This window comes from Tenrec ecaudatus, chromosome 4 (assembly GCF_050624435.1).
Source record: "Tenrec ecaudatus isolate mTenEca1 chromosome 4, mTenEca1.hap1, whole genome shotgun sequence".
Lineage (NCBI taxonomy): Eukaryota > Metazoa > Chordata > Mammalia > Afrosoricida > Tenrecidae > Tenrec > Tenrec ecaudatus.
The window spans coordinates 10,731,656-10,803,744 of NC_134533.1; the positions used below are offsets into that span (position 1 = coordinate 10,731,656).

A 72,089-nucleotide genomic window follows, 5' to 3' on the forward strand; every position below is an offset into this window, starting at 1 on the left:
GATTATTGGAGCTGTTCTCAATTTCCAGAAATGACTTCTGGAATACCAAATTCAGCTGTTTGCTACGATAAGAGCTGCAAGAATGTAGCTTCTGATTTTTCTCATAGAAAATATTTCTGTGTCTTCTTGATATAACTAGAGTTATAGTTAGTAGGGATTTTCCAACTCAGGAGTCATAAAGAAATTACCCTTTGTTCTTTATGAAGACATACATAATTTCATTTCTTATATTTAAGTGTTGACTCATTTGCATTTTTCCTGGCATATGATACGAGATATGGATTAAAAATGACCTTTATCCAGAGGCACCTCAAACCTTTCACAAATCCATCATCCCCCTTCACTGATGATATACATATGTTGTTGTGTGCTGCTAATTCCAATGCAGAGCAGCCATATGTGTGTGTGTGTATATATATATATGCATTTCTTGCTCTGTGCCAGTTCACATTACTTTAATAATTAGATTTTATGGTAGTTTTAATGATGAGGTAGCCTCATTTTTTTTAGAGTTTTTCTGTTGGTTTTTATCCTATGTAATTTTATTAGAGCATGATGTCCTAAGCCTAGCTCTAGAAAACAAATATTTATCATTAATATTTCCATTGATTGCATCACATTTATACAATAAATCAGGGAGAACTGTCATGTCTGCAATTTCTCAGTCTTCCTTTTCAAGAACATGATATGCCGCTGAATTAGTTCAACACTATTTTATGTCCTTAGACTGCGTTGGGCATTTCTCCTTCTTTCTTCTACTTTAAATAGTTGTATTGACACGTGATTCACGTAACATACACTCCCATAGTTCAGTTGCATTAAAAGGAGTTGTACAGTCATCACTACAATCAGCTCCAGAACATGTTATTCCCTCTTGTAATCGCTATTAGCTCCTCATTTCCTCCAACCTCCTGTATCCCTGCCCCTGGGTCCCCAATAAACCACTAATCTAGTTACTGTCTCTATCACTTCACCCATCCTGGCCTGCATAGACTGGAAGACATACCCCCAACCCCAATCAAAGACCACCACCACCACCACCACCACCACCACCAACAACAACAACAACAAACAAAAACCCTAGAGCAAAAATCTTCATCAGCGGAAAAGCAAGGAGTGTTGATAACTACAACAAATGTAAAATGGGTCAAAGGGAGCGCAAATGATCAGGTGTCACATTTTAACCTAATTACCTCCGCCATGATAACATTTATGATATTCTATGTCGGATGGCAAGGCTAGCCACATCCCTCAACTCTGGTCAGAAGGAATTCATCAGTGGCTTAATCCATGTGGGGGCTCTGCAGATGGAGGTAGGGCGCGCACTGCCATCCATTGCTTTCAGCACATTGGGGGCTCACAATCTAAGCTCTGATACCATTCCTTTCATTGGTTTTGGATTCCATTGTTTATCATCCTTGGATCACACGAGCTGGTGGGCTTCTTCCATGTGGACTTAGTTGATGCCGCAGGATCATGGCTGCTTGTTTACAGACAAGCCTTTAGTACCTGAGACACTATTCTTTCAATAGCCAGGCACCACCTGCTTTCTTCACCACACTTTGCTGTGGCGCCTTTATCTTCAGGGATCTCTTCGTGAGGGTAAGCATCGAGCAGGGCCATGTCATAGGAACCAACGGTTCCTAGATCGGGGTTAGAATCAAATGTGAACTCCAAATCCATTCACATGGTTAGGTGCCATCGAGTCAGTTCCAGCCAATAGCAACCCTAGCACAACAGAACAACACGCTGCCTGGTGCTGAGCCATCTCATAATTGTGCCCATGCCTGAGCCCACTGTTGCTGCCATGGTGTCCCTCCATCTCTCTGAGGGCCTTCCTCTTTATTGCTGCCCCTCCAATTTACCAACCATGATGTCCTTCTCCAGGGACTGGACGGTCCTGACAACATGTCCAATGTATGCAAGATGCGTTTCACCATGCTTGCCTCCAAGAAGCACACTGGCCGTACTGCTCCCCAAACAGATGAGTTTTGTCTTTTTAGCAGTCCATGGAACTTTCAATATTCTTCGCTGGCACCGTAATTAAAATGCATAGATTCTTCTTGGGTCTTCCTTATTCAATGTCCAACTTTCACATGCGTATGATGGGATTGAAAATACCATGGCTAATTTAGGTCAGGCGCATCTTAGTCTTCAAAGCAACATCCTTGCTTTTAAATACTCCCAAGAGGTCTTATGTAGCAGATTTACTTAATGTAACTCCTCTTTTGGGCTCTTGACTGCTGCTTCTATGAGCATGGAGTGTGGATCCAAGGAAGACAACATCCTTGACATCAACCTTTTCTCCATTTATCATGGTGCTGCCTATTCGGCCAGCTGTGAGGATTTTAGTCTCCTTTACACGGAGCTGCAGTCCTTGATCTTCCTCAGCAAGGGCTTCAAATCTTCACTTTCAGCAAGCAAGATGGTGTCATCTGCATATCTCAGGTTTGTTACTAAGCCTTCCTTCAATCTGATGCCACATTCTTCTTTGTATAACCTAGCTTCTCTGGTGATTTGCTCGCCATACACATTGAATAGATATGGTGAGAGGACACAGCCCTGCCTCATTTTAGAGCACGCAACATTACGTTTTGTTTGTACAACTTCACAAGAGATGAGCTAATCTAAATATGGCTCCTCTGGGTGCACTTTACGATCCAATACATTGGCAAGTTTTAGACAAATTATAATTGGTTTGGCTGGGGGGTGCAGTCACGAGCAGAGGCTGAGCTGCTTGGGCCATACCTGCCTTGGGGTCTCCAGCACCTAGAAGTGGGTCCCACTGATATGATGGGCTTCAAAGGTTGTGAGCCTGGGTGGTTGGTTTTGATGGATTCTGTGTGTGTGTGTGTGGCATTTGCCAGTATTTGCTTTGGACAACTCTGCTCATAGTGTTGTGTGCAGATGAAAATGGAGGTCAGGCACTGGATTGATCTTGTGGCTCCTAATGCGCTGAGCAGAAAGTTCTAATCTAGAGGAAGGAAGAGGCTGTCATTCTTTCTGGTTGCTGAACTCCTGGGATGATAGTTTATAGTTTGCTGCCCTCTTGTGGCCCAGTGTGAAAAGAAGCCCCTTGTTCCCCTTTCAGAAAGGACCTTTCTCCTCATCCCTTCTTCCAAAGGTGGTCGTGATCCGGCTTAGGGGGCTAGTGGAGCTGCTTTTATGTGTGTTTCCTTGCTTCCAGCACTGAGGTCTGTGAGCAGCAACACACCCCTGGCTTTGCACAACGTGGCCAAAGAGGTCGAGTGGCCCCAGCTGAGCCTGCAGTGTCTTTGAGAACTGGACGTCCTACCCTTGTGAATGGCAAACTCAAAACAAAACATATCTCACTGCCATCGAGCTGATTCGGACGCACCGTGACCCTAGAGGGCAGAGTAGATGCTGCCCTCCGTGACGTTCTGAGCCTGTCAGTCTTTCGGGGAGTAGAAAGTCTGATCTTTCTCCCGAGGAGCGGCCAGTGTGCTTAGCAGCCCAACTAAGCTACCAGGGTAAACCTAAAGCAAGTGCATCGAGTCGTTTCTGACTCACAGTGACCCTGTAGGACAGGGCAGACCTGCTCTGCTCTGTGGGTTTCAGAGAATGGAACCCTTCATAGGGGCAGAAAGCTTTGTCTTTCTCCTGCAGAGACAGAGTGGTTAGCAGCCCAACGTGCAGCCGCTACGCTCCACCCCCGGGGCTCCTGCACCAGCAGCGCACAACTAGGCAATCAGCTCAGAAGCAGATCTGCCAACTGGCCTTCCAAGTGTGCCCTCCCGCTGTCCCCTCTCCGGGGCTCTTCCATGGCTTGCGTCTTCTCTTCCTTTGACATGACTGTCCTGACATGACTGTCCCATGTCTCCTTTAGTGGGGGCAGTTATGACACATCAAGGTTTTCTTTTTTTCTCTCTCCTGTTTGACACTGAAAAATGATTTAAATTGTTCGTCCGGGGAAGGTTTACAGAGCAGATTGTCAGCTTTACATCCAACATTTCTGCTTCAGCTCCTCCACTGCAGCCCCTCAATCTACCATCACTTCTCCCACACCCGCCCAGTGTTTCCTGTTTCCATGCCGCCCTCTTTCCTACCCCTCCGGAACATTGTCCTTCAGTAAACCTTAAGCAGGTGGATTAGTCTAACAGGGGTGGGTGACTTCAGTTCCAGTCTTGAAGGGTGGCTAAGGGGCAGAGGCTCAGGGGTGAAGGTGAGGGGCCCACCACTTTTTATCCGATGACCAGTAAGCTTGGTCTCCTTTATGATGTCGAGTCCACTTCCACATTTTCCTCTTCCACTCTGTCCAGGACTTCCTAATGGGGTCCTCTTCAGAGCAGCTGGGAGTGGTAGCAGGGCACCATCTAGTTCTTCTGGTCTCAGGATTTTTCTTGGCTGTTGTTTGTGTGGCCCATTAGTTCACTGGACTAAACGATTCCAGATGCCCTCGGGTGTTTCTTCCTATTCCTTTCCTCAAGGTGGGGAGAGACCCATAGCTGAACCTTACATGGCTGCTCATGAGCTTTTAAGACCCCAGTCACTGCTCGCCAAAGTAGGATGTCTAACATTATTTTTGCAAACTATGGGATATCAATTAACCTTCTACACTGAGCTAAGGACATAAACAAATACGTGGTTCCTCTCCTGGGTCTGGCCACAGTTTCTATATTTGCCAAGTACACACGGTGCCCCAGGTTCCCCCCACCCCGGCTCAGAACAAGAGCCAAGCTTGAGACAGGCCTCCCTCTACTCTGCTGAGCAGGAGGTGTGCCCCTTTGTCAGAAAAGTCCTCTACAGTAACCGAATTCATGTTTTTTGTGGGTGTGGAAGGGGACGTTGCGGGGGTGGGGTGGGGAGGAGAGATATGAGATGCCAATAACAATGAGAACAAGAAGGAAGATGTTCTAAATTCGACTGCAGTGAACTATGTACCAGGCAACCTTTTTTTTGGGGGTGGTGGTGGTGTTTAAGGCCTCTTTCCTGGGGGGGGGGGGAGGCATCTGCCCTGAGCCCTGGGGGAGCTTGTGTACCTTCTGGCCGTGGCCAGCAGTGACTCCCGACCAGACCGCTGTTCTTTCAAAACACATTTTATTAGGGGCACACGCCGCCGTTTCAAAGTGAGGCGATGGCTTTCCAGAGGGAGGTGAGGCCTGACTACAACGCCGCCGAGCAGAGGGGACCAGGACGGACAGCGCGGGCTCCACAGAGGGAAACGGCTGCGCGGAGGGCGGGTTGGCCGTGGGCCCCGGAAGAGAGCGGCACGTACGCGCGTTACGCCGCCGCCGCTGACGTATGACTTACGTACGACGTACGGCGTATGACGTGTGAAGTGGCGTGTGACGGCCGCTCCCGCCCCCTCGGCAGCTGGAGGCTGGAGAGGTGCCCCTCTCGGTGGGGTCCCTCTGAGGCTGCCTCTGCTCCGCTGTGCTGGCTGGAGAGGGACAAGGACACGAGGGAGTCGGCTCATCCGGGGACCCCGGGACCCCAGCCTGCAGGTCTCCAAGGTCGTCCCCCTCCCCCCCCCCCCCCCCCCCCCCCCCCCCCCGGCTCCCAGAGGGTCTTTCTCTGACGTCTGGAAACGCGTCTGTAGTAGAAGGTTCGAGAAGCGCTAACGGATAAAACTCCAAAGGTTCCACACCAGGAAACTGGCCTTCGGCTCCCCCCAGGCTCTGGCTCTCACAATGAGGCCCATCTCGCGCCCTCCTGGGAGCGCCCTTATCCCACCCACAGACCCCCCACCCACTCACCCCCCCCCGTCCCCGCCAGGCGAAGGCCCCGGGGCCTGCGCCCACGACCTCCCCAGGGTCGAACCACCTAGCCGCCTTCACCGACAGTGCGCCCCGGTCTCGTGGGGAGAGCCCCGAGCTCCGTCACCGCCCCCATTCCACAGGCAGCAGCGGCCCTGCCCTCCCCACCTGTTCCCCAGGCCGGCCCTTCCTCCTTTCCAACCCACCACCACCTGCCCAGCCACCAGGTGTTTGGACCCCCTTCTCCAGAGCAACCCAAGGAGCGCAAGGCTGCGGCTTGCCCCCTATTTCCACCACATCTCCCTGGGGGCGCAATGGGCGTTACCTCTAAGCTAGCATCTAGGGCACACTTGCAGGGGCTCAGAGCAGGTCCACGGTATTGACTTCGCCCAGCTCAATCCCCGAGTGCAGCTTGCCGGCCTTGGCGGCCGCCCAGGGCATGTTGGTGGAAGTCCACTTCACCACCCAGCCTCCGGCCTTGTCCACCAGGATGATGCCGCCCAAGCCCCTCAGCCTCGACTTCATGTAGCCCAAGGATAGCGTGGCAGCCTCTTCTAAAGACTTCCCTGAAAACAAACAAAACGTGGTGAACTGGCCCAGGGGACCCCGGAAGGATCAGGTGCCAGAAGCATTCTTCTCAGTGCCAACTAATTGGACTCCTGGCAACCCTGTAGGCCAGGGTAGAACTTCCTCTGTAGGGAGTGCGAAATCCCATCTTTCTCCCTTGGAGCAGCTGGTGGTTTCGAACTGCTGACCTTGCACTTAGCAGCCCAACAAGAAACCAGAGCCAGGGAAACCGGGATTTCAGTCACGCTTCTCTTGGACGGCTTTAAGCCCCTGGATGATGTAAACGGTTAACCGTTTCTATGGGAGGCTGAGTCCATCCAGAGGTGTCTTGGAAGAAAGGACTGGTGTTCTATTTCCCCCCAGAATCATCCAGTGAAAACCTTGGGGAGCATTTCTACTCTGACCTGCATGGGATCCCCAGGAGGTGGCGTCAACTCAGTGACAAGTGATTTTCCATTTGGATGATGAGAGAGGAGTCCCAGTGGGCCCGGTGGTTAAGAGCTCAGTTGTGAACCCCCAAAATCATCTGTTACAACCCACCGGCTACTCTTGGTTTCTGTGAAGATGACTCAAATGAATCACACCCGCTGCCATCCTGTCAACTCTGGCTCATTAACGACCAACCCTTCCAGACAGCAGAACTGACCTATACTGTTTCCAAGGCTCTGATCTTAATGGCAGCAGGCCGCCACCTCTTTCTTCCGCCGAGCCGCTGGTGGGTTTGAATCGCTGACCCCACACTTAGCCCCTGTGCCACGTGGGCTCCTTTCTGTAAAGATGACCCCCGTGGTAACCCTCTGGGCAGTTATACTCTGCCCGAGAGGCTTGCTATGAGTCAGAAGGGACCGGATGACAACTGTTGGCGTTTCTTTCGGATTGCTTCCAAGAAGCATATTCCCTAGATGAGGCCCGGATGACAGAATGGGTTATGTTAACTGCAAGGTCAATAGTTTGAACCCACTAGCTGCTCCGAGAGACAAAGATGAGGCTGTCTGCTCCTGTCAAGATACAGCCTCAGTGGGAAACCCAGGTGAGCAGCTCTACTCTGTCCTTGAGCGGCACTAGGAGTCGGAATCCACTCAATGGCCGTGCCTTTCAGTCACAGAACAGCTGGCCAAGCAGAGCTGCCGGTTCCCCCACACCGGCGCTCGCAGCCTCCCGGGGTGGGACAGACAGACAAGGCCAACGAGGAAGGTGCTTCCCCATCTGTCCACCCCTGCACAACGGCGGACCCTGCCCTGTGCGTTCCACACCTTGTTCTAGGTGGAAGAGCGTCAGCCGGGCCAGATTCACCTTCAGGATGCTCTCCCCGTGCCCCGTGGTTGACACGGCGCCTATGTTGTTGTCAGCGTAGCCTCCGGATCCTGCTCGGGAAAGGAGGGGTCGATTAGTCCTCGCGGGTCACCACTGAGACGGGCCCGCACATGTCACAAGTCTAAGGCTCAAGTTCCAAGTTCGGGCTACAGTATGGACCCGCGTCAGATCAGTGGCCGGCCATGGCCCTGTGGGTATACTGCATGCCCTGAAATCCAGGCAGCCGAGGAGGGGGCCTCAGGTGGTGGTGGAGGGGGGCTTGATCTCCTCTGCTCCAAAGCCCATCTTCCCCTCTTGCTCGGGGTAAGGCACCCACAACGTCCCACTCTGGACCCTACCACTTTGGAAGGAAATCCACTGTGATTGTGTTTGAGGGTCGCTAGGAAGATGGCCACATTCCCATCGTCTGGGACATAGGGTACTCACCTGACACCCATACATTCTGGCCCCAGGCCTTTCCCTTTGTTGGGGGTGGGGGTGGCTTTTGGACGTGAGGGAACCACACCTCCCTCATCTAAGTGTGTGTGTGGGGTGTCTGTGTCTGGAGCATAGGCTGCTGGTTAGGTTTTTCTTTCTTCTTTTCGTCCAGGAGGAAGCATCCTCTTGCCATCCCTCCAGCGGCTAACACAGGGCTACCAAGAAAGGAGGAGCCTTTGCCCTCCCCTAGTCGATGCACAGGCCTGGTGGTTGATGTGAGCTGGGCCTGGGGAACAGACTCATGCACGGGAGCCCTGGGCCCAATGTCAGAACTCAAGGCTTCCCACAGGCTGAGAAGCCCCCGGTTCTGACTCTGGCTTTGGTGGGAGCTGAAACCGGGTGGTGAATGGGAAGCACTGCAGTGGGCAGTGCATCTCCTTGTTCCTGTTGGCAGCTGCCGTGGGAACAGGCTACTGTGGGTTTGAAAGCAGGCCCAGAGTGTGTCTTCTTTCCAGTCACCCAGGACACAAATGGCCAAGGACTGTGGAGCGCATGTGTACACATATGCAGCAGAGACAACCTAACAGGCTCGAGACAGCTGCCCCCAGGAAGGCCTGCTTACAAGGACGGAGATTAAGTTTTTCACGAGTGTCCCAGGTAGATACCATGCAGGGTCACGGTCTGTTGCTGGGGGGTGGGGGGTGGTTGTCTTTGTGTGACCTCTCTGACTCCATCTAAAGAGGACTGCGGCCCTGACCAGTGGCCCCTGGCTCCTGGTTTCCTTCTGACTTCGCCTCAAGAGCCTTGACCCTTTGCTGATATTTGCCCTGCTGGAGTAGTGGTTACCTATGCCTTGGGCTGCTAACCCCCAGGCCAGCAGTTTGAAACGACCAGTCTCTCTTTGAGAGAAAGAAGAGGCTCTCTCCTCCCGCAATGAGTTCCAGTCGTGGAAGCCCAGAGGGGCACGTCTAGCCTGTCCTAGAGGCGTGCTGTGAGTCGGAATTGACTTGATGGCAAGGAGCTTGGTTTCTTTTTATTTTTGCCTTGTGCCTTCGAGCCGAAATACTCCTCTGCTGGGAGTTCACTTCAGCTATGTGGAGTCCTGAATCTTCCTAGTGAATCGTGGGACCTGAGACACACAGGCAGTTTGCCAAGATGACTACGGTGGTATCAGAGGGGGAATACTGCCACCTGCTGTCCATGTAGGTCATCTGCAGCCACGCAGAGCCCGCTGGGCTGGGCTGGCAGGGCAGAGTCAGGGCAGGCACATGGGGCACTCAGAACCAAGACCAGGCATTCTGAGGCTCTCAGTGGTGCCTTCCCTCCCTCCAGACTTAACCATCACAGGTCCGACGTGGACGTGAGTGTCTAGGATCTGACTCGGGGTGGCCTGATAGCCTCGTTTGGATGCAGCTGGCTGTCAGTGGGGTGTGTGCCAACTCGCCCTGTCTCTGGAGAGTGAAATATCTCAACTCTGAAACGAAGCATCTAGAGTCTCCTCTTAAGTTGGTGACACAATAAAAGGCCATCAAGGGTCTTCCCCTAGCCCTGCCCCTAACACTTCCCTATCTCTGGGGCTCAGAGGGCATTTCTGCCTGCATGTCACTTGGGGTGTCTACCTCGGGCCCCTCAAAACATCTAATGGTACCCTTATATTCTCAGCCTTCTAGGTGGTTCATTCAAGCCCACGTCTGCACATGAGTTTTCATGGGCGCAAGTCTCTTGGTTCCAAACCTGGGGTTACAGGGAAGCAGCAGGTGCTACAGGGTAGCTCAAGGGGCAGCTTTAGGATCCCTTATCCTTTCCCCGAAGACATCCCCCAAAGAGAAGCCATTTGGCAAAAGCAGAGATGTTGGCGACAAATGGCCTCTTTCAAGGTAGCACCCAAACCACCTCTTCCAGCCCAGTCGCCACTCCCGGGAATTCTGAAGCGGCCACCGTGAAGAGAAGGGAAGTAGAATCAAGGAGAGGAAGGGTCAAGAATGAGGAGAATTCGGTGACAAGGGATGCAAGGGACAAAGGGCCAGGCACCCCCATCCGTCCTACCTACACATGGTGAGTCCCCAACTCGGCCGACCATTTTATTGATGATGCCCCCGGTGGAGGTGGCGTAAGCTACGTTCCCTTTGCAGTCCAAGGCAACGGCACCCACGGTTCCCATATTTCTGTCAGAGAAACACAGGTGACAGATTTAAAATGACACACTCCTCCACGTGTAACGGTGTAGCTGCATACCCTCCTTTCAGTCCCCATGCTGGGAGTGGCAATGGGGTTCATGCTGATTCCCACATCTCTCTCTCTCTCTCTCTCTCTCACACATACACACACACACACATACACACACACACACACACTGCTGGGAGTGGCAATAGGATTCATGCTGATTCCCACGTTACACACACACACACACACACACACACACACACACACACACACACACACACGAGAAAGCCTCTTTTCAGTTTTATTCTAAAGTCAAATCATTTCAGCTAGGTGACTAGCATTTCTTTGGGAATTCTCATTTCACCACTCAAGGCAGCGGGACTTGGTGAAGCCGGACATAGACATGCTCCATGACCAAGCAGTTTTACTCCTAGGTGTACAGCCAACAGCCATGTGGGCACACGGTTCCCAGTAGACGGATGCATGCTGTTTGTAATGACCCCAAGTTGTAGGAAGGCCCACTGTCTGGGGGTCAAACAGCCTTGAGGGAGACTGACCGAGGTCTCTTCACAAAATGCAGCGCCACCCGCAGTGAGAATGAACAAATTTGCTTTGTGCAGCCCATGGAAGTACAGCCTCAGTGTGATGTTGAAAGAAGGTGACTTCAGAACTTGCTACCGTTCAGTCCATTCCGGCTCATCGTGACCCTCCAGGGCGGGGGAGAACTGCCCCCGTGGGTTTCCAATACAGTTAACTCTTTATTGGGAGTAGAAGACCTCCTCTCTCTCCCTCGGAGCAGCTGGTGGTTTTGAACTGATGCCCTTGTGGTTACCAGCCCAATGCATAACTCACTAAGCCACCAGAGCCCCTAGCCCCTCAAAACAAATGCGATCTAATTCCACTTAACTGGAGTGCAAAACCAGACCAAACCTATCCGTGGTGTTAGAAGTCAGGTAAGTGGTTACCCTGGGAGAAGTAGTGAGCACATGGGAGGAGCATGAGGGAGAGCTGCGGCACTGTGCTTGCCGCTCTTCCGTCGGGGTGCTGGTTACACAGGTGTGTGCACACTTGTGAAAATAAGTGCACACCAACTAAAAAGGAGGGGGGAAAGAAAAATGGGGAGTGGGGGAACCCAAAGGGAGGGTATTGTTTATATCGCCACAGGGAAAGAGAGACCAGACTTCAACCCGGTGCTCCAAGATGTGAATGCAACATACCAGCATGAAGCAGGGAAACAGTAGAGAGGTCCGAGGGGCTGGTCCCAATCCCAACTATGTGGACAGCTCCCCTCCCCCCCGAAAAATTTACGTGAGAATGCAGCACTGAAGCTACAGCTCAGGGAGAGGGGCATGTCTGATCAGAGCACACAGGAGCAAATGAAGGGGGAGGAAGAGAGAGTGGAGCACATACTGATCCACCAAGCCTTGAGGATGATATGCCTGCTCAGAGCACCCAATGCACAGAGAGGACCATATGGCTTGCCCCACTACGAGAGACAATATCCCTTACTGACCCATAGTCTTATGGGGGACAACACTAGAGACAGAGTAGGAATTGCACCCGATCTGACCCCACCACACCAAGGCAAAACACTAAGGGCATGCAACAGAACAGCAAGGGGAGCAGAGCAACTATGGAAGGAACGTTAAAAATAGACTTTGGGGCCAGGGCGTGGCGCCTCATCAGATTTGATGGAAAAACACTCTTAAAGGTCAACAAACAGTCCTTGAACTATTTACAGGCTTTTTATTTTTGGTCATTGGTTTGTTGTTGCTTTCTTTTGTTCTGTCTTGTTTTTGTTCATATTATCTCTGCAGGTCTAACCAGATAAGATAGGTGGGATAAACAATTGGAGGAGAAAACAAGGGGACCAATGGTTCCCTGGGGGACATGGGAGAGGGGGAAGTGGGGGACAGGAAGTGGTGTTGACAAACCCAGGGACAAGGGAACAACAAGTGAACCAAAATCAGTGGTGAGAAGGGTGTAGGAGGCCTGGTAGGGCTTGATCAAGGGCGATGTAACTGAGAGGAATTACTGAAACCCAAATGAAGACTGCGCATGATAGTGGAACAAGAGGAAAGTAAAAGGAATTGGAGGAAAGAACTAGGAGTTAAAGGGCATCGATAGAGGTCTAAATACAGTCATGTACATATGAAAATATATTTATATATGATGATGGGGAAATAGATCTATGTGCATATACTTATAGGTTTAGTATTACGGTAACAGAGGGACTCAAGTACTCCCTCAATGCAAGAACACTTTGTTCTATTAAGCTGGCATTCCATGATGCTCACCTTCCCGACATGATCGCTGAAGACAAATGGGTACATAAGCAAATGTGGTGAAGAAGCTGATGTTACCCAGCTATCAAAAGAGATAGTGTCTGGGGTCTTAAAGGCTTGCAGGTAAACAAGCAGCCATCTAGCTCAGAAGCACACATGGAAGAAGCACACCAACCTGTGTGACCACAAGGTGTCAAGGGGATCAGGTATCAGGCATAAAAGAACAAAAAAGAACAAAAAAATAATATCACTGTGAACGAGGGGGAGTGCGAAGTGGGGACCCAAAGCCCATCTGCACGCACTGGACATCCCCTTACAGAAGGGGTGTAGGGAGGAGACGAGCCAGGGTGCAGTGATTCATTGATGAAACACAACTTTCCTCTAGTTCCTAAATGCTTTATCTTCCCACTATCATGATCCTAATTCTACCTTATAAATTTGACTAGACCAGAGCATGTACACTGGTACAGATAGGAACTGGAAACACAGGGAATCCAGGGCAGATGAACCCCTCAGGAGTAGTGAGAGTGGTGATACCATGAGGGTGGAGAGAGGGTGGGGTAGAAAGGAGGAACCATTACAAGGATCTACATATAACCCCCTCCCTTGGGGAAGGACAACAGAAAAGTGGGTGAAGGGAGACGTCAGACTGTAAGACATGACAAAATAATAATTTATAAATTATCAAGGGTTCGTGAGGAAGCGGGGATGGGGAGGGAGGGGAAAACTGAGGAGCTGATACCAAGGGCTCAAATAGAAAGCAAATGTTTTGAGAATGATGATGGCAACAAATGTACAAATGTGCTTGACACTGGCAACAAATGTACAAATGTGCTTGACACCCTGGATGTATGTATGGATTGTGATAAGAGTTGTACAAGCCCCCAATAAAATGATTAATAAAAAAAGAACTGCACCAACATGATTTGTGCACTTTGCTATGTACACTGTATATATGGCTGTGGTGACTTGATATGACCCCTTTAGCCATGGCCTTTGCAACTCCTTCCACACAGTGGCTGGGTGGGACGATGCAAATGTGAGATGCTGGGGAATTAGCTAACCTGCTAATAATTAAAGTAAGGTACTCACAACCCCCTTGTGAGGTAGGAGCGATTCTTTTGCGGTCTTTATTCAATGTCCAACTTCCCCATGTGTAAGAGGTGACTGAAAATACCATGGCTTGGGTCAGGTGCACCTCGGGTCCTCAAAGTAACCTGCAATGAGCCCTTGTACAGCACATTTACCCAGCGTGGTGCGTCTTTTGAGCTCTTGAACGCTGCTTCTATGAGCGTCGATTGTAGACACGCGCAAGACACAATGCTTGACAACTTCAGCCTCTTCTCCACTTATGACATTATCTATTGATCCAATTGTGAGGATTTTTCCTCCTTTACAGTGAGTTGTAATTCACAATGAAGGCTGCAATCCTTGATCTTCATCAGCATGAGCCGTCCTTCAGTCCTGATGCCCATTCTTCTTCACAGAATTCCGCTTCTCTTCGGGTTTGCCCAGCATACAGATTGAATAAGTATTGTGACAGGATACAACCCCGTCGCACACCATTAGTGATTTTAAACCATGCAGTATCCCCTTGTGCTGTTCACATAACTGCCTTTTTATCCATGTACAAGTTCCACAAGAGCACAATGACGTGTTCTGAAATTCCCATTCTTCTCAAAGCTATCCAGTTTGTTAAGATGCACAGAGTTCAATGCATTTGCATCGTCAGTGAAACACAAGTACCGTCTGTCTGGTACCCTCAGCTGCCATCAGCAAGGACATCCCTTGTTCCAGGACCTTTTCAATGTGGCCTGGACCTCTGGCAGTTCCCTGACTGTGCTACTGAGCGCCTACTAAGCATGTGCGGATAGCAAAATTTCAACATGGATTTCACTTTCAACTGGGACTTAGACTGTTTGCCAGCACATGGTGGGAGGTCAGATGCTTAGAGATATTCCCCCTGAAGGCACTCAGCGATCAGACTACTGTCTGGTCCACTGTAGGTGGGGCTCACACCCTACTGATAAGGATAGTAATTGTTTCCACAGGGAGCCAGAGATGTGGTCAAACCTGACATCCAAAGTTAGGCTGCCATCCTGAATCTAGGATCCACCCATCTTATCACATGTGTATCCCTAATTCCTCCCCTTCCTATTTGTGTATACCCCTAAATCGTCCCCCTCTCATTACTGCATTATCTATATTACAACCCCTTCCTGTGATGTATGTCTTTACCTGTAATCAGGAGGCTTGCAGGCCCTCAAAGGCATATAAGCCTTAGTTAGAAATAAAAGATCTCTCTCCCTGGTCCTCTCTCCCCCTCTGGTCCGTGCTCTCCTGTCCCCCTCCCCTTGTCCTCCTGCCCCTCCCTCTCTCTCCTGCTCTGTACCGCCAAGAGAAACTGAGGAGAGCATGCTACCATGAAATGCATCTGACTCAGTTATTTCAATCTCTCTTCTCTCTTATTCCTATAATCTTTACTTATTATCGCCATACAATTGCGTCTATTGGACCCGTGATGATCTGTTAGGGGCTGGCTCCCCTGACAGTGGGTCTTCTCTGATTTACCTAGGTTCTTCTCATCTAAATTACATCACTTCTCCAGAACTCAGTGCAGTGGTCCTCAACCTTCCTCATGCCACGGCCCTTCAGTACAGATCCTCAGGTTGTGGTGACCCCCCAACCATAAAATTATTTTCGTTGCTACTTCACAACTGTAATTTTGCTACTGTTCTGAATTGGGCGACCCCCGTGAAAGGATCATTTGACCGCCCCCCCAAAGGGATTGCGACCCACAGGTTGAGAACCGCTGACTTAGTGGGTATTTCCACCACATATTTGAGAGTTGTTCTATGCTGAAATATGACGAACGAAGGTCATCCAGCTTCGGGCATATCCACAAAACGCGGCACTGCCTCTCCTCTTGTTCCAGAGCCGCATCACCGTTGGCACAGCTAAAGCGTGCCCTTTGGAAATAAATCAAGCACCATACGTAGCTGCTCCATAGAGCAACATTCTTGGGTCATCAGTCAGACGTCTTGCCTTTGCCATCTTTCATTTGCCATTCAATTAGTCCCCTTCTCATAGGCGTGCCTTGGGCAATCTTTTATACCAATGTCTATAATCGAACGCTTATTTAGATTCTTCACTTAAGACAAAACCCATACTTTTAAGAGCTGGCATAAAACCCATGAAGCACACGCTGGCTTAGACATGAAGCACACGCTGGCTTAGACCTGTGTCTCTTCTTTGGGCAGAGTAATGAATGACGCCGATGCTCAATATTTGTTGCTCAACAAGTCTTCTGACCATGGTCCCTTCTGGTTACACCTAGGAATCATTTTATTTTTCAAAATCGATGTATGATTTGATTTCATTCTGTCATCTACTAATCAAATTTGTTTGAATTCACCAGCCAAACAACAACAACAACAACAAACAAAGCTTATTGTCATCGAGTTCATCCTCACTCCTGGTGAACCCACATGTGACAGTGCTCTCAATGGGGGTGTTCGTGGCTCTACTCTGTATGGAAGCAGATGGCCAGGCGTCTCTTCTGCAGTGCTGCTTAGGGGGTTTGAGTAGACAACCTTTAGCTGAATAGGTGAGTGCGAATCTTTGGTGTCACCCTGGGACCTACAACCTCGGAGCAGGATTGTGTCCACAAAAGGGGGGTTTGAATTGACATGTGCGATGGTGGTTACGCATAGGACCGCGATCCCCATGGTCGGCAGTTAAAACCAGCAGTGGCTCCTTGGGAGAAAGATTTGGATTTCTACTTGTGTCGACAGTTACACTCTCAAAAATGCACAGAGGGTCGCTGTGAGTCAGTATTGACTCAATGGCAGGACTGAGTTCTGGCGGTGCAGTGGGCTAAGTGCCGGGCTGCTGCTTGTTGAATAGGTGAACATATTAGCTATCCCTCGGGGGAGAGATGACACTTTCTTCCCCCATGAAGATCCACAGCCTCAAACACCCCTCCCCCGACTGCCGGGACAGTTCCACCTGGTCCTATAGTGTCCCCGTGAGCAGCAATCGACTCCATGACAGCGGGCTGTTTATTTTTCTTGGAGGTGTAAATGCAAGTGTAAATGTGCATCCGATTCTGAAGGCGCAGTGTCATCATTCCTTTTCATTATTTTTCATGATAATTATGCATGGTCTTTGATCACCAAATTACAAAATCAGTTTTGCCCAAACCCAGAGAAATGCCCGTGGTTCTCTGCTCCATCATGCTGAGCAGACAGTTGCACGTGGCTCAGTATGTGCCTCCTCGGAGAGCCTTTCCGGAACGTGGCACGGATGGGGCCTAGTGCTGTCGTCTCTCTCCTCATATTACCAAGTGCCTGCCCCTTCAGTCTTTCCCCACTCCTGGTGTGTTTTGGGGGAACGGGGTGGTTTTCACGCTCAGCAGTGACGTTTTCCTCTAGCTAAGAATATGAAGTTCCAGGCTTTTCTTCAGACCTGCTCAGGTTGTGGATTTGTCGGCAATGATTTCCTCACTCATCGTCCTTGTTCTGATAAACCAATAACAAGTCTTCATTTAGCACAGAATGTCCACTGTGGGCCATTCTGTGTAGGAGCCTGGACAGAAGATCACGTCCTTTCACTTTTTCCAGTTTTTAAGAAAAATGGCAAAATGAGCAGCTTCTTGGACTTAAAAAAAAAACCACAACAACTTCTATTCCCTTTCCTGCATTCCATTTTAGTATCCTTCTTCTTTCCCCAATCCTGACGGATTTTCACTTTCCATAATCTAAGACAGTGGTTCTCAACCTGTAGGTCGCGACCCGTTTGGGGGTCGAACGACCCTTTCACATGGGTCGCCTAAGACCATCGGAAAATACATATTTCCGATGGTCTTAGGGACGGAGACACCAGACACTGCTCCTCTATTGTCTCCAGGAGGGTCCGCCCACACGCAGAGAAGTCCACATACAAATACCCAGCGTGAGGACTGTTACCCATGCTACACCGTGCTTCAAGACACAATTTCATTTATTTGTCATTAGAAATAAATATTTCACAATATATAATTACATATTGTTTTTGTGATTAATCACTATGATTTAATTATGTTCAATTTGGAACAATGAAAATACACCCTGCATTTCCGATATTTACATTACGATTCATAACGGTAACAAAATTACAGTTATGAAATAGCAATGAAAATAATTTTATGGTTGGAGGTCACTACAACATGAGGAACTGTAATAAAGGGCATTAAGAAGGCTGAGAACCACTTAAATAAGATATTGACAAAGAATGTAGCCATTTTACCACAAGAAAGGATATGATCATTCAGTAAAGGAAAAATTCAATAGAGAGGTCTAAAAACCCTGAAAAAGTAAAAAAAAAAAATCAAAATAAAAAATAATGAAAATTCATTTACTGGTGGCGTAATGGTTACAAGTTGGGCTGTGATCCACAAGGCCAGCAGTTCCAAACCATCACCAGCTCCGCGGGTAAAAGAAAGCCATTTATAACGTGAGGATTTCAAAATGTTCTTGGAAAAAAAAAATAATGAAAATTATTTACAGATATAATTTTAGAGTTTTCTTCTGAAATACATAAGTATTAACATGGAAGGTCTTAGTGTGCATGTTCATTAAGGTATATAATATCTAAAATGAAAATGATGGATAAGGAGGAATTTTCACTAGTATAATTTTGAAAAATGTCGTCAGATCTTTAGAGTTTGAGAAAAGCTTATCATCATAGCATTTAGAGTCCATTTAGTTGTCATGGCAAAGAGTTGGCCCTTCACACGCTGTGTCCGGGACCGAGTTTCCCGACACTGGGGTCCTAGGCATGAAAACGTAGGGAATTTGAATCGAGGTGCGTTATGTCCAACACAAGGTGCCCTAGGGGTATAATGGTTACGCGCTGGGGGCTGCTAACTGCAACGTCAGTAGTTTGAAGGCACAGCAGAAAGATGCGACTCTGTACCTCTGTAACGAGTTGCCGTCTCAGAAACCCACAGGGGCAGTTCTATCCTGTCCTGTCAAAGATGAATTGACTTGATGGCAGTGGGTTTGAGTTTTGAGTATCAAATGCACATCCCATTTTGAAGATTTAGTTTGGAGAAAAAAAACACGAAACATCTCATAAGTGCTTTCTTATTTTACAACATGTTGACATGTGGTATGTCTAAAATATTGGGCTAGGTCAAATACATGATTCAGCTCAGCAGTTAAAAATTTTAAAAAAATGTTTTCTTAAATGTGGTGACTAGCCGAATCCAAAGTGCATATGTGGCCCTCATTATGTTCCTACTGAAAATTGCTGGTTTTGTTTCATGTATTTACAAATTTACAAGCAAAACTCCAAAACCCACTGGCACTGAGTCAATTCTGACTCATCGTGACTCTGTAGGGCAGAGATGAACTGCTCCTTTGGGGTTCTGCTACTGTTGGCCTTGAACAGCCAACCTCATGGTTAGCAGCCCAAAGCTTAAAACCCCTGCACCACCAGGGCTCCTTTAAGAATAAAGTTGGATCATTTAATTCATGGCTACATAAATGTGGCACTGATTCACAAATCCTTCCAGAACCACGATTTCAGTGTGCAAACCCAAATCGACTGCGCTGCCACCGAGTCAACTGTGACTCTTACGACCCTTCAGGACAGAGTGGAACCACCCCAGTGGGAGCAGACAGCCTAGCCTTTCTCCCTCATGTATAAAGGAGCCAGAAAATGGACAGTGGGCACCACTCAGAGGCAACATCAACCTATCTCACAAACTCAAGGATCCAGCTCTTTCTGTAACTGAAGTCCTCCTGCTGCTCCAGTCTTCCACACGGTCCAGGACAGCGTCCATCCTGACATCAGGATGGTACAAACCCATAAGGCACTTCAGGTCAGGTAGATGGCTTCCAGAGGGCCACTGAGCAAGAGACGCACAGAAGGGCTTCTTGGTGCCCATGCTGAGCCCCGGGGGCTGAAGGGTGTGGTGCTCATGTGCTCTGCCACATGGCCCTTGTTGTGTTTGTGATATGGGGTCCTCCTAAAGGTGCATGGCCCAGGAACCTTTGCGGATGTCAAAGAGCAGCGCTGGGTGGTAGGGATGTGCTGCTACAGAACTTAGAGAGAGTTCTGTATGCCACCTGTTGACAGAGCAGCACCCTGGCCTCAACTGCGGGCTAGCAAAACAGTACCCCCTTAGGGAGTCACAAAGTGGCCAGCCTCGTGGGGCAGATTCTCACACTGGACTACACATCAGACCTACCTGTGAGGCTTCTGCATAATGTACCTGGCTGGCCTGTCCACTTGTGAGAAAGCGGGTGGTGGAGGTGCCTGACCACCTCAGAGAGAGAACCCCCCTCAGCTGCCCTTCAATGCGGGGTGCCATGAAGCGGGGAAGTCAGACCCACCTCCTCTTCCCAGCTTTTGACCCATTCGGACACCAGCTGGCCCTCCCAAGGCGCTCTCTTACTTCTCTGCTGGGCTCAGCACGCTTTGTCGCGACGGCCACGCAGATTCCACACACAACACTCGTGCTCATGGGCTTTGTTACGGCAGCAGCAGGCTACATTCAGGATCAGGAATGACTCTGGATACCGTTCTTCAGTCAGGACAGCAGCCTATCAACGGTGCCCACAGGCAGGCCTCTCCCTGGCCCTTTGCCCGGTGGATCTCTCGGTTCAGCTGTTTCTGCCTGGCTCAGGTGAATGTTATAAAGTTCCCTGACTGCAAGAAGTGCTCAAAGGCATTCAGCTTTTCCACACGTCTCGGCTTGAAGGCGCTCAGCAATCTTGCTCCACAGTGAATGGCAAAACTGACCAATCCCCTCATCAGAGTTCTAGATACCTTATTTATATGGTCCCACCCCACGAGGCGGTTGCTTTATTGGCAAGCTATCTAATCCCCTTGGTGGGCCACAAGCCCCTCGGTCACCCAGTCATTTGCTGGGAGTGAACACAGACTATGGCTGCCAAGACCATGTTTCATTCTCTACACGGCACCATCTCAGAGCCATTACATTCAATTAAAACTAGAAAGAAATTTTTTTGCATTAAATTTTTAAGGGATGGCAGGAGGAGGCAAGCAGGAGGATTTTAAAAAGTGTCCCCAGGTGGCGGAATAGTTCTACAATAAAAAGGAAGCAGAGCGTCATGGACTGAATTGTGTCCCCTAAGAATATGTGCCAACTTGGCTGGGACATGATTCTCGGTGGTTTGGCAGTTGTGCAACGATATAATTTGGCAGTTTTCGCCCCGTCGGCCCCTCCCCTTCCCCCATGATGTAATCGGATGTGACCATCCATTCAGTGGTAAGACAATTAAGATGGGATTTAACACTAACTGAGATCATAGGCCGATTTGATATTGTCCTGGGTATGTCCTGGATCACCTTCTATCATTCAAGAGATAAAAGGTGAGAAAAATGCGCGGAGGAGGAGGGCCCTTAGAATCACCAAGAAGAGCTGGGAGTAAAACGTGCCCTTTGGTCTTGGCTGAGACCCTATGCTGAGAACGTGCTAGGCCCCGGGGAAGATGGATGCTAAGATACACAAGGATCTCCGGGGACACCAGGCCCACAGCTGTTGAAGAAAGAAAGGACCTTCCCTTAGGGCTGACGGAGGGAGTAAGCCTTCCCCAAGGCTTCTAGCTTTCAAAATTGTGAGAGTAAACATCTACTCGTTAAACGCCTGCCAGCTCTGGTATTCCTTATAACAGCTCTAGAGAAACTGAGACAAAAAGCTGACAGTCTGGACTGCACTAAAACAACAGGCTATTTTCAACACAGAAAACCCAATTTCAGGATGTATGGACGCTAGGCGTTAAAAAAGCTATGTGCTTTCTCTGTGTAAGCAGCTCATCAGGCAGTTAAGGCCATAGAGGTCTGTGGTGTGGCGTCAACCTAGCACCGACCAGGAAGCATCCAGACGGCTTGTCCATCTAACGCCGGATCAGATTAGAAACGGCCCTCTGGTTTATTGAAGTAGAGTCACTATTCACCGGAGTAATTGATGAGCTAAACGGAAGAATCAACCGAGTTGTTGGCCCATGTTTTAGAGGGATCTATTTGGTGCGAATGACCTTTGACTTTGATAAGTGTAGACAGGTATTTCCCTTTTATGTTTGGGAGACAACTCCCTGCCCCCCAATAAGAAACGTGAGTGTGAGCCGATGCTTACTTTTTACAGTCTGCTTTCTGCGCCCCTTTCTCACGCTTCTCCTTCTCCAGGTGCTTCCTGCTTCTCTCGGTGACCAGCTGCTCCCCAGGAATCTGTGGGACCCCCATGGATGCTGCAAACTTCTCGGCTCCTCGGTCAGTCAGAAAGCAGTGAGGTGTCTGAGCCAGAAAGAACCACCACGATGGTTAGCACGTCGAACCGCCAAACCAACCAGACCAAACCAACCAGACCAAACCAACCAGGCCAAACCAACCAGACCAAACCAACCAGGCCAAACCAACCAGACCAAACCAACCAGACCAAACCAACCAGGCCAAACCAACCAGGCCAAACCAACCAGGCCAAACCAACCAGACCAAACCAACCAGACCAAACCAACCAGACCAAACCAACCAGGCCAAACCAACCAGGCCAAACCAACCAGGCCAAACCAACCAGACCAAACCAACCAGACCAAACCAACCAGACCAAACCAACCAGGCCAAACCAACCAGGCCAAACCAACCAGGCCAAACCAACCAGACCAAACCAACCAGACCAAACCAACCAGGCCAAACCAACCAGGCCAAACCAACCAGGCCAAACCAACCAGACCAAACCAACCAGGCCAAACCAACCAGACCAAACCAACCAGACCAAACCAACCAGGCCAAACCAACCAGACCAAACCAACCAGGCCAAACCAACCAGACCAAACCAACCAGACCAAACCAACCAGACCAAACCAACCAGACCAAACCAACCAGACCAAACCAACCAGGCCAAACCAACCAGACCAAACCAACCAGACCAAACCAACCAGACCAAACCAACCAGGCCAAACCAACCAGACCAAACCACCCCTCCCCTCCCCTCCTTCTAATGGTTTTAATCGTGAGCAATGATCTGAAGTGGGAAATTCCATTGGCTTACTTTTCTGAATGCTGCAGAAAGAGCCCAAAGAGTATGGACTCTGCGTTTTTGTGTTTAAAAAGCCCAAAAGATGGAATATTATGGGGGATGTGCCTGACATGGGCTCTTCAATGGGGAACACTGAACCCGCTTTTCTTTACGGAATGCTACTAAAGCAGCCACTTTGAGGGACTGAGGTGCGCCCGGCCCAAGTCATGGTATTTTCGGTTGCCTCCTAGGCATGTCAAAGCTGACAAATGGTTACGGAAAACCGAACAATTGATGTCTTTGCGTCGTGGTGTTGGTGAAGAAGACTGACTACACCGTGGGAGGCCAGAGAAATGAACAAATCTCTCTTGGGAGCAGAGCCAGAATGCTTCTTAGACGGGAGGGTGGCCAGACTGTGCCGTGTGGACTTTGGGCATATCAACAGAAGACACTCCTGTCCCTGGAGGAGGACCCACCATGCTGGGTAAAGCAGAGGGTCAGTGAAAAAGAGGAAGGCCCTCGACGAGCGGGACTGACACGGTGGCTGCAATAGTGTTAACACCGCAGTGAGGATGAGGATGGTGCCGGAGCACAGAGTGTTAAGTTCTGTTGTGCACAGGGACACCAGGAGTCAAAATCCACCCCAGGGCACCTAACAACAACATTAGCCGGCCAGTCTGTTCAATTCCCGTGTCCTGGATCGAAGGGATGTGCTGAAAGAAGGCTAAAGAAAACACAGGAAGACAAAGTAGTGACCGGTCAAGTTTCAGTGCGACTAGATTTGGATTTCCGGTATGTTTGGGAAGCTTCAAATGTCCTATTCTTCTGTGCATTCTTAGGAGAACAGTGGTTTGTAAGCACATCTCCTCTTTTGAGTCTCTGGACAATAGCAAAAGCAATTCCTTAGGAAAAGGATTCCCGAGTCAGGATCTACCTTTTCCATAACAAGGCGTGCGAGTTTAATGGGATTGGCTATGCAGCGGACAGCGGACACTGCTCCCGTGGACAGATCTCTCCCATCCATGATACTAGCATCCATTTCAATGTCACCGTTTACGTTCAAGACAGATCCACAACCTAAAGCCAAAAGGAAGTTGAAAAGCAAGAATTAAAGCCTTGGAAAATGGCCTTAGAGTCACCTCTAATTTACCCCCCGCCCCCAATTCGTCTTCTACGCTGTTGCCAGAGCATTTCTGCATCGTCGCCCCATGGCCTTTTGCCTTGACATAATAAATCTGACCTCTCACCCTTTGGCCTACAAAATGAAAAATCTGACGTCCTCCCTGATCTGGCCTCGGGGCCCATTTTTCCAGTTTCTTCTCCTCTCCGAGGCCACAGTCTCCTGATAACTAGGTTTCTGAGGCGGGCTCTCATTACTCTCTGCCCACGTGGTGTAGTGGATTGTACAGTGAGCTGCCAACCACAAGGTCAGCGGTTGGAACCCACCAGCTGCTCCTTGGGAGAAAGACTAGGCTGTCTACTTCTCACAGACGTAAAGGCTTGGAACCCCCCAGGGGCAGTTCTACTCTGTCCAGGAGGGTTGCCATGAATTGGAAGCGACACAACGGCAGTGAGCACTGGCACCCTTCCGCCTACTTTGCCTACACAGTGCTTTGTAGGTTAGCTGTGCTTAATTGTAAGCCTCTTTTTAACGACTTCCTTCTTTGTAAAATGGGACAATGCCTATGAAACACTGAGGACAGTGCCTGGTCTGTGGAAGCACGCGATGAGGCTTAGTTGCTCCAACTATATCCCGATTTAACAGGCGTGGAAACCAAAAGGGCAGCGTTCCCAAGATCAAAAGTCTATCAGGTAGAGTTGAGACTCCAACCCAAGGCTGTCAATTAATTACATATCTATTTCCTTCCGCCAAAGCAGCTCACGGATTCTCCACCACGCCTGGACGCTTTAGAAAACAAACGCGCCACTTTGTTGAATCACTTCTAACTCTTTGAGACCCTATGGACAGAGTAGATAGCCTCTGTGGGTTTCCAAGGTGGCACGTCTTTAAAAAAAATCATTTTATTGGGGCTCATACAACTCTTATCACAATCTATACATACATCAATTGTGTGAAGCACACTTATACATTCGTTGCCCTCATCATTCTAAAAATTTGCTTTCTACTCGGGTTCCAGGAATGAGCTCTTCATTTTCCTTTCCCCTCTCCCCCTTCCTCCCTGCTTCCCCCTTCGCCCTCCCTCATGAACCCTTAATAATTTATAAATTATTATTTTCTTATCTTACACTGCCCAGCATCTCCCTTCACTCACCTTTCTATTGCTCATCCGCCAGGGAGGCGGTTATATGTAGATCCTTGTAATCAGTACCCCTTTCTTCCCCCCTTCACTCTTCCCTCCTGGTATCGCCACTCTCACCGCTGGTCCTGGGGGGTTCATCTGTCCTAGATTCCCTGTGTTTCCCGATCCCATCTGTACCGCTGTGCATTCTCTTGTCTAACCAGGTTTGCAAGGTAGAATTGGGGTCATGATAGTTGGGGGGAGGAAGTGTTTAAGAACTAGAGGAAGGTTGTGAGTTTCATTGTTGCTACACTGAACCCTGAGTGACTCATCTCCTCCCCACTACCCCTCTGCAAGGGATGTCCAGCTGTCTACAGATGGGCATTGGGTACCCATCACGCACTCCCCTTCATTCACGATGATGTGATCTCGCCCCCCGCCCCCGCCTTTGATGTTTGAAACCTGGTCCCCTCGACCCTTCATGATCACACATGTTGGTGTGCTGCTTCCATGTGGGCTTTGTTGCTTCTGGGGTAGATGGCCGCTTGTTTACTTTCAAGTCTTTAAGTCCCCAGATGCTATATCTCTCAATAGCCAGGCACCATCAGCCTTCTTCACCACACTTACTTATGCACACATTCGTCTTCAGCATTCATATGGGGAATTTGATCACCCAATGATGATTTTTGTTCTTTGGTGTCTCCTACCTGATCCCTTCAACACCTCGTGCTCACACAGGCTTGTGTGCTTCTTCTCTGTGGGCTTTGTTGCTTCCGAGCTAGATGGCCACTTGTTTGCCTTAAAGCCTTTAAGACCCCAGATGCTTCTTAAAGGCTTGAAGGTGAACAAGCGGCCATCTAGCTCAGAAGCAAATAAGCCCACATGGAAGAAGCACACCGGCCAGTGCAATCATGAGGTGCCCAAGGGACCAGGTATAAGGCATCATGCAAAAAAAAAAAAAAGATATAAGTGTGTGTATGTATGTGTATATATGTGTATATGTATATATGTATGTGTATATATGTATATATATATATCATATTAAATGAAGGGGGAAGTGCAGAGTGGAGACCCAAGGCCCAAGTGTCGACCAATGGAGATCCCCTCATAGAGGGGTTTAGGAGAGGAGATGGGTTAATTAGGGTGTGAGGTAGTATCGATGAAGAACACAGCTTTCCCCCAGATCCTGGATGCTTCCTCCCCCCAACTACCATGATCCGAATTCTACCTTGCAGGGCTGGATAGGACAGAGGCTGTACACTGGTGCATATGAGGGTTGGAGGTACAGGGAATCCAGGGTGGATGATACCTTCAGGACCAAGGGTGTGAGGGACAATGCTGGGAGAGTGGAGGGTGAGTGGGTTGGAAAGGGGGAACTGATTACAAGGATCCACATGTGACCTCTTCCTTGGGAGAGGGACAGCAGAGAAGGGGGGAAGGGAGACTCCGGATAGGACAAGAGATGACAAAATAGCGATGTATAAATTACCAAGGGCACATGAGGGAGGGGAGAATGGGGAGGGAGGGGGAAAAAAAAAGAGGACCTGATGCAAGGGCTGAAGTGGAGAGCAAATGCCTTGAGAATGATTGGGGCAGGGAATGTATGGATGTGCTTTATACAATTGATGTATGTATATGTATGGATTGTGGTAAGAGTTGTTTGAGTCCCTAATAAAATGTAAAAGAAGAAAAGAGAAAAAAATGATCAGGGCAAAGACTGTACAGATGTGCTTTATACAATTGATGTATGTATATGTATGAACTGTGAAAAGAATTGTATGAGCCCCAATAAATTGTTAAAATAAAATAAAAAAAAGACCCCAGATGCTATATCTTTTGATAGCTGGGCACCATCAGCTTTCTTCACCACGTTTGCTTATGCACACGTCTGTCTTCAGTGATCATGTCGGGAAGGTGGGTATCATGTAATGACCGTTTAACTGAGCAAGGTGCTCTTGTGTTAAGGGAATGTGCGCGAGGAGGCCCAATGTCCACCTGCTACCCTATTACTAAACCTATAAATATACGCACATAGATCTATTTCCTCCATAATCATAAATATATTTACATATGTACATGTCTGTATTTAGGCTTCTATGTATGCCCTACTCTTTTCTTCAATTTCCTTATGCTTTCCTCCTGTCCCACTACCATGTTCAGCCTACATTCTGGTTTCAGTAATTCCTCTCAGTTACCTTGCCCATGGTCACTCCCTACCAGTCCTCCCACCCCCTCCCTGCTACTGGTTTTAAATAACTCATTGTTCCCTTGTCCCTGGGTTGGCCAACACCTCCTCCCTTCCCCTACCTCCCACACTCTCATGTCCCTCCGGGACCATTGGTCCCATTATTTTCTTCTCACATTGTTTGTCCAGCCTATCTTATCTAGGTGGACCTGCAGATATAGTAACATGTGCATAAAAATGAAGATGGCTTTGACAGCACCCAAATGGCACATAAGAGCATGGTGATGATGGCAGCAATACCGACAAGCTAACAAACAAAAGAGCCACTGACATACAAAATTTAAAAGAAGAGAAAAAAGATAAAAACAAAACAAAAAGACAGAAAAAAAAAGAAATTAAAGCCTGTTAATAGTTCAAGGTCTGTTTGTTGACCTTTAGGAGTGTTTTCTGGATGAGTCTGATGGGATGCCACATCCTGGCCCCAAAGTCCATCCTTTATACTCCCTCGGGACCTCCTTGCTCTGCTTCCCCCGCCGCTCCATTGCACGCCCCCAGTGTTTGCCTCAGTGTGGTGGGGTCAGCTCAGTCTCACATCCCCCACTGTGTCTCAGGCGCTGTCCCATGTAGGGCCATGGGTCAGTGCAGGATGTCGCATCTCGCCATGGGGCTGGCTATATGGTCCTCTCTGTATATTGGGCCCTTGGAGCCGGACTATGGTCCTCTGAGCTTGGTGGGCCCAGTTGTGCTCCCAAGGCTGCACGTCTTTACAGGAGAAGAAGAGAGCCTCATCATTCTCTCTCAGAGCAGCTCCTGGGTTCAAACTGTCGACCTTACAGCTAGCAGCTCAATATGTAACTCACGATGTCACGAGGTCTCCTTTCTGATACAGCTGCCAAACAAACCCAGTTTTACAGAAATATTATCGCAGGGTTAAATAATACGATTCAACCTGAAAAAAAGTCTGTAAGACTGAGAATTTAAGAAAGACTTGCTCTTTAAATTAGTTTTTATGGAAAAATAAAACAAGGATAGCTCCACCAGAAATGGGTGCAATAATCTCCGTAATTTATACAGGGCCAGGAATACTTCACCTTCACGTAAGCCAGGGGACAACACCTTATAACACACGGGGCGTCAGGTGGGATACTCAGAAGGGTCTTTCAATGAGGATTGCAGCTGTGGGGGAACCAGGGCTAGACTCCAGTCCCATAGAACCAATGCTTAAAGGCGAATCTGCAAAAGGATCGAGCGCTTTCCCAGAAACAGACTGCTTCTCAGGACAAAGCTCATGAATATGCAAAGGAACACCCAAACCATTCGGCATTTTGACACTGACAAGGTAAAATTCACAATGTCCGGCACCTAGTCAGGCATCACCAGGTATGTAAAGAAACAGGAAAATATAGCCCATAAGGAGAAAACAGAACAAAACAAGAACCCAGAAAGGACAGAAAGGACACACAGGAAAGCACTCTCACACAAGGGCAGTGAGGTGGCTGCTGTAACTGGGTGGCACATGATCGAGAACAGGGGCCGCCAACTGGCTGGCGAGCCGTGGGCGGCGGCTGCCGCTCTTTTGGGACAGCCACGTGACTGCAGTGAAATTGAAAAGGGAAATAAACCGATCACAGCTTCATTTAAAGGCTATTATTGAGATCATGGTGATGCCATCTGTAAAAAATGTATTCCTGGCTCTTGAATAATTTTTTTAAAATGGTGGTGAGGGAGAGGATTGGCGCTTCCATCTCAAAAGTGTGCCCCCACCCCAGATCTAGAACATGGAGGAAACATGAACATATTAAGGAGAAATACGGACGACCGGAAAAGGACCAAACAGAACTTCGGGAGATGAAAAACAAACGAACAAACAAACACAACGGAGCCTTTGTGCAGACCCAGACTCCCGCTCCAGCAAAGCAGTCCTGAGGTGCCACTCCCTCTGTGAGGGTATCAGTAAAGGCGGGGGGGGGGGGGGGGGGGGGGGGGGAGGGGGGGGGCCGGCGGGACCTGGACTTCCACTTCCACAGGAATCAGGCTGGCAGCTTCCCTTCTCCTATCAGCACAGGGTCAGAGAAGGTTTCTGAAGTAGAAGATTTTATAACATGTAGCCCCAAATGCCCACAATGCAAAAAAAAAAAAAAAAAAAAAAAAAAAGAAATAAATAAAGGAAATCCCTCATCAGTATGCTAGGAGCCGGAACGGGAAAAGAACAACAGCAGATGCCAGCACTGAGATGAGCCCAGACTTCGGAAGGGGCGGCCACGAGTTTAAATACAGCCTGCACAGAAATGCTTCCATGAGCAGGGAGCTGGCAGCACATGGGGTGGGTGGGGGGATGGAGAGAGAGAGAAAAGAAAGGCACAGCAAAGAAACAGAAGATTAGGAAAAAAAAAGGCCATCCAAGTGGGAAATTTACAACTGAAAAATGTACTAACGAATCTGAAAGCACTTGATGGGCTCAATGGCACGATGCAGAAACAGAGGAAAGAGTTAGTGTCTTTCAGAGAACACAGAGAACACAGAATTATCCAAAGGCAAGATGAGAAGGAAAGGCGGGGGGCAGCGGCAGGGCTCTGGAGCCAGTGGGACCACAGCAAGAGCCAACCTTGAGGACATCAGCATCCCAGAGCGGGAGGGCCTGAAAAGTCTTAGAAGCTACCATGGCGACAAAGGAGGAAATATTGTCAAAAGACACAAACTACAGATTCAAGAACCCGAGTGAACCCCACATAGGATTAAGTCCAAAGAAATTCATGCCAAGATACAGCAGCATCAAACGGCTTGCTAAAAGCTAAAGACAAACAAAATTGTAAAAAGCAGCCAAAGAGTAGCACCCATGACCTACAGAGGAAAAACCAGCCACCACGATCATGGGTGTCTCACCAGAAACCAGAGGAGCCCGAAGGAGGAAGCAGCATCGCATTTTTCTGAGTGCTGACAGAAAAGAATGAATCAACCCCAAATTCTATATAGAGCGAAAATATCTTTCCATCAACCCCAACTTCTATAGCGTGAAAAAGTCCCTAATCAATCCCTAATTCTACACACAGTGAAATGATCTCTGATCAAGCCCCAATTCTACACATAGTGAAAATATCCTTTAGGAATGAAGGGGGAAATCAGGACACTTTTCAGTTGAAGAGAAACTGAGAGGATTTATAGCCAAAAGGCAACCCTAACAGAACGGCTAAAGGAAGCTGTTCACACACACACACACACACACACACACACACACACACACACACACACACACACACACATAAAAGAAGAAATCTTGGAACATCAGGAAGGAAGACCACCAGAACCTAAAAATGCAAACCTAAGACAATTCTGACTCAGGACTGCCCCACAGTTTCCCAAGACTGTAAATCTTCATGGAAGCAGGCCATCACGAATGTCTCCCGCCGAAGGGCTGGAGGGTTCGAGTCACTGGTATTTTGGTTAGCAGCCAATCATTTAACCACTGAGCCACCTGGGCTCTTTGAAAGAACAAAGAAGAGAGCAAAAATATGGGTACAGACAAGTCTTTCCTTCGCTCTCGTTTTCTAAATATGTTTGATAGTTAAGGCCAAAATTATGGCACTGCCTTAGGTGGTTCCTGAAGCATCCTCGCTCTCACTTCCATTGAGCCGATTCAGACCCCCTAGTGGCCCTAGAACTACTTCTGTGAGTTGGTCTGGGTAGACTAGAGAGACAAATTCATAGACACTCATATGTGTATAAGAAAGAGGTTTATATCAAGAGCAATTGAATATTGAGAAAACACCCCAGCCCAGTCCAGATCGAGCCCATAAATCTGAGATTAACCCATATGTCTGATACCAATCTATAAAGTCCTCTTCAGATTCACAAAACACATGCAATGACACCAAATGCAAGAAGATCACAGGCCAATGGGTGCAAAGTCTTGTGGATCCAGTGGTGGTAGAAACATCTCAGCGCTGGCAGGTGTCTCCACATGGCTCCTCCAGCTCCCACTTATGGGGTCTTTAAGTGTGATGCCATGTGTCTTGTCAATAAAGCGTCTCTCAGGGAGTGAGTCTTGAGTCTTGTCAGTAGAGTCTCCAAGGGAGTTGGTAGAGAGAGTGTGTGCCTCTTACCTCCAAAGAGGAGATATAGGAATTTCCAGAATCCTCAGGGGAAGGCCATGTCCATACTGAGGCCTCTTTGGCTATACAGTGATTGACAGGCTAGACTCTATCCCCTCACTCGTAATCCTCTCAAACTGACCATAGATTATATAACTACCACATAAACATCTTTCTCATATTCTCCCTGGTTAGCCAAGATTCATCTGATTGCAGTAATGATATCCCTCTATACCCTCCTCTGAACCCAGTTTGAATTTCTGGTAGCTCCTTGTAGCTGCACTCCTGTGACCATTTTTCAATGATCTTTAGCAAGATTTCACGTTCATGTGATATGGCATCAGACAATAATTTTCAAATCCTGTTGAATTATCTTTCTTTACAGTGGGCACAAGAATGGGTCTCTTCTAGTGGGTGGCTAAGTAGCTGTCTTCCAAATGTCTTGGCATCGCCGAATGAATGCTTGCAGTGTTGCATCTGCATCAGGTTGTCAAAACATTTCAGTGGATATTCAGCCAGCTCCTGGAGCTTTATTATTATTTTTTTCCAACTGCCTCCAGGGCACCTTGGACTTCTTTCAATATCATACAAGCTACTTCTGGACACGGTTTAATGCCAAGCGATTCTTTTTGGCACGGAAACACTGTATATTCTCTCCATGTTCTAGGAGCTTCCTGCCTTGTTCAACATTTTGTCCACAGAATCTTTCAACACACAACTTGAGGCTTGACATTTTTCCAGCTTGTATTTCATTATAATGCGTTACCTTGTCTTCACAAGCTGTCCTTTGAAATGTCCTGTTCATAAAAATCATATCAGTGGGTGCCCACCTTCCTGATACGACCACTGAAGACAAACGTGTGCATAAGCAAATGTGGTGAAGAAAGCTAATGGTGCCCGGCTATCAAAAGATATAGCATCTGGGGTCTTAAAGGCTTGAAGATAAGCAAGCAGCTCTCTAGCTGAGAAGCATCAAAGCCCACATGGAAGAAGCAAACCAGTCTGTCTGACTACAAGGTGCAGAAGGGACCAGTTATATGACATCAAAGAACTAAAAATCATATCAATGGGTGCCCACCTCCCTGATACAATCAATGAAGGCAAACGTGTGCATAAGCAAATGTGGTGAAGAAAGCTGATGGTATCTAGCTATCAAAAGATAAACAAGTGGCCATCTAGTTCAGAAGTGACAAAGTCCACATGGAAGAAACACCAGCCTGTGTGACCACGAGTTGTCGAAGGGATCAGGTAGCAAGCATCAAGGAACAAAAGATCATATAATTGAAAATGTGGGTGAGTGCAGAGTGGAGACTCAAAGCCCAACCGAACACCCCTTACTGAAGGGTTGTGGGGAGGAGATGAACCAGGCAGGGTGCAGGGTAGCAATGATGAAAATATAACTTTCCTCTACTTCCCCTCCCCACTATCATGATCCCAATTCTACCTTACAAATCTGGCTAGACCAGAGGATGTACTTAGGCACAGATAGCAACTGGAAACAGGGAATCCAGGACAGATGACTCCCTTCAGGACCAGTGGTGAGAGTGGCGATGCCTGGAGGGTGGAGAAAATGTGGGGTACAAAGGGGGAACTGCTTAGAAGAATCTACGTATAGCCTCCTCCCTGGGGGAAGGACAGCAGAGAAGAAGGCGGGGGGAGGGAGACGTCGGACAGTGTAATATATGACAAAATAATAATTTATGAATGATGAAGGGTTCATGAAGTAGGGGATAGTGGGGAGGGAGGGGAAAAATGAGCAGCAGATATTAAGGGCTTAAGTAGAAGGCAAATGTTTTGAGAATGGTGATGGCAACAAATGTACATATGTTCTTGACACGATGGATGTATGTATGGATTGTGATAAGAATTGTACAAGCCACCAATTAAATGATTTAAAATAATGTTCTGTTCAGCTCTTTTACTTTATTTCTTTCATCACTTTAGCTTCTCTGCCTTCAAGAAGTTTAAGTTTCAGAGTTCCTCTGACATCCACTTTGGACTTTCCTTTCTTTCTTGTATTTTTAACGACCTCTTGCTTTTCTTATGTTGGCTGTTCTTAATGTCATACCGCAAGTTGTCCAACCTTCGGTGTTGTGTGTCGAATTTGTTCCTGAGAGGTTCTCTAAATTCTATTTTGAAGAGAGAGCTCTTTATCAGTCCTATTTTCAGTTCCGTCCAGCGTGACAGGCTCAACTTCTGGCCCAGTATCAGATAATGTTCTGCTGGTGTGGGCTACAAAAAGGTTTCTTCCCCAGGTGGTTTCTCATACTGTATACCCAGCCTAGGACTTGATTACTAGCCCACTGTGAGGTCAGCTGGGAGGAGAGAAAAAGAGGAGCTGATACCAAGGACTCAAGTAGAAAGAAAATGTTTTGAGAACGATGATGGCAATAAAAGTACAATGTGCTGGACACAATGGATGGATGTGATTAAGAGTTGTATGAACCCACAATAAAATGAGTTAATTAAAAAAAAAGTCATCTCCCTGAAGGCATCAGCCATCTAGACTAGAGCAATCAGGCACTACTGTCTGTCCCAACATAGGTGGGGCCCACACCCTGCTGATACGGAGCGTGACTGTTTCCCTGATGGAGAGCCCAGAGACACAGTCAAGTGAACTCAAGGAGGATCAAAGTTTGACTGCCATCTTGAATCTAGGATCTGCCCATTGTATCACATGTGTACCCCTAGTCCCTCCTCTTCCTATTGTGTGTACACTCCTAGATCGTCCCACTTCCATTGAATGTATTGCCTATGGTACAACCCCTTCTTGTTACAAAAGTAATAGGGGAGCTTGCATGCCCCCTAAGTATATATATGCCTTGTTTAGAAATATATTCTCTCTCCTCTCGTCTCCCACCTCCACGTGGACCACCAAGAGGGACTGAGGTGAGTGTGCTACCATACTATGTGTCTGACTCCTTTATTTTATCTTCTCTCCTATCTTCTATGACTTTACTATAATCTTTATAGATTATTGCCATACAATTGCGCTACAGACCCTGCAGTTTTTAGAGACTGGTTTACTCTAACATGCTGGTATTCGTAGGATTTCAGTGCCTGCATTTTTGTGTCACTGAGGGGTAAATTAAAGAGACATCAGACAAGCTAATGATGCAAGGGCTCGTGTCTTTTAGATCAACTAGAACCAGAGTGAGAGAGTAACTGAAAGGACGAATTTAAGAGACAGATAAAAGTTTTGGGGTGCTCACCTCGGCCATTGCTTCGGGACATAGGCCGTGCAGCGAGACAGTGTAATATATTCTTTTTTGAGCTTACGCAATCTCAGGCACAAGAAGGGGTTATATCAGAAGAGTGGTTTTCAACCTTCCTCAGTTCCTCATGTTGTGGTGACCCCCAACCATAAAATTATTTTCCTTGCTACTTCATAACAGTAATTTTGCTACTGTTATGAATCAGGTGACCCCTATAAAAGGATCGTTCAACCCCCTACAGATTGAGAATCGCTGTATTAGAGGCATACATATAACAGAAGGGGGACAAGCTAGGGATATACATACCATAGGAAGGGGCGGCACTGGAGGCATACAGGTGACAGAAGGTACATATGTAACAAGATGGGTGGGTTCTAGAGTTAAGATGGCAGCCTAACCTTGGTCGTCCTTGAATTGGCTTGACTTTGGATTCTTTGAGCTCTTTTCCTGGGAAACAATCTATGATCCTCATCAGAAGGGAATGGTCCCTACTCAGGGTTCGATGGTAGGACTGATTTTGAAAGCAGATAACCTTTAGGCAGATACCTTTAAGCAGTTGATCTTCAAGCATATGTAGTAGCAACCATGTGCTCGCAAGGACCTTAAAATTGCCATTACTATGGGGGGACATTATGGGGACTGACTTTTACTTAGGAGAATGTGATGTTGGAATAATCTCCAACTTAAAAACATGAAGGCCCTCCTCTGTGGGGAGCCCCGGCCTCCCAATTAGTGTTGAGAGTTTGTCCGCATACACTCTCTTCTGGGTTCTGTTTCCGACTCATTTTCCAGAAATACCCTGTTCCATTTTCCTTACCTGTCATAATTAATCTACAGGCTCTGCTGAAACCTGCCCACCATGAGTGATCCTGCTGGTATATGAAATATGTATTGGCTTAGCTTCCAACATCACAGCAGCATGCAAACCACCACAGTATGACAAACTGACACATGAGGGGTAATCAAATAAAATGGTAATAAAAATGGAATTCTAAAACATGTTGGAATTGCCAAAAGGCAGGAAAAGCCCAACCCAACCAGTGAGCAACAGAAAATAAAAATGTGGCCTAAACTAATGTATCACTAATAACATTAAATACAACTGGTCTAAATACACTAAAAGACAATGGCAGGTTAGTACCCAGGTGGGACAGTGGATTAAGCATGGAGCTGCTGCAGAGGTCAGCAGTTTATACACAAGGTCAGCAGTTTATACACAACGTCAGCAGTTCATATCCAACATATTGTTGAGAACAAGGGACCCTGGAGCAGAGGCCCAAAACCTATCTGTAGACAATGGGACATCCCCTCACAGAAGGGTCACAAGGAAGGGGTCACAATGAGGGCGCAGTATAGCACTGATGAAACACAATATTCCTCTGGTTCCTTGAGGCTTCCTCACCCCCCACTATCATGACCTGAGTCCTGCCTTCCACTTGGGGCTAGAATGGAGGCTGTACACTGGTACAGATAAGAGCTCACAACACACGGAGTCCAGGTCAGACAAACCCCTCAGGAACAGAAATGGGAGTAGTGGTACCAGGAGGGTTTGAGTAAGGTGAGGACAGGAGGGGAGTGTTGGGTCAGGTATTCATCAGAGGACATTAGAAAAAAATCTGCCTAGACAGCTGACTTCAAAGAGCCCCAGATGATTGAGCCATCTGCTGGGCATCAGGCAGAATGTTCAAAACACCACCCTACCTTGCAATTTTTATGGGGCCTTTTGGAGCCCCTGTAGCTGTAGCTCCTACCCTCTTCCTCCTTGTTGGCTCACCTGTGGTTTCTACCACCTTCCTTTATTGCTTACCCTTCTGACCCACCACAGATAAGTGAGACTTCTTGGGGCATGGAGTTCACCCTGGACCTTCTCTCTCCCTCTCTGCTCCGCCCTCCCTCACGGGCAGCAAGACTTCCGTGAATCTCACCCCGGAAGTGAAGAATAAACTTCCTCCTTTTCCTTCTCTCTGTCCTGGCCCTGTTTTATCTTTGCGGTGAACTTAGTAGGTCGGAAGGGGGAACCGATTACAATGGTCAATGCATATCCCCCCAACACACAGCGGGGGATAAACAACAGAAATTATGGGGGAAGGGAAACAGTGGTGGGAGTAAGATATGAGAATAAAAATATTAATACTTTATCAAGAGGTCTCGAGGGTGGGAGTGGGAAAGGGAGGGGAGGGGGGAAAAGGAGCTGATATCAAGGGCTTAAATAGAAAAATGCTTAAAGATTGATGGCAACATATGTACAAATATGCATGATACAAGGGATGTACGGATTGTTATATGAGCTGTAAGAGCCCCCGGTTAAAATGATCTTTAAAAAAACCCAAATTTGCTCTAGGCTAAGGTTGTCACCATCCTTCAATTTGTAAAAAACAAAAGCAGCAACAAAGCAAAAACCAGGAAGGCGGGCTCAGCACACGAGATCACGGGGTGCTTGGACTTCCTGGCTGCAGGGACATCTACCTGCGTTGAACTCAGGATCGTTTTCGAGGACGACCACGGCTCCTTCCACAGCATCCACTGCGCTGCCCCCCGCCTTGAGGATGTTGTAACCCACCGTGGCAGCGCTCAAGATGCCCTGGCGCACACACTCTCTGCGTTCCTTGGTGATTCCACTGGCTCCTCCTCCGTGGACCACCACCACAGGGTCCATGTCCTCAGAGACCGATCCTGCAGGAGGGATTGGGAAGGTCAGCGCATCATTCCAGCCTGGGCCTAAACCGTCTTAGGGGAGATTTCGTTTCTATTCCAGCAGTTTTGAGTCAGAGGCTGCAACTGAGCCTGGGGTTGGGGGAGGGCCTCGGGGTGAACTTGGCACTAAAAGCTCAGGGAGCCCCAGACAGGTGTCTCCCTACACGCTCCCGTTGCTGTCTACCTGAGTCTGGGGCATCTAGGTGGGCGGCTGGGTGCCTGGGGTAGAGCTCAAGCCCCTCCTCCCGGGCTCCTGGTTTCCCCAGGCAGGAGTCCCTGTCCCCCCAATATTCCCCTCTCAAGGCCCAGGATGGCCCGAGGGCTGGATTCCCGCAACGGTCGCCCACCTCCAGCCCTGTCCCTGGGGGGAAAGTCAGGCCTGCCGCAGGGTAAAGGGCGGCTGCTGGGGGTCACACCTGGTGGCCCTCGGGATTCCGCTCCTGCAAACCGCTCTGCCCGCAACCGCTCAGCCGCAACCGTTTGTGCGCCTGCGCGCGCGGGCGGGGCCAGCGCGCCCCCGACCTCGGGGAGTGGCCGTGGACCTCGGACTCGCGGCTGCGCGCACACGCCGCTGGCCACGCGGCGCGGGCGGAGGCGGGCTGTGCTCTGCGCCCCGCTGGGCCCTCGGCCACCCACCCACGCGAGCCTCCTAGCTGGTTGCTGGGCACCTTCCTCCTTATTAGACGGGGGAGGGGGGGCATGGGGCTGGGGACGCGATCGGGGGAGGGGTGTGCCAGGGTTTGGTCGCTCACCGAGCTCTGTCCTTCTCAACCATCAGCCGCGCCAAGGAGAAGACGGAAGCTTTCTGCTCATTGGAGACTCCCCCCCACCCCCCCACCCCCAGCGCAGCGCGGTCAGAGTCCGCTCAAGGGCAGCGAGTTTGGCCCGGAGTCCTTCAGGCCCACGCAGTTGTCCTTAGTGGCCATGGAGAGGGCTCGGAAGAAAAGGGGACCCAACCTGCAGCCACTTTCACCCAAAGGGGAAAGAAATTTCTCACTGTGAACGGGAACAAGGCGCTGTGGAAACGGTGCTTCCCACCTTACCGTAGAAATGGAGAAACGGTGTTTATCTTCTTTGACTTGGTCTCTGCATCAGAATCCACTCAGTGACTGTGAGTTTGGCTTGGTTATCTTTCTCGATGGTTACATTTCAGAGCGAGGAATTTCTTGACTGTGAACTAGGGCGTTCTTCAGAGCCTCTGCTGAGTGGGTTCCAGCTGCGAACCTTTAGGTTATTGTTTTTGTTTGGGGGAGCCATGGAGTCAGTAAAATTTACCCTCACAGTCACCCCATGTTAAAACCCCTCCTCCCCACAGCCTTAATCTTTACAGATGTAAATCATGATATCTTTTTTTTCCCCCTGCAAAGCCTCTGGGCATGTTTGAACTGCCAACCTTTCTGTTAGCAACCAAGCTCTGAACTGTCGCACCAGCTGGGCTCCCTTTATGACTGGTAGGCCAGCACTGAGGCGCCCTGGTGGCAAAAACGGTGAAGAGCTTGTGTGGGAAACAGAAAGATTTCTCCCAAGTTGTCTCTCCCAAATGTATCCCAAACTTAGCTGCATGCTACAGGTGGCAAATGATTATGCACTTGGAGGTCAACAGAAGTAGGTCAGGGGCTATTCTCCCTAAGGGTTATCAGCCATCCAGTGCAAGCAGTCACTACTGTTTATCCCACAACAAGTAGGACCCACTCCTTCTGATAAGGATAGTAGATTGTTTTCCTGAAGGAGAGCCCAGGGAGGTCAAGCCCACTCAAGGGTGACCAAAGTTAGGCTGCCATCATGAGTCTAGGGTCTGCCCATCTTGTCACATGTATACCTCTAGTCTCCCCGCCCCACCATTCCTATGGGCACACCCCTAGCTCATCCCCTTCCTGCCACGTTTATGCCTATTGTACATCCCCTTCCTATGATGTGTATGCCTACTGTGCTGCCCCTTCCTGTGACGTGTGGTTACCTGTAATCACGCCCCCCTAAATAGTTATAAAGCCTTTAGCAATAAAGTTGGCTTCTGCTCTCGCTCTCGAGGTCTCCCCATGAGGACCACCAAGTGGGACTGAGGTGAGCATGCTACCATGAATTGTGTCTGACTCCATTACTTCAATCTCTCTTTTATCTCTCATGCTCTCTATGACCTCACTATAATCTTTACTTATTATTGTCATACAATTGCGCCTACTGGTCCAGTGATGATTTGTTGGGGGCCTCCCCCCACCCCCCGCAAGCTTGGGTACTGTAGGGTTTCATGGGAGAAAAATGCTAGCAAGCTGATCCTTGAAAAGAAGACAGATGGGGGCAGTTTGACTCCATCCTACAGTCATGGCTCTGAGTCCCAATTATCTTCAATTAGATCAATGGACAAAAGGTTGACATTGCCAAGGTCTTTGTCTTGCTTGGGTCCACAGTCAGTGCTCATGGAAGCAGCAGTCAAGAGATCAAAAATGCATTGCATTAGGTGAAACCACTGCACAAGACATCTTTTAGAATATTGAAAAGCAAGACTGCTAACCCAAGCCACGTATGTTAGTCTGGGTTGACTAGATAAACAAATCCATAGACACTCGTGTTTAAGGAAGAATTTTCTATACAAGAGCAGTCGAATATGAAGAAAACATCTCAGTCCAGTCCAGATCAAGTCCATAAGTCCAACATTAGCCCATATGTCTGATAACAATCTATAAAGTCCTTTTCAGACTCACGAAACATACGCAATGACACCAAATGCAGGACGATCACAGGCCAGTGGGTGGAAGGTCTTGTGGATCCAGTGGTGTTGTAAGCATCTCAGCGCTGGCAGGGTCTCCCTGTGGCTCCTCCGGCTGCATCAGGGTAGCTCTATTAGGCTGATTGCCAGTAATGTCTCACAGGGAGTGAGCATGTGTCCCACCTTCAGCAAGCTATTTATCTCCTAGCGCCTTCAAATGAGGTCACCAAGCTGCGACCTGATAGGCTAAACTCCACCCTTTCACTCTTAAGTCTCAAATTGACAGCATATTATTTAACTACCACACCATTTTATTTGCTTTCTCATGCTTCCTATGCATGAGAAACTTGGATATTACATAAGGAAGACAAGAAAGATCTATACATTTGAACTGTGGTGCTGGAGAAGAACATTGAAAGTACCATGGACCACTGAAAGAACATACAAATATGTCCTGGAAGAAGTACTGTTAGAGTGCTCCTTGGAGGCAAGAATGCGGAGATCTCTTCTCGCATGCTTTGGACGTGTTGTCAGGAGAGACCAGTCTCTAGAGAAGAACATTATGCCTGGTAAAGTGGAGGGGCAGCAAGAAAGAGGAAGGCCCTTGAGGAGATGGATTGACTCTGCGGCTGCAACAATGGGCTCAAGCATAGGAACATTTGTAAGGATGGCACAGGACTGGGCAGTGTTTTGTTCTATTGTGCATACAGTCATGCACCATGGCACCTAACAACAACAATGAGTCTGAATCGACTGGACAGCACACAACAGTCAAGTATAAACTGTGTTTGCCTCACAGGGCCCTGAGCAAACTCCTGCTGAGTTGTAAGACTGGCCAAAAGGTTTATTTAGAGTTTGTTTTTGTGGTTGTTGCTTGCTGCCGCTGAGTTGGCTCCAATCCTGTGCACAACCGAATTAAACACTGCACGGTCCTGCACCATCCTCACAGTGGTTGCTATGGGTGAGCCCATCCATGCAGCCACTGTGTCAATCCATCTTGTTGAGGATCTTCCTCTTTTTTGTCACCCTTCCACTTTACCAAACATGATGTCATTCTCCAGGGACTGGTCTCTCCTGATAACTCATCCAAAGTATTAAGATGAATTCTTGCTATCCTTGTCTTGAAGGAGCACTCTGGCCTTACTTCTTCCACCACAGATTGGTTTGCCCTTTTCGCAGTTCATGGTACTTTCAAAATTCTCCAGCACCACAATTAAAATCCATAGATTCTAATAGGTTTTCTTTATTCAACGTCCAACTTTTACATGCATGTGATATATGGAGAATACCATGGATTGGGTCAGGTGCACCCTAGTCCTCCAAGTAGCTTTCTTGAATTTCAGTACTCTAAAGAGGTCTTTTGTGGGATCCAGCCCCACATCAGGATGGGTCCAAGGGGGTGGTTGTGTAATTAAGGGTACATTAAAGAGACATCAGACAAGATAAATCATGCAAGGGCTCACCTCTTCCATGTGGACCAGAACCAGATTGAGGCAGTAATATATTTTCTCATGAGTTTATATAATCTCAGGCACGCAAGCCACAGTAAGCACATACGTTACAGGAAGGGCTTGTATTAGAGGCATCCACGTAACAGGAGGGGATGAGCTGGGGGTGTGCACACATGGAAGGGGAGGTACTAGAGGCAATAATGCGACAGGAAGGTATATATGGGCAGGTTCTAGAGTCAAGGCATCCTAACCTTGGTTGTCTCCGAGCTGGCTTGACCTTGGGTGTCTCTGAGCTCTTCTCCAGGGAAACAATTTATGATCCTTATCAGAAGGAAGTGGGCTCTACTTAGGGTGGGATGGACAATAGGGTCTGATTGCTCTTCCTGGCAGACAACTTTCAGGCAAGCAGCTGCCTTCAAGCAGCTGACCTTCAAGCCTATATAATAGCAACCTGGTGCTTGCTAGTGGCACCTTAAAATAGGCATTATTAGGCGGGAGGGACATAGTGGGGAATAACTTTTACTTAGGAGAATGTGCCTGGAACGCGTCTCCAACCTATGAACATGAAGGTCTCCTTCCACAGGAGCACCAGCCTCCTTAACATAAGAATGCAGAGAATTTTTCTGCATATACTCTCACCCCAGTTCTGTTTCCCATAGCCTTGCGCAGAGAGATTTACCTAATGCAACACACCTTTTGATCTCTTGACTGCTGCTTCTATGAGCATAGATCGTGGATTCAAACAAGACAAAATCCTTGACAAATTCCATCTTTTTTCCATGGATCATGATGTTGCCTATTGGTCCATTTATGAGGATTTTGGTCTTCTTTACATTGAGCTGTAATCCATTCTGAAGGCTACAATCCTTGATCTTCCATCAGCAAATATTTCAATTCCTTCTCAATTTCAACAAGCAAGGCTGTGTCATCTGCATATTGCAGTTTATTAATAAACCTGCCTCCAATCCTGATGACACACTCTTCTTCATATAATCCAGCTTCTCTGATGATTTGCTCAGCATAGAGATTGAATAAGTATGATGATCAGATACAGCCCTGTTGCAACCTTTCCTGATTTGAAACTGTGTTAGGCAGTGTTCTCTAGAGAAACAAAACCAGGACACTTATGATTATATATACATGGAAGGATAGGTTTATATAGCAAGAAGGACTGTAACTGCTTATTAGTCCATGGAGCAATATAGAGGGCTCAGTTCAACTCTTTTTTTTTTGACACAGTTAATTTACTGAAGGTCCTTCAACTCATACATGAAGCAGGTACATGGTCAAGGAAGCAGACAGCCAAGCCTGCCCTCAGGCAAGACAGGCAGAGTCAGCCTGCAGACAGCAGACAGCAGGGGAGGGCAGCAACAGTCAGTAACTAGGGAGCATAGCGAAGCAAGCCCAGATGGGCATCTCAAGGTCTCTTGATGTGCACATGATGACACAATCCACTAGCAGTGTGGTGAAGCAGGTCTTGAAGGAGCCTCAAGCTCTAGCGATCCCCAGGTTGGCTTCGCTCAAAGGTAGTACAGCACAGAGTTGAGTCAAAGGACTAGATCAAACAGCAGCAAACAGGTCTGATCACCAGGGAGCAAAAGAGTCAGGAAGCTGGCCTTGGAAAGCATTGACCTTGGTCCTCCTCCAATCAAACAGCGGCCTGATTAAACTCTGTCTACATGTTCCTTCGGAGGCCTAGTTGGCACAATAAATGGAACTATCACAGAAACCATGCAGTATTCCTTTGTTCTGTTTGTACAACTGCTTCTTGGTCCATGTACAAGTTCTGAATGGGCACACTGGAGTGTTCCAGAATTCCCATTTTTCTCAAGGTTATGCACAGTTTATTATAGTATACACAGTTGCAGGCCTTTGCATAATCGATGAAATACAAGCAAACATCATTCTGGCATTCTTTTCTTTGAGCCAAGATCCAACTAACATCAATGATATCCCTTGTTCCATGTCTCTTTTAAATCTGGCCTGAACTTCTGGCAGCTCCCTGTCAATGTATTGCTGCAACCTCTGTTGAATGATCTTAAGCAAAATTTTACTTGTGTGAGCTATCGATTATACGCTATAGTCTGAGCATTCTGCTGGGTCACCTTTCTTTGGAATGGGCACAAATATGGATCTTTTCTAGTCAGTTGGCCAATTAGCTGTCTTCCAAATTTCCTGGCATAGACCAATGAATGCTTCCAGTGCTTCTTTAGCTTTCTGAAACATTTCAATGAGTATTCCTTAAATTCTTGGGACCTTGTTTTTGCCTAATGCATTGAGTGAAGTTTGAACCTCTTCATTCAGGACCCTTAGTTCTTACCCCCTGACATGGTGGAATGTCGCCCAACTCCTTTTGGTAAAGTGACTATGCAATCTTTCCATCTTCTCTTGATGCTCCCTGCATCGGAACTCTGTTTTCTAAAGGAAATGGTCTAAGAAAGGAGAGAGGGGAATCTCAGTTGCTTTCCCTTTCAAGCCAGGGAAAACTAAGTCTTGATTTGTACTGACTCTTACACTAGTATTAGCAGTATTATTTAATGGTCAAATCTTTTCTCTTCTTTGACCGTGTCGTCCTTTAACATTTTCTAGAGAAAGGAAGATGACCTGTAGAAACATCTGTGGATCGATGGTCTGGCTCTGTGCCTGCAGAACACTGAGCACTGGAAACCTTCAGGCTTACTTCCTCTTAGAGCCTTGTGATTCCAACCCTAAATTCCTTCACCCAAAATATCTATATATTTTGGTGACAGTTCCTACCACCCCAACCTGCTCCTGGGTGTTCCCCAAAGGTTCTGATACCTTCCTTCCAGGTGCTTGAACTAATACCTGATGAGAGTCAATTCTAACTCATAGCAACCCTATAGGACAGGGCAGAACTGCCACTGTGGGTTTCTGAGACTGAAACTCTTTACAGGAGAAGCATGCTTTATATTCCTCCCTTGGAGCAGCTGGGGGGGTCTCAAACTTTTGACCTTGTGGTTAACAGCCCAATGTGGAACCCACGATGCCACCAGCGCTCTCCTTGGAAGATATTTTTCCAGTAGTCAAGGGATTGATGTAAAGAGTATTTTTATACAATACAACATAGACCTGTACAATAGAATTAAAAAATTGAGACTAGGGAAGTGATGGCTATTCATTTTCACGCATTCTGCTGAAGGCAACACTATTCCTATTTCCAGTCAATGGTCAGAAAGAATTCCTCAGAGGAGTCTGAGTCTATGTGGAGATTACGAAATGAATCTATGGCTTTCACTGGAAACCATGTCCTTCACAAACTAGTGGTCTCAATTGTTGTAGGGTACAAAAGAAACCCCAAATCATGCAGAATTCCCTTGTTCTGGTCATACAATTGCTTCTTGATCCATGTGTAGGTTCTTCAGGGACACAGTGAACTGTTCTGGAAATCCCATTCTTCTCAAGGTTATCCATAGTTTGTTATGATCCACTCCATCCAAACATTGATATAGTCAATAAAACACAAGTAAACATCTTTCTGGTATTTTCTGCTTTGAGCCAAGGTCCATCTATCATCAGCAACGATATCTCTTGTTCAACACCCTCTTCTGTATCCAGCCTGATCCTCTGGCAGCTTCCTGTCAATGCACTAGTGCGGCCATTGTTGGATGGTTATCAGTAAAATTTTACTGGCATGTGATGCTACTGAGACTGTTCTATAGCTTGAGCATTCTCTTGGGCCACCTATCTTTGGAATGGGTACAAACCCGAATCTCTTCCAGTCAGTTGGTCAGGTAGCTGTCTTCCAAATTTTCTGGAATTCCTGATGAATGATCAGAGGGACACTTGGCTGCCAACTCAAAGATTGGACCTTTTAGTCCACTCACGGTTATCTCAGAAAATGCAGACCAAAAGTTGGTTCCGATCATGCTAGCCTCCTGTGTTACGAGAAGAACTACCCATCAGGTTTTATTGGCTGTGACCTTTACTGAAGCAGGGCACACGACCTCTCTTCCACAGCACTCTGGGGTGGGTGGGTGGGGGGCTGTTCTTGAACTTAGGTCAGTAGCTATTGTTAGGTGGTAAAGTTGGTTCCAACTCATAGTGCCCCAATGACAATACAAAACAGGTTAGTAGCAGGTTAATAGCTGAGCACAAATCTTCAGTGCCAGCAGGGACGTCCTTGGAAGAAAAGCCTGGTGATCTTGTCACACATTAAAAAACCCCAGCCAACGACAGCCCTTGGGAGCACAGGTCTACTCAGACCCACACGAACTTTCCACGAGTTCTGCTCAACTTGGTGGCAACTGTTTGGCTGGTTGGTAGGTTGGCTGGAATCAGAAAAGGAGGAAACATACTCCCCACCATGAATTGAGCTACGTGTCACACTTACTGAAGGAGAGGACAAGTTTGACCCACAGCCTTTAAGACCCACATATATTACTTCCTCTGGACGACCCTCTGATATCTTTACCAATTGTTGAGAAATTCTGCTAATTTATGGCTCCTTTGTGAGTTTCCAAGAGTGTTACCCCAAGCCAGGCCTCTCTTAGGTTGCTCAGAGACAAAGGTGGAGACTAAATGAAAGTGAAAGCGGAAGGCTTTGGTCGATCAAGGGAGGAGCAAGCTGGGACTAGACACACCCTGGCAAGGTGCCAGGTAAGGAAACTATGAGGTATTTTCCGTTTTATATATGAACCCCAAGAAGTAGATTGAAGGGTTATGAATATGTGCCAGATGTCACAGGAATGGTCATGAATACGCATTAGGGCAGGGTTACTATTCCCGGCACGCTATAACTTATCCAAACTCTGGATTTCAAAAGTCTTCTGAGTAACTGTGACAATGTCTTTCCAGTGACTTTTGGTTCCTTGACCCAAGCGTGTTTGTTCTGAAGTGATGGGAAGGTTGTGACTGCCCTTTCTGCTCGTGTTTGGTGGCCTAGGTCTGGTCAAAACCGATTCTCTTTTGCTGTGATAGGATGTCTTCTCAGGAGGAAACTGGCTCCAAAGAGACAGGTTATCAAGAAGGAAAGTACAGGCTAATTATGGACACTCTGTTGGCGTGAGGTGGTTGCCATTGAGTTGGTTCTAGCCCATAGCCACCTCAAGCACTCTAGAAGGAAGCACTGTCGTTCCTGGGCCGTCCTCACCGTTGTTCTTGTGGATGAGGTCATTGCTGCAGCCACGGAGTCAATCCACGTACTGGAGGGGCTTCCTCTGCGTTACTGTAGCAAACGTGACGCCCTACTCTAGGGACTGGTCTCTCCTGATAGCATGTGCAAAGTATGTAAGAGGAAGTCTCATCCTCCTTGCCGCTAAGGTCTTGTTCCAAGACAGATCTATTTGTCATTTTTAGCAGCATGTGGTACTTTCAATCTTCTCCAGCACCACAATGCAAATGCATCCCTTCTCCAGTTGTCTGTATTCGATATTTAACTTTCATATGCACATGAAGCCATTGAAAATGCCATGGCTTGGGTCAGGCTCACGTTAGTCCTGAAAGTAACATCCTTGGACAATATATAAGGCATGTATTTGAACATCCTGTGACAACATCACATATCCTGCAGGTAAGATCCTTGGGCACGCTGTGAAATTGACAGTGTTACACATGGCTAAGCAGGCTGGGGAGTAGTCTCACAAAATCACAGTTTGTGGTGCAATATTACTTTAGCCTGATCAACTGATCTCATGACTTAATGTCCCTGAAGAAAATTAGATGTGTAGTCTTCTACTTCTGCCTCCTGTGGTGGAAACCACATCTTGAACAGAGACAGGGACAAGTCGGGTGAGGTAGCTGTCCAATATCTAGCTGTGGGTTTCTTCTTGCATTCAGTTCTCTTTTCAGCTTTAATAATTGTCCTCCTTCTTCATTGTCTAAAAACATATGATTCAGGTATTGTCAAGAGAGTTCTGACTCAGAGTGAGCTTATGTACAACAAAATGATACTCTACTTGGTCCTGTACAACCTTGCTGAGATAGTTAAGTTTATTGTGCCAACCTGGCCAGTAAACACATGTGGGGTTAATTGAAGGGTGGAGAGATAAATGGCTCAGTGAGCCTTACCTTTCCAGTTCTCAGATACGTTCTGATGATTGGACCAGGGTCTAGCTGCCTTAGCCAGTTCCGTGCTTCAGCTGGCAAGGCTCACTTCCTGCAATATATCCTTAAGGAGACGTCACATGGACCTACCCCAATGCAGCCCTGGGTGTTGGAGCAGCTGTATGGAGACCCATGCCAGTGCTGAGATGCTTACACACTCACTGATTCGTCTTTCCTCCTGTAGTTTGGCATCATTGCGTGTGTTTTGTGAGATTGAGGAGAACTTTGTGGATTGGTGTCGGACATCTGGGCTAATGTTGGACTTAAGGGCTTGGGCAGTACTGGGTTGGGATGCTTTCTTAATGTACACTTATGCCTTATATAAAACTCTGTCTTATACATATGAGTTTCTGTGGATTTGTTCCTCTAGTTTATCCAGACTAATACACTTCCCAATTTTTCACACTGTCTGCAGGACCTCCTGTTGTGATCACTTTCAGAGAGGTCACCAGTGGTAGCCAGACACGGTCTAGTTCTTCTGAAATCAGGGTCAAGGAGGCTAGACCATGCACATGGTCCATGAATCCTTTGGACTCATCGTTTCCTTGGGTATTTGACTTTCTTCAGCCTTCTCTATTCCATATGGGGGAGATTAGTACTTGAACCTTTTGGGTACTAGCAAACTTTTAAGATCCGTGTTGCGTTTCATCAAAGTATCATGTAGAACATTTGACATTCTATCTGTACAGAGATGACTCCAGCTTCCTCCATGGCGGAGGAAGTTACAGAGAGGAAGATCATTCCAGGGAAGGGGGTTGTAGCAGTAGCAGGGAGAGATGGTTGTGTGAGTCTGGGTAGACTAGAGAAACAAATCCAGCGCAACTCATATGTGTATAAGAGAGAGTTTTATATAAAGGGTAATTGTACATTAAGAAGGTATCCCCACCCAGTTCAGTCCAAGCACATAAGTCTGATATTAGCCTATATGTCTGGTACCAATCTATAAAGTCCTCTTCAGACTCATGAAACACATGCAATGATGCTGAATGCAGAATGATCACAGGGCAGTGGGTAGAATGTCTTTGGATTCAGTGGTGTTGTAAGCATCTCAGTGCTGGTAGGGGTCTCTCTGTGGCTTCTCCTGTTTCAGAGGTCTGGTTACATCAGGGTAGGTCCATGTGGCTTCTCCAGCTTCTTGTCAGCTGCAATGTTTCCCAGAGATTGAACAGAGAGAGAGAGGTGTCTCCTGCTTCCAAGGAATAAAACCTGGATTTCCCAGAATTCTCAGAAGAAAGTCATGCCTACACAGAGGCCTCATTGGTTATGGTACAATTGACAGACTAGATTCCACCCCTTCACTCTTCTTCCTCAAATCGACAAACGATTTATATAATTCCACAATGGTTTAGTGTTATTTAAGGGGGAAAATGAGCTTCAGATTTCCGCTATTTGGTTTAAATCTGACCTGACCATTGGACACAATGATTTGGGCAGCCTGTTGCCCTTTCAAGATCAATAGGTCTAAGGAACAACAGGAAGACCAAGCAATGAAATCAAGAATTTTACTCTAGATGCAAGTTTCCAACGGTGGGTTATTCTGCCTATGGAAAGGTAAGAGAGTCATCAATATTTCTGAGTCTTATAAATGGAGATACCCTTTACTTACACAGCAGTCATGGGAATGAAATGGTGCTGCTGTTGTTAGGTGCCATTGAATAGGTTCCACAACTATGTGCAAGAGTGAGGAAACACTGCCTGGCTCAGTGCCATGTTTGCGATTGTTCTTACATTTGAGCCCATCGATGGAGCCACTGTGTCAATCCATCTTGTCAAGATGTTTCCTCTTTTTCATTGTCCCTCTACTTTACCAAGAAGGATGCCATTTCCCAGGGACTTATCTCTCCTGGTAACGTGTCCAAAGTACTTGAGATAAGAATGATAGCTGGTGTGTAAGGCACTCAGCAATTTTCCCTACTCAGATCATCCCTTACACAGCAATGCAGATACTCTCATTCTTCGATGAATAAGTCATCCTGACATCTTCTCTAACGTATGCCTTCACATTCTACTTCCTTTTCCTCCTCCACGCCACTGACATGCTGATGCCGGCCCCTTTTATTCCTTTCTCCTCTCATGACCAACCCTGAAGTCAGTGTCCTTTCAGCTTCTACATCATCATCCCGTCAGCCTATTTTGCCCAATGGGATGGTCAATTATAAGTATGAACTTGCCTATGTCATATCCCCCGATCATTCAGTGAAATATAAACATTTCTATGAAGACAGTTTACAAAGTACGTTAACAGCATGATCTTTGTGTAAGGGAGCGTCTCCTAAATAATCTTGGGGGTTCTGATTAAGTTAGTTGAAAGACATAGAGAAGAAGGAGAAATTCTGCTGCTTGAGAGGAGGCTTGGTGTAGTTCTCAGAGCTCCACCCTGTCTTTCCTCCTGGTCTAACCCTCAGCATTTCATACTTGCTGAGTCAACACTACAATGGTACAACCCAATGCACCCCAGGAGGTCTCTTAATATACACTTCTTTTTTTTTTTTCATGGTAGCATGTTCACCTCAGCTCCACTCGATGGTCCACGTGGAGGGAGAGAGCCGAATATACACTTCTTACTGGTTCTTTTTCTCCAGTTGAATTCTTATGGACACATCAGAGAAGTTGGAGAAATCGAAGAGAGAGTCAAAAAGAAGCTCAGAGAGAACAGTCGCACACTCCATTGCCTAACTGTATTTGAAATGCGTGTGATTTATCCTCAGAGATAGAACCAAGTGGACGTTCATTTTGATTTGGTCAATGTCATTTCTGAATCTCTGCCTTCTTCCTTTGCCTCCGAAACAAATATAGATCTTCACCTTTCTGCTATATATCTGCAATATCTCAGGGATCTGAAAAACAAACAAAAACAAACAAACCCAAACCAGGTTACTTATATTAATTAGACCACTGACCAACTCCTGTTGATTAAGGAAGGGGAAATGCCCACTCCAGGTAGTGAAGTTCCAGAGTGGGGCAGTTGAGTCAGAGGAGTGCAGGCAATTAGGGGTTACATTGGACTAAAAGTAAATTGGATTTATGTTATCACTCTATGCCAGCGGTTCTAAACAATATCAGTGACATGATCTTCTCTAAGGGATGCGGGGGGGGGGGTGTTCTAACAGCTGTGACTGTGATAGTTCCCTGGGACACACGACTATGAGCATCCTAGTCTTGATATTCCCTAGTTCCATCCAGTTAGTCAGAGACTTAGCTTTCTTCCGTTGAATGCCTCTACCATGTTTTAGGGCCTTGAAATGCTTTATAGGGTCTCAACATTTAAGTATCTGATGAGGGACGATGAACGATTTTTCATGGGCCAAGTGGCATTCATCAGGTCTGCCCACATTGCTACCTCTTATATTTAGTCATGTGACCTCACTTCCTTGCAGTGTGGTCTAGCTCTATATAAGGAGGACAAGAAACAAGATTTCTTAAATGACTTCTCAATCTTTTCGCCGTGGGTTGCAGGGTTTCCTTAGTGTCTATGCTACAAACTCTTTGGAAACATATTTGAGTCTTATACAAAGACACACTATTTCATTTAAACTTGTCTGGATACATAATCAATGTGCAGGGAAACAGCAGTCAAGAGATCAAATGAAGAGTTTCATTGGCCACTGTGCTGCATAAGATGAGACCCTTTTACAAAGTAAAAGGCAAGGAGGTTACTTGGAAGTCTAAAGGGCATCTGACTCAAGTCATGGTATTTTTGATGGCCTCACATGCATGTGAAAGTTGGACATTGAATAAGGAAGACTGTAGAAGAATTGGTGAATTTATATTGTGGTTAGGGCACAGAATATGGAAAGTACACGGACTGTCAAAAGTATTGGAAGAAGTATTGCCAGCATGCTTCTTAGAGGCAATGATAGCGAGACTCATACAATTTGGACATGTCGTCAGGAGCGCTCAGGCCCTGAAGAAGGACATCATGCTTGGTAAAGTAGAGGGGCAGAAAAATCCAAAAAGGAAGACCCTACAACAATGGGCTCAAGTATAAGAACCATTGTGAGAATGGCACAGAAAAGGGCAGTGTTTCATTCTGTTGTGCGTAGGGTCGCGATGGGTCAGAACGGACTCAATGACATCTAACAACAGTAGTGGTAGCAACAGCCACAACAACATCTCACTTATGTTTCCATCATTATCAGACAGATATACCAGAGAAAATGCATACCATCCCTGGGCTATTGCCACCCAATTCCTTTATTTTGTGAGATTTGATTATTTCAGATGCCACTTCTAGTTTCATCAGATGGAATATTTGCCTTAAATTCAAATCAACTGTGTAGTTGGGTGGCCAGAATGCTTTATATCTGAGTAGAAATACTTTAATGTCTTGTCTTCACCTGTGCACATTACTGTGTGTCCCAAAGAACTGTGTTGAAAAGGGAAATGAAGCAGGACATTTCCATAGAGTTTCTCCTTTTCTGTTCATAGCCCTTGGACACAACACTAGTTAGGTTGTTGTTGTTAATGGATTGAGTCTGTTTTCAACTCAATATACTGAATCTCTGCTCTTTTTGCTTTCTTCCATCACTGTTATACACTGACTCCAAATTTATGGTAATTTACATATTCAGTTTGCATTCCTTATTCCTTGATTGTGTTGGGAAATACTCGGTGCATTAGTGTTGAGTAAAATAATTTTTCTCTTTGCCTTATAGGAATTGTGGCTACAAGATAGAGTCAAGCACTTCAAAATGATTTATAAAAAAGTATTTAAGGACCAGGGGATTATTTAGGCAGCTGTTGCTTAATTACCAAGTGGCTAGATATTTTACTGATATCATCTGCTACTGGTATTGATTTAATCTCATTATGATGAAGGCATATACCACATAACTTTGTCATTTCAAAATTTGTTAAGGTAGGGAGTATGAGCCCCACTAAAATGATTATTTTTTTTGTTAAGGTAGGGGACTTCTGGCAAGATGGCACTGAGGTAGGAGTAACCACGGGGATAGCTCCATAGAAACTGTTGGGTTAGGGTCCGGTAGGCTGCAATCAGGTCTCGCAGCACCCAATGACTCTGTTCTGGCTTGTGGGCCAACCTACCCCAAGGCAATGAAATGCTCTTCCCCTGCCCCACTCCATGTGCATTGTGGAACTGAAGCCACCTATGGTCTGGTGCCTGGGCTACCTCAGCAACCACCATCCACAGCAGCGGTGGCTTTTCCTGCAACCACACAGCAACCTGCACCCCACGGAAGAGGAGGCATTTCCCCAGTTCTGCTCAGTAGCCCCCACCCTGCAGCAGGGAGGATTTTCCCTGATGCTGCTTGGCAGCCCCCAGTCCACCAGAGCAGCAGTGTTTTCCTGCCACTACCTGGCACCCACACCAGCGTGACTGGCCCGTGCTGTGCACTGCCTGTGTGATCAGCTGGCCTAACACCATTCTCGCTGCCTGTGACCACCCAGCCATGCTGCTTGAGAGGGTCACCTGAGTTGTCCTCCAAGTAGATACTCCTGGCTCTCTAGGAGTGAGAAAAATCCTAGTGAGAGAGAAGTAGTATGATCCCCCAGTGCAGTTGGCTACAGGTAATTCTTAGATCAGTGGTTCTCAACCTGTAGGTTGTGGCTCTTTGGGGGCTGAACGATGCTTTCACAGGGGTCACCCGATTCATAACAGTAGCAAAATTACAGTTATGATGTAGCAATGAAAATAATTTTATGGTTGGGGGCTCACCACAACATGAGGAACTGTATTTAAGGGTTGTGGCATTAGGAAGGTTGAGAACCACTGCCTTAGATCCACTTTTACTAGCCTCCAAGACAGAAAACACAGCTCCCTGACACCCAGGAAAATGGCACCAAGCTCCTCCAAAACAAATAGAAAGCAAACTGAATAAACCACTTCAGCAAGAGAAACAAAATGCAACGTTGGAGGAAGTTCTCAACCTGACAGCATTCAATAGAAGAAGTAGACCACAGAAAGAAATCATCAGTGTGTTGCTTAGAGTCATACAGGATTTGAAGGAATCAATTCAGAAAATGGATGAAATTATAGTAAATATAGAGTCCACATACCCAAGGGAAATACAAGGGCTAAGGGACGAGGTAACAGAATCAAAGACAAAATATGAGACCTTACCAACAGACTAGAAGATGCAGAGAACCATATCAGTGATCCAGAAGATAACCAGGCAGGCAGACAGACATCAACACATAAGGAAAGTCAGTAAAACAAGACAATCAAAGAAGCTGAGGAAAATTAGGACAATGAGCGATGGTATGAAGAGGAACAACATTAGAATAATTGGGATACCAGAACAAGACACAACAAAGAAATCAACAGCAAAAATAGTGAGGGAAGTTCAGGAAGAAAGCTTCTGTAGCACAACAAATGAGAATCAGACTACCATGCAGGAATCAGAGTACCCCAATTCGACTGAATCCCGGGGAGAATTCACCAAGGCATATAGCAGTCAAATTACCCAACTATGAGGAAAAAGAGATAATTATAAGAGCAGCCAGGGTAAAAGAGGCAGTCACCTACAAGGGTGCTCCATTAAGAATATGCTTAGATTTAATAGCAGATACTATGAAGAAGATGAGAGGATGGAGTAACATTTCCCAAAAGTTGAAAGAGAATAACACTAACCCAAGAATCTATCCCACCCAACTATCCATCCAAATAGATGGAGAGGTAAGAGGCTTCCCAAACAAGGAAAAATTCATAGAATACATCCAAAGAAACCCAGCACTACAAAAAAAAAATTCTTGCCAACTCACTGTGGGCATAAGACCAACAATTATTGAGCACACACAGGAGACCACAACACAGCACAACTCCATCTAGAAGTCAATACATTGAAAACAACCCCCAAGAAAACAGTAGCCCAACGGTGAAACGAAGGCAAGGATGAATCCCTGCCCTCACATGTATGCAACACATTGATAAGCAGGCAGGTGGGATGATACCTAACACAAAATGTACAAGAGGACAACAAAGAATCCACAGATGGATATAATAACCCCAAATGTCTGTGGGTAAACCCGCTTATTAAAGACAAAGGCTAGCAGACTGGATTAGAAAACATGCTCCATCAGTCTGTTTGCAAGAAACACATCTTAAGTTTGCAGACAAAAATAGATTGAGAGTCAAAGGCTGGCGAAAAGTATACCAAGCACATTGCAAACTACAAAAACAAGGAATTGTGATCCTAATCTCTGACAAAATTGACCTCAAGGTGCAAGTCATAACAAGAGATAAGGATGGGCACTATGTAATGCTCAAAGGAGCAGCAGATCAAGAACCAACAAGCATAATAAATATATGCCCAATGAAAGACCCACAAAATTAGTCAATCAAATTCTTCAAAAGATGAAAAAAAGAGATCATAGGTTCAACGATCATACTAGGTCACTTCAATACACCTCTCTCCAAGAAAGATAGATCAATGGGAAAGAAGCTCAACAAGGAGGATACAGAATTAAAGTCTACAATTAGGCAGATTGACCTGGCAGACAGACATAGAGCGCTCCACCCAAATGAAAAAAAAAAATCGCATTCTTTTTAAGTGCACATGGCACATATTTGAAAATAGATCACAAGCTGGCACACAATTTGAGCCTTAGTAAATCTAAACATATAGAGGTCATTAAGACTTCCTTTTCCTTCCATCACACCATAAATTTGGAAGTCAATAAAAGGAAGATTAAAAAACAAGGTCAAATGCTTGGAGGATGATGAACTTTCTTCTTTAAAATGAATGGGTATTGGCCCAAATTGAAGTAGAAATTAGGAATTTTTTAGTAACTAATAAGAATGAGAGTACAATATACTGAATCCCATGGGCTATATCAAAAGCAATTATCAGAGGATGTTTGATAGCCATAAATTCACACATGAAAAAGGAAGGGAGACTGATGATTGAAATGTATCACCAAACCTCCAACAATTGGAAAAGAGTCAACATAAAAATCTCTGTAATAGCAAAATAAAAGAATTAATAGAAAACAGGGCCGAGATAAACGAGACATGAGAAAATGTTGCAAAAAAGCTACGCAGTAACAAAGGCTGTTTTTTTAAAAAAAGGATAAACAGAACCAACAGACTGTTAGCAACCTAACTAAAGAAAGGAAGGAGCAGACATCAGTAGCCAGGATGAGGGATGACACAGGGGAAATTACATCAGACCCTCAATGAAATTAAAATTACCTTACATAGCACTATGAAGGTCTATACTCCAATGAACACAGCAACTTTGAAGACATGGACAAATAATTGCAAAAATTCGATCCCCAGATTATCCCCCACAGATCTCAAGAACCTGAACAGACCCATAGCAAAAGAAGAAATAGATAAGGCTATGAAGGACCTACCAACTAAAACAACTCCCATCCCAGACGGCTTCACTGGAGTATTCTACCAAGCATTCGGAGAAAAGGTGACACAAATCCTACACAATCTCTTCCAGAGCATAGCAAAGGTTGGCAAACTCCAAAACTCATTCTATGGAGTTCGTATAACACTCATACCCAAAGTGGGCAAGGATCCCACAAGAATAGAGAACTACAGACTGATATTTTTCATGAAGGTTGACACAAAAATCCTTAACAGAATTTTGGCTAATAGAATGCAGAAATTTATAAAAAGAATAATTCACTATGACCAAGTGGGATTCATCCCAGGGATGCAGGGATGGTTTAACATCCAAATGTCCGTTAACATTATCCATCACATTGAAAAGAAAAAGGACAACAACCACATGATAATATCAATAGATGCAGAAAATGCATTTGACAACATTCAACATTCATTCCTAATTAAGATACTGAACAAGATAGGCTTGGATGAAAATGACTTCAAATATAATACATGTTTTATAAGAAAAACCACAGCCAACATCGTCGATGGAGAAAAGGTGAAGAAATTCCCACTGAAAAATGGATCAGACAAGGATGCCCTTTGTCCCTGCTTTTATTCAACATCGATCTGAAGGTACTGGCTAATGACATAAGGTAATGGAAGGGCATCAGAGGTATCCATCTGGGGAAAGAAGAAGTGAAATTATTATTTGCAGATGACGTATTATATCTATTGAAAACCCCCAAAGCTCCACTCTGGAAGTCCTAGAAGCAATAGAGGAATTTAGTGGAGTGGCAGGATACAAGATCAGCAAACAGAAGTCAATTGGATTGCCTTATACATTGGACAAGATCATAGAAACGGAGATCAAGAAGGTAGTACCCTTCATAGAGCTAAGCATAAATATTTAGGGAAGCATTGAAAGAACTCCTCAATAAGAAGGATAAATTTGGAGGGTTTGCATTACCTGACTTTAAAATATACTACACAGCCACAGCTGTCAAAACAGCATGCCACTGGTATAATGACAGACACTTGGACCAATGGAAAGGAACAGAACAGTGAGAAATAAAATCAGTAATCTAAAGGCAATTGATCTTTGATAAGGGTCCCTAAAGCATCACATGTGAAGTGAACATCCTTCTTAACAAATGGTGCTGGAAGAACTGGATGTCTAACTGCAGAAAAATGAAGCAAGACCCTTACCTAACTCCATCTACAAGAATAAATTGGTGTATTACAGACATCGAGGTAAAACCTCAAATCATTAGGATCATCAGGGAGAAAATTGGCATAAACCTAAGACCCTTGGCACAGGGAAAACAGGTTACCAGAAATAGAGAATGATATACACACAGAGGAAGTTAAAAATAGACAAGTGGGACATACTAAAGATAACAAACCTGTGTTAAGTGAAATATTTTATTTACCAAGAGAGTAATCCGAGAGCCCACAGACTGGGAAAGATATTTAGCAATGACATATCAGACAAAGGGCTTATTACTAAAATCTAGAAAACTCTGCAAGCCTATAATAAGAAATGAATTGCTCACTAATGAGGTGGACAAAAGAACAGAACAGAAGATTCACAAGTGATGAAACCCGAATGATCAATAAACATGTGCGAAAATGTTCCTGATCATTAGCTATCCCAGGAAATGTAAATTAAAACAACCACGAGATACCACCGGGTAAACCCAATTCAATATATCAAAAGCAACAAATGCTGGAGAGGATGTGGGGAGTCAGAACGCCCATCCACTGCTGGTGGTTTTGTAGATACATACAGCCACTGTGGAAAGCAATCTGGGGATACATAATACAAATGGCAAGCAAGTTACCTTAAGACCCAGCAATCTCCCTACAGGACACATACTGAGAGGAGGTAAGAAACAGACCATCCAAACCTTTGTGTTCCAATGTTCATGGTGCCACAGTTCATAATGGCAAAGAATTGGAACAGCCTACATTTCCATCAATAGATGAATGGATTGAAAAACTCTGGCATATACACACAATGGAGTACTCACATATCCCTAAAACAGTGAGGAAAGATGAAGCACCTAGTCTTATGGAAGGAGTTGGAGGAAATTTTGCTGAGTGAAGTCCGTCAAGCACAAAAGGACAAGTAAACCATGAGTCTTCTGAGGTACGTTTAAATAGTACCACGGGTCTAGAGGGAAGTGAGCATGTCACATAGTTATGGTCTAAAGATCAGGTACTCTGATAGGGATCAGATCAAATGCAAGGATGCATTTGGCATTAAAAAAAGAAGAAGAAAAGAAAGAAAGTAAAAAGCTGCAGACAGCACTGGGGAAGAAAGTCACCGGTGCCTCCTCCCTCATGCCTTTCAGGCCCACAACTAGAGGAGGGAAGAAACAAGCGGGCAATGGGGGAGCAGGGCACTAATCCACATAAAAGTAGGGTATTGCTTATGTCTCCACAGGAAAGGGAAAGCCAGCAGACCCCATTCCGGTGCACCTGTCCTTGAGATGACATAACTGCAAAGAGGAGCAGCTCATTCACAGAGAGTACCACAAGCCCTGTCCCAGCTCGAGTTGTGATGTGCCCCTAGAAGACAGTGAAACAGAGGCCAATGCTGAAAATACAGTGTGGGGAGAGTGGCTTGTCTGTCCTGTTCACCTGGGAACAAGCTAAGAGGGAAAGAGAGAGAGAGCGAGTAGACCTCATTCATGTGCACCAAGCCCTGAGGAAGATGCGCTTGCCCAGAGAAGCTAGTTCACAGAAAGGATTGCATCGCCCAGCCCCAGTGTGAGACATGGCATCTCCTCCCTAGACCACAGCGCCATAGTGATCAGCACAGAAGATACAGTGTGGGGAGTGTAACCTGTCGACCTTCCTGAATGGGGGCAAACCAAGTGGGGGGCACACCAGATCAGTAATGGGAGCAAAGCCACGAAGTCCATGAGGAATCCTGGAAGTAGATTTCTGATTCAGGGAGCAGTGTTTGGCACTCCATCAGAACTGGTTGGGAGATATTAAAAAGGGCAGCAGTCTATATAAGATAGACAGGACAATCTCAAGGAGACAGTAACAGGAAAGACGGTTCCAGGGCGGCAGCATGGGAGAGACTATGAGGGGGAGGGGACCAGTGAGCCAATACACAGGGGAATAACAAGGGATATAAAATCCATCGTGAGTAGGTGTAGGTTATAGGGTCTCTGGTGATGTTTGATCACTTGAGATGTGCACAAGAAGAATTACTGACAGTCAAAAGAAGGGTGAACATCATAGTGGGGAAGGGAGAAAGAAATAGAGGAAATGACAAGGAAGCAAAAGTTATATATATATATGTATACATGTAAAATATAAATATATAAAGATAGGTGTATATGTATGTATCTGTGTGTGTATATATGTATTTATACAACTAGGAAGCAGATGGGCTTTGGACCTCTACTTAAATCCTACCTCAGTACATGAACGGTTTGTTTTAATAAAATGCAATGTATGATACTCACTTTCCTGACATAATTGCTGAAGAGAAAATTGGTGCATAAGCAAAAATGGTGAAGTAACTGATGGTGCCCGTCTATTAAAAGATATAGCTCGTGGCATCTTAAAGGCTTGAAGGTAAACAAGCAGCCAAATAGCAGGGAAGAAACAAAGCCCACATGGAAGAAGCACGCCAGCCTGTATTATCATGAGGTGTCAACTGGAATAGGTATCAGACGTTAAAAACAAATCATCAAATTGACGTGAAGGAGCATAGGCAAAGTGGAGATGCCTGGCCCACCTGTATGATAATTGGACAAACCATCACAGAAGGGCCACATGGAAGGGACGATACATCCAGGGTACAGTACAGTTATGATGAAACACATAACTATCCTCTAGTTCTTTAAAATGTCCTCCTCCCAAAGTAAAAGGAAATAGAAGAAAGGACAAGGAGACAAAGGGTATTTATAGAGGTCTAAATACAGCCATTTACATATGTAAATATATTTATATATGATGAAGGGGAAATAGATCATTGTGCATATATTTATAGGTTTAGTATTAAGGTAGCAGATGGACTTTGGGCCTCCACTCAAGTCCTCCCTAAACACAAGAACACTTTATTCTAATAAACCGGCCTTCATGATGTTGACCTTTCTGACACGATCGCTGAAGACAAATGGGTGCATAAGCAAATGTGGTGAAGAAAGCTGATGGTACCTGGCCAACAAAAGATAATAGCATCTGGTGTCTTAAAGGCTTGAAGATACACAAGATCTCTAGCTGAGAAGCAACAAAACCCACATGGAAGAAGCACACCAGCCTGTGTGACCACGAGGTGTTGGAGGGATCAGGTATCAGGCATCAAAGAACAAAACATTATATCATTGTGAATGAGGGTGAGTGAAGAGTGGGGACCCAAAGCCCATCTGTAGCCAACTGGAAATCCTCTGACAGAAAGGTCTCAGGGAGGAGATGAGCCAGTCAGGGTGCAGTGTAGCAGCAGTGAAGCATACAACTTTCCTCTAGTTAAAAAAATTTTTTTTTTATTAGGGGCTCATACAACTCTTATCACAATCCATACGTATACATACATCAATTGTATAAAGCACATCCGTACATTCTTTGCCCTAATCATTTTCTAAGCATTTGTTCTCCACTTAAGCCCTTTGAATCAGGTCCTCTTTTTCCCCCTCCCTCCCCGCTCCCCCCTCCCTCACGATCCCTTGATAATTTATAGATTGTTATTTTGTCATATCTTGCCCTATCCGGAGTCTCCCTTCCCCCCCTTCTCTGCCGTCCATCTCCCAGGGAGGAGGTCACATGTGGATCCTTGTAATCAGTTCCCCTTTTCCAGCCCACTCACCCTCCACTCTCCCAACATCGCCCCTCACACCCCTGGTCCTGAAGGTATTGTCCACCATGGATTTCCTGTGCCTCCAGCTCCCATATGCACCAGTGTACAACCTCTGCCCTATCCAGTCCTGCAAGGTAGAATTCGGATCATGGTAGTTGGGGGGAGGAAGCATCCAGGATCTGGGGGAAAGCTGTGTTCTTCATCGGTACTACCTCGCACCCTGATTGACCCATCTCCTCTCCTAAACCCCTCTCTGAGGGGATCTCAAGTGGCCGACAAATGGGCCTTGAGTCTCCACTCTGCACTTCCCCCTTCATTCACTATGGCATATATATACATATATATACACATACATACATACACATATATATACATACACACACACACATATATACACATATTCTTTTTTTTTTTTGCATGATGCCTTATACCTGGTCCCTTTGGCACCTCGTGATCGCACAGGTTGGTGTGCTTCTTCCATGTGGGCTTTGTTGCTTCTGAGCTAGATGGCCTTTTGTTCACCTTCAAGCCTTTAAGACCCCAGACACTATCTCATTCGATAGCCGGGCACCATCAGGTTTCTTTGCCACATTTGCTTATGCACCTGTTTGTCTTTGGCGATCGTATCATGGAGGTGTGCAGCCAATGATATGATTTTTTTGTTCTTTGATGTCTGATAACTGATCCCTTCGGGACCACCCGATCACACAGGCTGGTGTGTTCTTCCATGTGGGTTTTGTTGCTTCTGAGCTAGATGGCTGCTTGTTTATCTTTAAGCCTTTAAAACCCCAGACACTATCTCTTTTGATAGCCGGGCACCATCAGCTTTCTTTACCACATTTACTTGTTCACCCGCTTTGGCTTCAGCAGTTGTGTTGGGAGGGCGAACATCGTAGAGTGCCAATTTAATAAAAGAAAGTATTCATGCATTGAGGGAGTGCTTGAGTAGAGGCCCAAGGTCCTTCCGCCACCTTAATACTAAACCTATAAATATAGACACATAGATCTATTTCCCCATCCTTATGTATATATTTGCATGTACATGTCTTTGTCTAGACCTCCATAAATGCCCCTTGACTCCTACCTCTTTCCTTCATCTCCCTTGACTTTCCTCATGCCCTACTACCATGCTCCGTCCCCACCTGGGCTACAGCTATCCCTCTTCTCTACGCAACCTTACCCTTGCTCATTCCACACAAGGCCTGCCACTCCCCCCTCACTACCATTTTGGGTCCCATGTTGTACCCTTGTCCCTGTGTTTGTTAACACCACTTCCTTACCTCCCTACCTCCCCCAACCCCAAGTCCCCCCGGAACTCTCGGTCCCATTGTTTTTCCTCCAGAGAGTTCATCCAGCCTGTCCTATTCAGACAGACCCGTGGAGGCACTAACATGCACCAAAACAATAGAGGAAAACAAAGCAACAGTATACAACCAGACAACAAAACAACAAAAACAAACCACTGACAGAGAACAAAACAAAACACTTCATGAAAGAAAAGCTTGTAGTTAGTTCAAGGATCGTTTATTGACTCTTAGGAGTGTTTTCCAGTCCTGTCTGTTGGGTCACCACGCCCTGGCCCCAAAGTCCACTTTCAGGATTCCCTGGGGACCTTGCCACTCCATTCCCTTGCTGTTCCGCTGCACTCCCCCAGTGCTTTGCCTCGGTGTGGTGGGATCAGGTCAGGTGCAATTCCCACACTGTGTCTCCGGTGCTGTCCCTGTATCGCCCTTAGTCACTGAGGGGCATCGTGTCTCATAGTGGGGCCAGCCATGTTGTTCTCTCTGTGGACTGGCTGCTCTACTCAGGAACATCATCCTCATGGCCTGGTGGGCCAGGCTGTGTTCCACTCTCTCCTCCTCCCCCTTCATCTGCCCCCATGTGCTCTGATCAGATATGTCCATCTCCCAGAGCTGCAGAATCAATGTCGTCCTTTGAAACAAATTCTTCTCGGGGGAGTTTCCTCTAGTTCTTAAATGCTTCCCCACCACCCACCCCACTATCATGATCCCAGTTCTACCTGACAAATCTGGCCACATCAGAGTATGTACACTGGTACAGATAGAAACTAGAAATACATGGAATACAGGACAGATGAACACTTTGGGACCAGTGGTGAAAGTGGCGATACTGGGAGGGTGGAGGGAAAGTGTTGTAGAAAGGAGAAACCGATTACAAGGATCTACAAATAACCTTCTCCCTGGGGGACATATAACAGAAAAGTGGGTGAAGTGAGACGTTGGGGAGTATAAGACATGAAAAATAATAACAATCTATAAATTATCAAGGATTCATGAGGGAGGGGGCAGGGAGGGAAAAAATGAGGAACTGACATCTAGGACTCAAGTAGAAACAAGTATTTTGAGAATGATGAGGGCAACAGATGTAAAAATGTGCTTGACACAGTAGCTATATGAATGGATTGTGATTAGAGATGTAAGAGCCCCCAAAAGAATGAATTTTTTAAAAAGGGAAAAAACCCTACTGATCATAAAAAATTAAATATTTAAATATTAAAAATATTTTAAATGTTAAACTAAGGCCACTATTATGGCCTTAGTTTTACCTCATTAATCTTTATAGGCCTGCGTATGTACATTGGCACTCATTAAATAAGATCTTTCGATGCACGAAATCCAAGATAAATAAACTCATCAGAAACAGAAATGGGAGTAATGATTTCTTGAGGTTACAGGAAGGGGTACGGGTGTTGGGTAAGGGTGAACTCATAACAACCATGAACGTATAACCCCACTGAAGGGGAATGAACATAAAAATGTTTAGTGAATGGATTTATTAGATAGTGTAAATTATGGCAAAACCACCACCACAGTAACCGATAATAATACCATAATTTATTAAGAGTGAAAAGGTGGGGGAGGAAGGGGATTAAGGAGAGCTGATATCACAAAGTTCAAGAAGAAAGAAATGGATTGTCAATGGATGGTGACAACAGTTGTACAACCACACCTGATCTAATGGAATCATGGATTATAATATCTGCAAGAGCTCCCAATAAAATGTTTTATAATTTTTTGTGTGTACCTTTATTTCCCTTGCTGCTTTTATGATTTTTCTCCTTTTCCTAAAATTTGGATAGTTTAACTACTATGTGCTTCGGCAACTTATTCCTGGGATTCCATCTAGCTGGTCTACTCTCTGCTTCCTGAATGGTTGCCCGATTTTCATTGATGAAGCTAGGGAAGTTTTCTTCCAGAAATTCCCTCACTATTGTTGCAGTTGACTTCTTGGTTGTCTTGTTCTGGTAATCCTATTATTCAAATGTTGTTCCTCTTCATGGCATCAGACATTGTTCTTAGGTTTTCTTAAGCTTCTTTGATGAACTTAGTTGACTGTCTTTCTCATTTGTTGAAGTCTACTTGGTTTTCAACGTCACTGGTATGGTTCTCTGCTTCTTCTACTTTTTTGTGATGCTTGTTAATTGCTTTTTTTACTTCGTCCCTTATTTCTTGTATTTCCCTTTGGTGTGCATCCCTACACTTTTTGCATTTCCCTTTGGTGCGCAGCCTTTATCTCCTGTCATTTCATCCTTTTCGTGTATTGCTTCCCTTATATTATGTATGACTCCAAGCAGCATTCTGAAGGTTTCTTTCCGTGTTAGATCCATGTTCTTCTGTGTACACCATTAAGTTCTGGACTTCTTCCACCATTGTCTTTTGTTTCTCTTGGTTTTGTATTGAGGTTGTTCGGCTGGTTGCTGTCTGCATGTTGTTTTAGAGGAACTTGGTGCTATTTTCTAGAGAGTCGAAAAGCAGTGGGCTCTCTTTGGGAGACTTGTAGGAATGTTTCCTCAGACTGTGTGCAGCTCATTTCACTGGGGCCTTGGGCCACTGCTTTATCCCCCTGTTGTTTTACTCTCTCCCTAGCCAATCAGTGTTTGTTATTTGGAGGACAAGTTGGATGGCACTCTCAGAGGAAGCTGGTCAGGTGTTTGCAGGCCTGCGAGTATGGTGCTGCACTGGATGATCTCACAGGAAGTTGTGGCCACATGGCCCACAGGAGTTTGGAGTGCCTCGGAGGGCATGCGGGGGTTCCTGCTGCAGTGGGAGTGCCATGGAAGGTGGGTGGTTATACCTGCTTTGGTGTCGAGCCCCGTGGATGGCAGGAGGAATTTTCCTAGTTGTCAAGAGCAGTATGGAGACCAGGTGGAGGTTCCCGTAACTGTGTGGGGCACTGGGGAGGGCTGGCAGGGATGCCTTAGGCCATGTGCAGCACTGCATATGGCAGGAGGGAGTTCCCTCAGCCAGGTGAAGGGCTGTGGAGGGCAGGCAGGGGATGCTCTAGCCACGTGGAGTGTGTGGAAGATGGGCAGAAGGCAGGCAGGGGATGTTCTAGCCACGTGGAGTGTGTGGAAGATAGGCAGAAGGTTTCCCAGGTGAGTGGAGTGCCACAAAACAAGTGGAAATCGAACTATGATATGATCCAGGAAAAACCAGAAGAAATATGGAACAGACCAAAATCAGACACCTGTGCTCCAATGTTCATTGTGGTCCTTTCACATTGTGAAGACCTGGAAACGATCTAAATTTCCATCAGGTGATGAATGGAGTAGTGTGCAGCCCTAAAACGCAGCAATGAACATATGAAGCATATTGTCTCATGGGAAGAGTTGGAGGAAATTATGCTAAGTGAAATTAATCAAGCACAAAGGGGCAAGTACAACATGAGCCCACTGAGGTACATATTCAAAAGCACAGTGGGCATAGAGGATAAGCTACTTAATGCATAAATCCTGGGTCGAGGCCCAGGCAATTTGGCAGGGATCTGACCCAACTCAGGGATGCATATGACAGCCAACTAAAAAGGAGGGGAAAAGAGAGGGGGTAGAAAAAGAAAAATATATGAGGGTAATCGGGAAGAGGGTACTAGTACACCCACAGGGAGGGTATTGTTTATGTCTCCAAAGGAAAGGAAGAGAGGAACCAGACCCTATTCCAGTGAACCAAGCCTTGAGGGCAATACACTGGTTAGGAACACCAAACTAACAAAGAGGATGATGGGGCTAGGCCAAGCCGAGATATGTCGACCCCCTCCTCAAAAGAAGGCAATACAGAGGACAGCACTGGCGATATAGCCCGGGGTTAGAGGAGGGTCTGTCCAGACCACATGGGAGAAAACTAAGAGATGGAGAGATAGATAGAGAGACAGAGATTGAGAGAGAGAGAGAGAGAGAGAGAGAGAGAGAGAGAGAGAGAGAGAGAGAGAGAGAACCTCCCCATGGCCCACCAAGCCCTGGGGATGACATCCCTGCTCAGAGTAGCCAATGCAAAGAGAGGACCGTAGGGCAGTCCTACTATGAGATAGGACATTCCCTCACCTACCCATAGTGGTATGGTGGACAGCACTGGAGACACTGTGTAGAAAGTGTGCCCGATCTGCCCCATTCACAGTGGGGTAAAACACAAAGGGAGTGCAACAGGGCAGCATGGGAGTGAGGTAACCAAGTCCCAGAGAAATCCTGAAAATAAACTTCTGACTTTGGACACAAGGCTTGGCACCACATCAGACTTGATTGGAAAACCTACATAAGGGTCAGCAGAGAGACCTGGAACTATTTTTTTCTTCTTGTTTTTTGTTTGTTTTGCCCTATGTCTATCTCTATATGATAGGTGGGACAAAAAATCCCGAGGAGAAAACAACAGGACAGGTGGTTCCAGTTGGTGGGGGGGGGGGGGTCATGGGAGAGGAGGGGTAGGGAGAGGGTGTGGGGAATCAACATACTTAGGGATAAGGGAACAACAAGAGATCTAAAATTGATGGTGGGCATATAATACCTGGTGGGGTTTAATCAAGTGCAATGTATCCGAAAGGAATTACTGAGAGACAAATGGAGGGTTAGCATGATATTGGAATAGGAGGAAGATGAAAGGAAGTAGATCATAGAACTAGGAGGCAAAATCTATTTATAAAGATATAGCAATAGGCATGCATATATGTAAATATACTAATTTATAATGAGATGTTAGAGGCCAATGTACATATATTTATATGTTAAGTATTAAGAGAGCAGTCGGACTTTGGACCTCGACTCAAGGCCTCCCTTAACACAAGAACACTTTTGTGTTAATAACCTGACACTCTTTGATACCTTCCTGACACCATTGCTAAAGACAAAATGGGTGCAAAAGCAAATGTGGTGAAGAAAGCCCGTGGTGTCCGGCTATCAAAAGATATAGTGTCTGGGGCCTTAAAGGCTTGACGTTAAAGAAGTAGCCATCCAGCAGGGTAGCAAATAAGCACACATGGCAGAAGAACACCAGCCTGTGTGATCATGCGGTGTCATGGGGACCAGACATCAGGTATCGAAAGATCCCAAACAAACAACTATTTCGATGCAAATGAGGGACCTTGGAGTGGAGACCTGTAGGCAATTGGATATCTCCCACAGAAGGTTTATAAGGAAGGGATGATTCAACCAAGGTGTAGTGTAGCACCGATGAATCATACATCATTCCTCTGGTTCCTGAATGCTTCCTCCCCACCACTACCATGACCCAGCTCTACCTTACAAATCTGGTGAGACTGGAAAACATACATTGATACAGATAAGAGCTCTTGACACAGGGAATTCAGGACAGACAAACCCCTCAGGAAGAGTAGTGGGAGTAGTGATATCATGAGGGTAGGGGAATGGTCAGGGAAGGGAAAGGGGGAGAAAGCGGAAACCGATCACAAGGTTGAATATATAACATTCCTACCCCCTGAAGAGATCAAATAACAGACATGTCAGTGAAGGTAGACAATGGACAGTGTAAGATATGAAATAACATTATTATTGCTATCAAGTATTCACGAGGGTGAGAGGTTGGGGGATGGAGGGGGGGGAAGAGGGGCTTATACTAAGGGTTCAAGCAAAAAATGTTTTAGAAATGATGATGGCAACATATGTACCAGTATGCTTGATACAATTGATGTATGGAATGTTGTAAGAGATGTAAGAGCCCCCAATAAAATGATTAAAAAATTTGTGAACATGTATTTATGAATCCATTCACTCAGATTATTGGACCTACCCACTGTCACAAAGTGGTTTGTAGACCACTACCTCCAACATCCCAAGATGCCAGGTCAGGTCTTTAGGATGATAACCATTCAACAGTACAGACTCCATGGTGTTCTTTATGTAACCAGTGGCAGGTCCCAGAGTCATTATGACCAGTGTCAATTCTCCTTGAAAACAGTTTTGATCACATACCAGGAGAGAGAGCAAGAGAGGAGTGAAGGAGGAAAGGAGGGAGAGATGGAGGAGGAGGAGGAGGGAGGGACGGAGGACGGAGAGAGAGAGAGAGAGAGAGAGAGAGAGAGAGAGAGAGAGAGAGAGAGAGAGAGAGAGAGAGAGAGAGAGAGACACTAGCATAGGGAACAAGAAGATGTGGAGTGGAGATCAAAGTTTTTTTTTTTTTTTAGGGGAGAGCGCAAACGCAGTCCCCCACTACCACAAATTATGCAGTCGAGTTTCCCACATTTGGGGAAATCGCAGGGGTCAGCACATCCGGAGTGCAATGGATAAGCCTCGCCCTGGGAAAACCACCTTCGTGATCATGGTATCTCCCCTGCCAGGTAAGTATGAGATCAAAATTTTAATAGAAGCAAGGATTCTGAGCCTGAACCAACCTCCAGACTAAGAATGTCTGAGGACTTTAGATGGTGGGGTGTGGAGAGGAGATGGTGGTGAGGGAGGTAAATCTCTATCCAGAGAGCACCTGTGCATGGGCTTCAGATGGGAAGGAAGAAGGCGCTTTTGTGTTCATTCATTCCGTTCCTTGCCATACAGGCACTGAGACCATACAAAAGCACTTTCTTGCGGATAGTTTATTGAAAGGAAAATATAACTGAGGCTTCAGCAATTGTCTTGCAGATCATAGATGAAAGGAAAAAAATAATGTACAGAAATCATGGTATTCAACAAGCTTCACTCAGTGAATCAGTAAGTTTGTGGCCAGAGTTCTGTGCTTCCTTGAGCTACCGGTCTTGTGGAAAGTTAAAATATTGTACACAATGTGCTATTGTATATTATTTCCTGCAAGACAAAAACAGAGACATCACTTAGATTTCAACTTTCCCTTGCCCTATAAATATTTGAAATTCAGAAAACTTCTTCTGACTGTTCTAAGCAGCCCAACACATACCCCTTCCCCATAACCCTGACAGATAACTCATTAGGCTACCAGGCCTGATATCAAGGTATGTCGTTGGCAACCTAAGGCGATATGTGTTGTGCTGCTAATTGTAAGGTTGATGGTTCAAGTTCATCAGCTTCTCTGTGGGAGAAAGATGAGGCATTCTGCTTTCGTCAAGATTCACTGCCTCTGAAACCCAAAGGGCAGTTCTTCTCTGTCCTATAGCATCACTAAGAGTCAGAATGGAATCAGTGGCAGTGAGTTTGATGAGAAAAGCATTTTGGTGGTCACCTAATCTGGTGTCAATTTAAGGATTAAGAGGGTAAGGGGTGGAGTCTAGGCTGTCAATCTGTAGATAGCCAAGGAAACCTCTGTGTGGGCATGCCCTTCTCCTGAGAAGTCTGGAAAATATTGTACTTCCTCCTTGGAGGCAGAAGACACTTTTCTCTCTCTCTCTCTGCTACTTCTAGAGAGACATTGAAGAAGACAAGCCACATGGATGCAAGAAGACCTAGGAAGCTGGAGAAGCCACAGAGAGACCCCTGCCAGCAATAAGATACTTACAACGCCACTGGACCCAAGACTTTCTACCCACTGGCTTGTGATCATCCTGCATTTGGCTTCATTGCATGTGTTTTGTGAGTCGGAAGAGGACTTTATAGATTGGTATCAGACATATGGGCTAATATCAGACTATGGCCTTGGACTAGACTGGGTTGGGATGTTTTCTCAATGTTCGATTCCTCTTGTATACAAACCTCTCCCTTATATATGTATTCGTGCTTATGAATTTGTTTCTCCAGTCTATCCAGACTGACACATGCATTTAGCATGGAAACAGTTTAGATTCGGAAGTGAAGGCAGAAAGATCTGTTTATTCATTATGACCTACAATATTCACTTGCTGATGCCAAAGAGGTCTTGGTGATTCAGGATCTTTCCCACCTTCAATAGAAATTTTATTTTCAAGATTCCAATTCTTTGGAAAAGAAAGTACTTTGTAAATCTGCTCTGCTGATTTTTTGCTAAGGACATGCCACTTTGGGCCATGTCTGAAATCAGGTTTTCAACATAAACTTGTTAAAATCTTTGCTCAAATCAAGAAAAAAGTGTTATTTTGTGTTTTCTATATGACCTTGTATGTATTGTTTTTGTTATGACTCATGGACTAAGCTCTGACAAATATGCACATAAAGCTGTATATAAGCAACTCTGTACAACAAAACGAACGCTACGTAATCCTGAGCCATCCTCACCCTGGTTCTTTAGTTGGAGTCCATTGTGGCGGCCAGAGTTGCCTTGCACTTAAAAGAGTGAAACGATCAAAAACCACCACCATTACTTTTGTGCCCTATAAAACATTGAATCATTAAACTGAAACATTATCTACACTGTTTTTTTTAAAAAAATTTAAACCCTAAAAACGAAAGAGGAACTCCACAGGGCATTATTTTAGAGGAAAAATATCCATCATCTCAAATTCCAGTTGGTTCTTATATTTGCCAGTATGCTTTCTAATATGTTTCTCTATCTTCTCCCATTAGAAATGGAATAGCAAGATGCAGAATAAGGGTTGGGGAACACATCAACCAACATTTATTTATAATTAGAATATAATGCTCATTGTTGTAACTATTGAGTTGTGTCTTAAAGAATTATTTTACCCAGGGTGATTTCATTTTGTGATCTCTGTCAATTCATGGTGTGGTTAATTAAATGGTCCTTGGTTTCCAATCATTTATGCAAATGCATCGTGATCCCTTGGAAGTCCAGTTCAAATCCTTTACATGCCAGGTATTTAGAATCTTGCCAAATGAAAACTTTCTCAACTCTGTAGAGAGTTTGTTAAGAAGGTTGTGAAGTTTTGTATGGGAGGAGAGAGAACTTCCTTGGCTGATCTGTGCTTTAAGTGAGAAAATCTTGGGGCCTTGGATCTCTTCTTTGATGTCAAAGTCATCAGACTCACCACAAAATTCACTTAAGGGTTCAATATAAAATATAATCATTTCACTTGTTGTGGCACTAGCAGAAGCAAAATTTGACCCAGATGGACTTTTCTCAGTGTTATAAATAGCGCATAAGTACTAAGCAAAGTTACCATCATCTCTTGGTGGTTGGCTATAATTTCTTCAGGCTGCTGGAGATAACACTGCTTCAGGAGAGACATGGCTTTCTCTTCTTTCTGATTACTTATAAACTTTTGGAGGAAATTTAAGTATTCAGCAGTTGACATGCTTTCATTAATAGTACTTTCAATAGCTTCTCGAAGTACACAGTCACCTGGGGAGAAAACATCAGAAAAGGTGTTCATAGCCATGAGCCCCGTTTTAGGTATCCCTGTGAGATTGGTCATTTGTCATTATAGAGAAAGAGATCAGAAAAAGGTTTTGCGTGATCCGGAGTTTTCACGTCTGAGGAGAAACCTTTTTCCACAGAGAGTAAGCTCAAGATTTTCTATGTCCTATTAGTGGACCTACTGCCCTTCCATAAACCGGCTCAAGGAAGCCAAACTGCACATACAGTTGGTTAAACATGGATGGTCATGAAAAAGGGCCTCTGTGGAGGAGACCAACCAGTCAGGATAGAGTATAGCAATGATAAAACATACAACTTTCCTCTCATTCTTGAATGCTTCCTCCCTTCCCCCACTATCATGATCCCAATCGTACCTTAAACATCGGGCTAGATCAGAGCATGTACTTGGGTACAGATAATACCTGGAAACACAGGGTGTCCAGGACAGATTAACCCTTTAGGGCCAACGTTGAAACCAGGAGGGGAAGGGGAAGGTGGGACAGCAATGATCTACCTATAACCCTCTCTCTGGGGAATGGACAACAGAGAAGTGGGTGAAAGGAGATGTCTGGCAGTGTAAGATATGATAAGATAATAATAATTTATAAATAGTCAAGGGTTCATGAGGGAGGGAGGGTTGGGGAGGGAGCGGGGGAAATAAGAAACTGATATCAAGGGCTCAAGTAGAAAGAAAATGTTTTGAAAATGGTGATGGCAACAAATGTACAACTGTGCTTGACACCATGGATGGATGTATGGATTGTGATAAGAGCTGTACGAGCCCCCAATAAAATGATTAAAGAAAAAAAAACAATGTACAGGGCCAGTGACTTGGTGCAACACTGTAAACATTGTTTGATCTTTCATTAATTAACGTCATGTGATGCTTCATTAACCTCGTTCAGATATATGTCCATATACACACACATACGTATAAATTTTTTTCTGAGTGTGGTATGGCTGAAAGTTTAGAGAGCAAATTGATTTTCCATACAAGTCACACAACTTGGTTTTGTGACATTGACTGTAATTCCCACAGCGTAGTAGCACTCTTACTACGTTTCTGTGTTCACCATTTCCTCTTGTCCTTCTTTCTATCCCTGCCTGTCTTTTGCGCCTTATTTCACTCCCTCCTCAGGAAAAGGCTGCCCTTCTGTGCTCCTATGGCTGATCCTCTAAGGAGTGGATGGCTCCCTTATAGTTTGTCTTAGAGTGTTTTTGTCTGGCTGAAAGATGATGTCTCTAGAATATTATCAAACAATTCTGTTGATTTGGACACTCTCTGCACAGCAGTAATGAATGTGAAAGGAGAAAAGAAGTAGGAAAGGGAGGAGGAAGAGAAGGAAATGAGGAGGAGGAGGAGGAAGAGGATGAGGGGGAGGATGAGGAGGAGGAGGAGGAGAAGGAG

At 46.0% G+C, this 72,089-nt stretch overlaps 1 protein-coding gene and 1 non-coding gene across 4 annotated transcripts; both read right to left on the minus strand.

The window, feature by feature from the left end:
- Positions 1-5,041: 5,041 nt before the first annotated feature.
- On the minus strand, positions 5,042-37,685 carry ASRGL1 (asparaginase and isoaspartyl peptidase 1). 3 transcript variants are annotated; one of them, XM_075545620.1, is made up of 8 exons: positions 37,662-37,685; positions 36,682-36,888; positions 23,422-23,564; positions 21,609-21,766; positions 10,062-10,180; positions 7,538-7,648; positions 6,043-6,283; positions 5,042-5,401 (listed from the first exon to the last, which is right to left on the minus strand). In XM_075545620.1, the coding sequence occupies exons 2-7, from the start codon at positions 36,869-36,871 to the stop codon at positions 6,078-6,080; spliced, it is 927 nt and encodes a 308-aa protein (XP_075401735.1). In that variant the 5' UTR covers positions 36,872-36,888; positions 37,662-37,685; the 3' UTR covers positions 5,042-5,401; positions 6,043-6,077. The 3 variants fall into 3 exon arrangements, with proteins under 3 accessions (XP_075401735.1, XP_075401733.1, XP_075401734.1); XM_075545618.1 differs by lacking the exon at positions 37,662-37,685 and adding an exon at positions 37,326-37,423; XM_075545619.1 differs by lacking the exon at positions 37,662-37,685 and adding an exon at positions 37,257-37,376.
- Positions 37,686-67,670: 29,985 nt separating this feature from the next.
- LOC142447412 (U1 spliceosomal RNA) lies at positions 67,671-67,834 on the minus strand. The gene has a single exon (XR_012784126.1). It is a non-coding gene; the product is annotated as a U1 spliceosomal RNA (small nuclear RNA).
- Positions 67,835-72,089: the final 4,255 nt, after the last annotated feature.

Coding starts and splice junctions, on each gene's coding strand:
- ASRGL1 (XM_075545620.1), bottom strand. CDS start 36,871: ATGGACCCTGTGGTGGTGGTCCACGGAGGAGGAGCCAGTGGAATCACC. Junction 23,565..36,681: donor CGATCCTGAGTTCAACGCAG/GTAGATGTCCCT, acceptor TTTTGGCTTTAG/GTTGTGGATCTGTCTTGAAC. Junction 6,284..7,537: donor GCTCTTCCACCTAGAACAAG/GTGTGGAACGCA, acceptor GTTTGTTTTCAG/GGAAGTCTTTAGAAGAGGCT.